The 72,089-nt window shown below is 39.2% G+C and overlaps 4 protein-coding genes across 4 annotated transcripts; all 4 read left to right on the top strand.

Moving 5' to 3' along the window:
- The first annotated feature begins 33,288 nt into the window (after window positions 1-33,288).
- LOC124165040 (larval cuticle protein A2B-like) lies at window positions 33,289-33,861 on the top strand. Its single transcript, XM_046542279.1, has one exon. It carries the CDS (start codon window positions 33,289-33,291, stop codon window positions 33,859-33,861), a length of 573 nt encoding a protein of 190 aa, XP_046398235.1.
- Window positions 33,862-42,814: 8,953 nt separating this feature from the next.
- LOC124165039 (cuticle protein 21-like) lies at window positions 42,815-47,849 on the top strand. Its single transcript, XM_046542278.1, has 2 exons — window positions 42,815-42,981; window positions 47,160-47,849. The coding sequence occupies exons 1-2, from the start codon at window positions 42,815-42,817 to the stop codon at window positions 47,776-47,778; spliced, it is 786 nt and encodes a 261-aa protein (XP_046398234.1). The 3' UTR covers window positions 47,779-47,849.
- Window positions 47,850-56,439: 8,590 nt separating this feature from the next.
- LOC124165038 (larval cuticle protein A2B-like) lies at window positions 56,440-56,955 on the top strand. Its single transcript, XM_046542276.1, has one exon. The coding sequence runs from the start codon at window positions 56,440-56,442 to the stop codon at window positions 56,953-56,955; it is 516 nt and encodes a 171-aa protein (XP_046398232.1).
- A 7,541-nt stretch (window positions 56,956-64,496) lies between these two features.
- Window positions 64,497-66,262, top strand: LOC124165037 (larval cuticle protein A3A-like). The gene is made up of 2 exons (XM_046542275.1): window positions 64,497-64,508; window positions 65,744-66,262. Exons 1-2 carry the CDS (start codon window positions 64,497-64,499, stop codon window positions 66,260-66,262), a joined length of 531 nt encoding a protein of 176 aa, XP_046398231.1.
- Window positions 66,263-72,089: the final 5,827 nt, after the last annotated feature.

Here is a 72,089-nt window from a genome sequence, read left to right as displayed (position 1 = left end):
TTAACGTAAAGTAAAACCACGATACAGAAAAATTAAAGTTACTCCACAGTACTGACTTGTTTCGAATTTTTTAGCATACTGCACTGTTTGTGCATGGCTCCCCACTCAGTAAGCAACACTTCCCCAATTTTCTGAGTGCACTACTCAAAATTACCGAGTTGTACCCTTGGTAGCTGCTTTTATTATTGCAGGATGTGCCGGATTATGGAGGGAGTACTGCATTTCGTAAATGTTACGACTGAGCGTAACCACATTCACTCTAAGTCAGGTGCGTTGAGTTGAAGCGAGATTATGAAATGGAACTCGTGACTCAACTTGAGTCTGAGATATGAACGACCGAAGAAATGGTAGGACTCCTGTTTCAGTCAGGTTCTCTTAAAATTAAAGTTTCGTCTTCGAGGAAATGCTTTGGAATAATTGCCCCGTCATTCCTCATTAAAAGATGGTAGCATAAGCATAGGAAGAGAATATCATAGATTAATGAGTGAATATAATAGATTCCGCAACACAGGTTGAACGTAGAGGCCGAAAGAGTGGCCTACATTCAGATCTACGAGGAATTGAGAGAGTTTTTCAGTGTTGGAACTGAAAGAATAAAGTTAATATGAGTATAAAACAGGGGTTCGTAAAAAAATGACGTGATTGTTCGTTGGCTACTAGGTCCAAGTGGACGAGAGAAATTAAAAAGCCATATGTAATATATTGACTAAGAATTCCTCATTACGTACATCAAGCATCATTATCCATCTGGTACTACTGCATGCGATACTGGAAAGCCATCAAGCCCACGAGTTTACTTGATTCTTGAGCAATGCTTAAAAGTAGAATCAAGTGAACCGACTTCCTTAACACTGCAAAAGGGCCGACATAATAATTTATGAATGGATTATTACGAGCAGATATTTTACACCAATGGTTTGACAAGATTCTATGTATAAGATGATCTTTAGTGGTAAAATTCTTAGTTAAAACTGAGGTTGAGTTATATCAGTTCAACAATCACATTTTTTCATCACTGCGGCGGAAAACTCACACGAAAAACGTGTCGTAAGAACTTTAACGTTCTTCTATCTCATAAGTAAATAGATCAGTGGAAAACATAATATTTCTTGAAAATAACGGCAGTAAGAAACTTATCAACAAAATTGATGCGAATTTTCTAAAAAAAATCTGTCCTTGAATATTATTTCGATTTCTCCTGGAAAGCAGAAACCTTGATTTTGAAATTATGAGATCCAGTTACCAACCTTGCCGGAGGGCATTAAATATTCATCTCTTAAAAAAAACAGTAACGGATGATGATGTCGGAGATGCTGAGCGATTATCTCGATAAATAACTTTCGTCATCATTTCTGCCAGAGGCCGATCAGATAGACAGGTGTCTAGTCGGGCCACATGTCTTTGATTTATGGGCTGAAATCCATGGAAAGATTTTTATTAGCCACCAATTGTGAGGCTGTTTAAAATTCAAATTTTGAAATAAATATAAGATTTATTCCAACGATGGAGATAAAATCAAGTAAATGTAGCATGGCTTGAGTTATACACCTTCTCAGAAGCAATCTGAACCAAATCTTTTAATTCAATTCAGTGATGATGGCGGCAAAAGATACGACAAGATTCACGGATCATATGGATAGCGAAATCTGACTGCAACGAACAACGTCAATTATATCACTAGAGCGAATGTACTGGAATTGGAGGAGTTAATCGCGCGGATGCGTTCTGACGATGTAACTCATCTCCGCGTTTCGGTATAGTATTTAATATAAAGTAAAAATTACTCTATGGAAAAATGAATGTGATAATTAGTTATTTGCCAAAAATTTTAAGGTAAGGGGTAAAATAATCTGAAATGCCATGCGAAAAATTTATGCTTGAGCAAAATATCAAGATAATAATTAAGCGTAGAACTTCGTCTCAGTAATTTCTAAGTTACTGTGGTTAATTTCTAAAACTGAAGTAAACAACTAATCCTCACATTGATTTCTTCCTAAAAGTTAATAAAATCAAACTAATGATTCATATATTACTACGTCAAAATGAATAATACCAAATTCCACTCATAAAACCTGCAGAAAAAATGCAAAAATATACACAAATTACGTCCTATCTTATTTTAGGTATTTAATACCGAAGTATATAACACAAAAAAGTGGGTATTGGTAATATAGAAGAGAGATCACCCGTTTTTAAGTGTTACCAAGGTCCGAGTAGCTCTTGTTTCAAGGGAAAAAAGGAATTTTCGGTGCAAAATTAGCATATCCCTCTAAGTATTAACAGCAAAATCTTCATAGCTAGACAGTGGGAATCTTCATCAAAGCTTACGTTCGGAAATTATTTTCTTGCGACCCTCCCTTATTGCCATGAACGGTACGGAAAGTGAACAAATGGAGTAGTTACTTTAAAAGAATCAAAACCCCTTCAGCACATTGATGTCATTTTTCTATTTCTCCATAAATAGAAGGAAGAAATAGCAAGCAGCCAAAGTTTAAGTGCTTTTCCCCATAAATCAGGGAAGATAAAATTTTACACTTACAGTACAAATAAAATAGTGTCTTTTTCATCATATGAATAAAACATCAGGCATCTATCTTTAATATTAATCTCGTGGTTGAGAGTACAAAATAAATGCAGGGACGCCCACCACAGCTTCTTCAAAGGCTGGAACAATACGAAAAGCCAAAACGCAGCATTTATATCGCCACAGCTTTACATATACTTATTTATTGGAGTTTAATTAATAAAAACGATGTTCATAGATTATAGTACATCACTTCTAACTATAGATTTTATTGTTTCTTATAATTATTTTATTATAATTTAATTGTAGATTTAATTATTATTATAGTGTTTTTATAAAACTATTTATTTCCCTGCATATTCTTAAAGTTGTCAATATAATTTTTTTTTGCTTAGAGAAACCCGCGCGATTCTTAATAAACTGCAACAAGCGAACAGAGAGCATTTCACACCCATTACTACTGCGTAATGGCCTCTGATTACTTAGAATAGAATAAAATATATATTTATTCATGCTCTGGATATACCCTATGAACAAAACATAATTTACAATAATTGGCTCATCAAGAAGCTCGTAGTACATGAAAAAATCAAATAATAACAATAAAGCAGTATGGTACACAAACAATAAAGAAATGACACATAAAAAGGATTAAAATTCACAAAAAGGATAAAATAACAACACACGTAATATATAGGCTGTATTTTATGTAGTAGTACGTACTTAAGTAATTAGATCAGACATCTTTCAAAGCGGCGTGGAGAGTCTGATCATAGGAACTTCTCTATGTAAAGAAATCCACTATACGATTTAGTATAGGAATCGGTGTTTGATAGAGGACAAATAAAAGACGTCTGTAAATGTTAAATGGAGCTCACCAGTCATATGCCTCTAACTCACTTCTCAACGGCTAGTGCTCCAAAGACACGGCCATGGAGGCGGCTTGCGGGAGAGGACGTAAAAAAAGCGACCAAATAGCCTGCACGAAAACGCGGATCATCGAATCAAGAAAATATAGTGCGGAGTCTTTTTTTAGCAATAATCGGAAACAACTAATGGAAAATATATTAAAATTTTCATGAATGTGAACCTGCTTCATTGCTCGAATCAAAATCCTAAAATAGGTTATACATACTTTATCTTATAATGAGAAAGTCTCTTGAATAAAGTTTTCTCAGGTTTTGAGCCGGGTGTTAGTGAAAGGGAAACCACCGGATATCTTCCCTTCCTCCATCCAACGCTTCGTCATGGATTAAATATTATCAGAAGAATGCATTGCCAAGTCACTATTAAAATCAAAAGAGGGAATATTTATAGAAATTGAATACACAATCATGATTTAACAAGCAAAAGTGAAGAATTGATATAAGACACGGTCTTCGGCGTTACTTTGTGGAACTGCTTCATCATAAAATAAAATATAAATACTTTGTTCTATTCCACACTTTATTTTAAATACTACGACACGGGTTTCTGCATCTCATGCCATCATCAGGCGCAATCTATCGGCATCTCGTGCTATCATTACTTATGATAGCATGATATGCAGAAACCCGGGTCGTACTATTTAAAATAAAGTGTGGAGATGAACAAAGTATTTTAATTTTATTTTATGGTGCCAATTCTTAAAAAGAAACCCACTGTAGGAAAACTCACACAGAAGAAGGGGGGCACAAAAACCCTTAGAAAACCCACTGAGGTTGAGGTAATATACATACAAATACAAGAAAGTTTCATCCAGTGCTTGGGAAGAGAAAAATAACGAGACGCAATGAGTTTGAGGGTCGGAATTTAGAAGGGAACGCCTTGGGGTTTTAATTGATACCGGTTTCGGGATGGCGGGATGCGGAGCGGAGTTTCGGTCACGGGTTACGGTTTAAGGGTTAAAAGGGTCGCTGGGACAAGGAGCCCAAACTCTTAACAACACGTCCCCAACTCACTGTGAGCGATGGCGAATGGGCCAAAATCCGCTCTCGACTGCCGAGAACTTTCCAGTCTCCATTTCCAAAGTCTCCCTTCCTCCCAGCTTCCCGATGACTAATCAAATACCACTCGCAACTGCAAACACGAGGAATGAGACAAATGAGCATCTCGAGTTGAGAAAGAGAGAGGCGAATTCCACGATTGCTGCCCATTCCTAATGGCTGCGCAAGTTCCTCGAACCTCTCCCGAAATGGGTACCACTCGTAAAACGGGTGTGAAGATTAATAGTGAGGAAACAAGTCATCGGATGCATGCATATGATTCTCTGGCATGGATCGACCGATTAAGTAATGAGGAAGACCTAATATGAGTGAGAGAAAATATATGTCATCTAAAGAAGGTGAATGCGGGACAATTTAATTGGCCACATAATGAGGCATGATGGTCTGATGAAAAAAATCGTAAAAGGACAAGTGGAAGGGTAGGAGAGTAAGGAACGGCCCCAAATGAGTTACATAGGACAAAGGGTTATAAAGGATGTGAAAGATAAGAAATACGTCGCAATGAAAAGGTTAGCAGATAGGAGAGAGGAATGGAGAGCTGCGTCAAACCAATCTTAGGATTGTGACTTATTATTCTCTTCGATGAAGAGTAATTTGATTATTATTTCCAAATTTGAGGGCAATGCAATAATCCTGGCCGCTCTTATTCAAATGTTTGAAAATTATTTGATTGAGAATTTGATTAGACATCCTCAAAAATTTTTTTAGTTCAATCGAAAGGGTTACTCAACGTTTTATCGATATCAACTATATGTGAGATCTGAAGAGAAGTTAACAGCGCAACAGGTGCATAATGCTGCTGGATACTGAGCGATTACATGTCAATCCCATACTACATGCAATGCAATGAAAAAATCGGGAATGGAATTGCTGAAACCTCAAGGAAATTAATCAATCCCTTGTAGTCATGTGCTTGTCACTATTCATAATCCTCTCCATTTGCAACACGAAATGCAATGAAGAATTTCAATTGAATCTGAAAAAGTGAAAGGCCTTATAATAAATTAACCGTTAAATAAGCTTGATTTCTACGAAATGGATCACTAAATTTGGCCGCTGAGTCTTGTAAAGTTACGTTTTGAAAAATCAGGACAATGGGTAATACTTATTCTTCATCGATGGCGCATCATAATTAAATGGATATATATTAAGGGTAAAATCAAACTCACCGGCTAAGCAGTTCACTCCGGATTAGGCTCTCGCGCAGAGGACGAGGGTCGCGTGTGGTTCAGTATCCATCGCAAGAGGAAGGTAAAATGAGTTAGATTTTCGGCCTAAGGAAGCACCTGCCGGCAGAACATGCGAGTTTGATCATAAGACGCTTATGAATTAAGAGTAAGTATCAATGACAATTAAATCCGCGCACGGATGAAACATATTCTCCTTAAGATCAATCAGTGAAACCAGTAGGAATCTTCTCAACTGGAACTCACTCTTAATTTTTTTCTATGGATGACTTAACTGTGATCAAAATAGCCAAAGGGGCCATTTAACGGTTATTATTAGGCCTGCTTGCCCTGTCTTGGGCGGTAATGCAATTACAGTGAAAGGGAGTCGCCTGCGAATGGCGCACTAAGGTAAGCGCACTGTCTACCTGCTAGTGAATTTAGTCGGTGCAAGGACTGGATGAAGGACACATTGGCACCTACGAGTTAATCTGTGAAAGAATTCACTAATTTGGTGGATCGAAACGGAAAACGAAGGAACTCATCAAATTAGAACAGCATCTAAATATACATAGCAATATATAAGTAAAGACATGACAAGGTGCATTCTCGATATCATTTTCGCACATCGGGTTCATGAATTACAAATTAAATTGAATTAAAATGAATGAAATGGAATTTATAAATTTACTTGTGCACGTTAATGTATCGTGAGATGAGGCCTTATTCCTCCAGTAGAAGTAAGGAATAAATTTTCCAATTTTTTCACCAATGCAGTGACTTTGAAGGTACAACGAGTAATAATTTTATTATGAAGGAATTCTACCGATTAAGATTGCTTTCCATGGATTATTTAAAGAGTATTCAGGCAGTATCCCCTGTCTTAATGAACTTCCAACTGAAATTCACTATAGGGCCTCATGCCTTTCATCCAATCTAAAAATCCTATCCTATTCCTCCCTCTCCCTCGTTTACCCAACATTTTACCCTCTGAAACTGTTTTCACCACCCCATTCCCGCTCAGAACTCCCTCCATCCACACCTTCTGCAATGAGCTACAAAAGCATCAAATTTGAAAGCCTTTAATGGGAAGAGACCCCTATAAATTAATCAGGATAAACATCTTCCTAGATAGCAGACTAGTTTCCATTACATTACTGAATGAGAAGGAGCTGGCTGGAAGATAACACCGTGATCTCTCAGGGTTATCCGACACGTACTATGGCCAACATGTCCCTTGAGAGATATTCTCCACTCAGCAACAATAGCTTCTTGTTTCACCAATCCCGATCGCTTACTAGATGGCACTTGTTCAAACGAATGACGACATAAATGTCGCATGATGACCGCTATTTCGAGCAGATTCGCACACTGGCCACCTATAAAGTTTCCCTCTTTCACCGATCGATAAACATTTAAGTCTAAAATGAATTCCATCGGCCAAGATATGTTCACTGCCTGGAGCATTTTAAGAATCAGCCCGGCCTGTACTCTCTAACTTCCATTTTCTATTCCCAGAAAGGCCTTCTTTTCCCTTTCATTGCATCTATCAAACCCCATTATCTTCCTCCTCGTTTCCTTAAATTCTTCCTTCCCTCTAACACGTTGGCATTGCCTTAACATCACATAGTTGCTCAATCAAACCCATTGTCTCTGCCACACCTCCTTCGTTGCAATTATACTTTTCTACGTTTACGTCTTTATTGCGATTTTTTACATTTAGTGTTTACTGACATTTTTAGTTAGTTGTTTCACATTTAATCTCAAAACATTTTATTCTTAAAAATTTTCGTTACAGTTTCTTAAAACCTTGAAACTTATATTTTTTGTATTGGTTACTGATCTTGAATTTTTTTACTGTTGTCAAAACATGCTAATTTTATGATTTTTCGTTATAATTTCTTTATAATCTAAAAAAGTTATTTTTGTATCACTGATATTAACTATTTTGTTAAAATGATATTTGATGAAATAAAATCTGATACTTTCCCGGCGAATACATTCAAAAAAGGCTATTCGGGCTTCCAGCCGGGTGGCCTCCCTCCATTCTGCCGACGTTTCGGAACACGAGTCGGGTTCCATCCTCAGGGCTAATGGTGAGTGGATGAAGTTTGAATGGAGGGAGACCACCCGGCTGGAAGCCCGAATAGCTTTTTTTGGATGATATTTGATGGTTTCTGAGCAGTATATGACATGTAATTTCTTTGTTTTGCTCTCACAGGCCACCCTATAGCATTTATATAAAATAAATTCACTGTTTCGTATCCTCACCCACCTCTTCGCCGTCCCTCCTCCTCTTTCTCCACTTCGCCTTCTCCATTCAATTCCAGGCCCACATCTCAAACAACTCCAGAAATCTCCAGTCGGAGTCCATGCATCCGCATCGTATAGGGTTACACTCCAGATCAGACTCTTTGCAATCCCTCTTCGAGTACGGTCTTCTCATTACCTCTTTCCCATCAATGAAACTCTTCATTGTTGAGGCAATTCAATCCATTTTCCTCCAATGTGCAGCTTAAATAGCGGAATGTTCTTCACGTTACCACCAATATTTTAAACCACACCCCTTCTTTATGATCCGCAACAAAACCAAATAGTTTCTTCCTCTTGTGATCAGTCACCCCATCTCTCAAACCGTTTACCTAATGTTTTGATTATTGAATAAAAACACGAAAATTTTGGCGCTGAACTTGAACATTTCCCAACGCATTTAATTCTAATTTCCTTCAGCCACTTTTTTGGATTCAGAGTTGTCATAAGAGCTGATCGAGCGTATTATACATTTCTCCTTATAAACAGAAAAAATTTCCACAGTAAAATTCGAGGATGGGATGGCATGGATGTAAAAGGTGATTAATCTTAAGCATTTGCAGCGTCGGAATGATTTATTGCATTCAAAATTTACTAAGCATGACTAAATGCTGACTATTATTAATTAACTCTAGAAATCTCGAGCCTTGTAGCGACAGCCTATAATCTTCCATTCCCTCGAGTCCACCGATCCGCCCTCCTTCTTATCAACGACCTCTTCACAACCAAAAACATTTCCGTGATAAAACAAATACGAAAGCATTCGTACAAAAGTTTAACAAAACCTCAACGAACATAGCAATTTAAAAATAATCAGGCATTACACCATTATGACTCCTCCTCTATATACAACCTGAATCACATGATAATTTTTTCTGCCCATTCCGAGCCACAGCTCCAGGCATAGCTTCAATGGCGGCGGAATATGGTTCGTAGGCAACCTTCATTTCCTCTCAGGGTGCGACATTATCTCGGCGAAGAGCGTCCCCGCCTTCTCCGAATCTTAAACCTGATTCATACGACCATTTTCTTTTAAGCGACCCTTTTTAAGCGATTCAATCGCTCCAATGATGACTGTGAAATGACCGCTTCAAGGTATCATTTGCCTCGATGGCTCCAGGGATGGAAATCACATCCCTTTTTCCATAAAAACGTCCCTTTTTCCATCTCTTAAACGATCGCTGGTGCCGTCTTTCATCCGAGCATATCATACGTCCACCGACAGCGATTGTAGCGCCGCGCTTGTCATTTTATTGAACGAAAGAGTAGTGAATAGGGAATGTGAGGGAATGAGCGCTGGAAAAAAGGGACGGTGGAAATAGGGTGGTTTCCTATTATTTTTTCACTGTCTAAATCGAAAGATTATTACTCCTGGAGTACCCATTTCACGCTTTTAGATTTTTAAATGACGATATCTATTTTTAGTAATTAAATGAAAAGTGAAATTTTCAAGCGCGCGAAAACGCGACGGCTAAGTATGAATGCTGGGAAAACCCCGTGTGACGTAAAACTGGTTCCTGCTGCTGCAAGTGAGGTGACCTTGGGGCGAGGCTTTGAGCGCTGATACGATGCAGGCTGCTAGCGCGTAGCTGAGTACCCTGCTAGCAGGTAGCGCTTGGCTTAAATAAGGATTATTAATACCATATCAAACGAAGGAAACTCACCGACCTTAGACTGTTTTAATAGGTAATTATTAAGAGATGTCTCCCTGAGCTCTGGGCCTCATGAATGCATTGGTAATCTCAGACGATGTAAAACTCCTATCTACTCGTATAGAAACTAGGTCTCTACGACGCGTCGCGACGTCACGTGGAATGGCATCGCATGGGCGTCATACTGGCCTTTTTCAAATGGCCGTTGCCATTCGTCTAAACTGGGATTTCTAAAATCATCAAATAATTTTTATATTGTGAATACAAAATGGTGGGTAACGAATCGCAATCAATGCCTTTCGTTTTCTTTGATGAAGGAGACTACCCTATTGCGGTGTGATTCAGAAAATGATGATGGGTCGAGCGGTCACTTTATTGGTCCCTGAAAACCTATCGCTCGATCAATCACTCTGAAGGAGGAAAAATTGGATCGTGCGATTCAGGCAGAAGAAAAATCCTGTCACAACCATTAGGGAGGAGCAAACACAGGGCACGAATCACGAGTATAAATAATGGAAATATTTCCGAGGCTACAAAACGGGATTCTCGAGTGAAGTTCACCCTTTCGCCAAGGCGACGACGATTCCGAGCCCCCAATTTCCGACCGTCACATTCCCGAATCGATTCTCGAGTTGGACAGGGCATGAATAAATTATAATGTCCCAAATTAAGTGGTCGGGGAGGGAATATTGGAGGAAATTGGACAGGAACGTTGAGAAGTGAATTAATGGAAGAATAAACGATCCCGAGGCAGAGTAATGGATACGGAACCCCCAAGGCGAAAATGGAAACCAAGTGAGGTTTAGAAAAATCTTCATTTGATGCAAAAAAATCTGCCGATTGCGATGAATATTTAACGTGACGCATAAACTCCAGAGGGAATTCAGATGGTGGTCACCGTTTATATTTTGGTATAAGGAAACTTTAACAGAAGCCTTTTTTGTTCCATATCCGTGCAATCATTTCGATTGACCAAGCGAAAAACATTTTTTGCGTCAGACAAAAACATTCGTTAAACTGTGTGTATAATATTAGTTTAAGGAAGACCATTGTCGACTACTGTGAACATTGCGATTACAAATTAGGGAGGACACATGTCGCAACAGTTTGGATTCCATAAAGTGGAGACGAATATGTATTTATTTCATTATCATATAACGAACGCTATTCCTACTTAAAACACCTCATGTAGCTCGAAATTATATTTTAAGTATGTACATTTTTATTGAAATAATGGTTGGTTAGGCGATAAGGAAATACATGACTTAATACCGTAATAACAAACAAATATTTTACCCTGGAAGTTATTTCAAAATTTAAAATTTAATTCCTTGCTTTCGAATAAGGAATGGTTATTGGACATTAGATAAGTAACGATTTATTGTAACATTTTAATCCATATAGGAGAAAGAAAAATAATTATTCAAAAATCGAGTTCTCCACGAACTACGAGTAGAAAACACGTGAACTACCTAAATGGACACCTAGTCAGTGTAAGGTTAGAAAGTATTTTCATGCGTAGGCATGAATTCAGTAGTTAAAGAATTGGACCATGCGTCAAAATCTACCTGATTCGGTACAATTTTTAATCATTTACTTTTGTTTCCAATACTTTTTACTGTTTGAATGTCTGAGGAAATATGAATATGAGTAAAAAATAGCGCAAGGTAATGGAGAAAATTTTAGAATATAAATTTATGATTTCCAAAATTAATATAAATAAATCTTCACTTAGCGTTGAATTATCACAAGCAAAACTAAACCATTACAAATACCTAATTAACTCAGGTTAAGTGAACGATGCATCTGGGTGATTATGGCTGAGAATGATCTCCGATACCGTGTAAAATGCCGGCTGCAAAGGACCAATTAAAGTAAGTTTTCTGGCCTCAACGGGACGATTGTAGACTGGTATAGTGTTCCATCAGAGCTGTTTCACCCCTTTCCTAGTTTTATATAAGTGTTTAAGAAAAACTTCAAAAGCATTTAAAACATCGATTTCAGTGGGCATGTTTTACTCAAGTGAATGGCCTGCTGTATATTTTTTTTACAATGATACCACATGGAAAATAGCCAATTTGAAACTCGTAGTCTTTTAATTAATAACAATGGTGAATAGCACCTCTGCTAAATATTTTTACCGCATTTTCTCCAATATAAGATCAATGTGCCCGTAACCAATACCTGCTTTTCCTATCAATGCCGAAATTTTAATCTTTAACTGGAACAAAATATCACTGCAGGTTGATGCCATCCCCTCATAAAGATTCGGAATGTATTTTTTTCCACGATCAATAAGAGATTATCACGGCAGCGTTAGAACTCACAAATAGATTAGATGGCTTTGTAGAGTAGCCTTCTGACTTAAGTATACTTAAATGCATGCTTCCGAATTTTTTTATTATTTCTAACAGCATGTGGTAGTATAATTTCTAAGTATGCGTAACATTTTTTTGGACGGTGTGGTGTGCATGTGGGAATCCAATTGCATGCTGGTGATTGATCACCCCCTGCCAAACTCACTTGGAATATGCTGTTAGCGTGTAGGACCCTTACGAGGTAGGACTAATAGCTGAAATCAATCGAGTACAGCGCAGGGCGGCTAGATTTGTGATGAGTTGTTACGACAAAAAGTGCAGCGTTTCCAGTATGTTACACGAGTTAGGATGGGAATCTTTACAGGAGCGTAGATCGAAGTATAGGCTTAACTTACTTAGGAAATTCGAAGAAGATATTTTCTCAGACGACGTGAATCATATCCTTCGTCTACCATCGTACTATAGTAGACGTGATCATGTGAATAAAATAAAATAAATAGACTGCAAAACAGAGAGATTAAAAATGTCATTCTTCCCTCGTACTATTAAGGATAGCAACGTTTTCCCAATTTATTTTTTGAAATTAATGGCGTCGTTCGCTAGGATCACTCATTGCATGTTTTTTCATAGCTCTAACCTAGCATGTATTTGCTCTAGGAATTACTAACCATTAGCATTTTTTATGAATAAGCATGTACATTTTTCTAGTGTGTGAAATATTTCTATGACCGTGCGGTGTGCATGTGGTGGTCCTCTGGCATGCTGCATGTTGGTGATTGGTCACCCCCTGCCAAACACCTTAGAGTTGGCTCGCAGGGTATTATGTAGATGCTGATGTAGAGAATCGCACGCTTCACTCGAGATTTGACCCCAGGACCCTTCAGTCGGAAAGTCAAGAGCTCGACCCGCCGGGTCAAAAAAATCCTTGTTTTAATGATTCACTCACTCAGTGGGATGATTTGAAGGTCGGTTTGAATTAGTGATGGTAGAGCTCACCCCAGAATAAGCCACAGATCTACAGCACTTATTCAGGGTAAGGTGCCCAGTTCCTACCCATAAGTGGAGTTTCAGGGAGGGAATCGGGGGGCCTGACCCCTCGAATCAAATGTAAATCTGTCCGAAAATCGTACGAAACCAGTACGTTTATGTATAATGACAAAACATCAAAAGTTTAAAAAAAAGTTGAAAAAATCTTTATGTTGTTTCTTCTTAGATAATACATAAAATGCTGTTTTCTGAGGCAAATTTAAATTAATATTCTTGGCGAGGGTACTCCACTTTTCACTGGGGGGTTATTCCATACCCCCTAAACCCCCGGCAGCATTGCTGCTGCAAACTTTTAACTCCACCATGTTCCTACTCCTGTTATGATTCGAAATTAAAGGATTTTTGTTTGAAATGTCTGGAATATTCACCCTGGATTTGAACACGGGACTCTTCGATCAGAAGGCAAGCGCTCCACCCACTAAGGTCGCTAATCACAAAGTTGCCCAATACGCGAACCAAATATTCCGATGCTACGTGGAAATCTGCACGCGCCCCAGATGAATGGGAGCAAAAGCGAGTTCCTCAGAGCACTCTCTTTTATATGTGTATTGCCCGTGGCGGAGCAATAAAAGCCGACTTCTCAGGATCAATCACGTAAAAAGCGGATTTTGCGTGAAGCAGACGTGATTTCAGTTACAGAAATCCCACGTAATTCGACCTATATTTCACGACTATTCGCTTGACGTGATTCTTCCATAAAGTCTAATAGCTATCCCAAACGAGATTTTCTCTGTCAATTACTTCGGCTGACCTTCCAAACGTTGACCGATGGTAGCATTGGCGAAATATTTTTATCATAATAACCCACGAATATCTTTTTCCATCTGCTCTCCAATTACACTGTGATGACTGTATTTATCTTTTTTCCTTTACATGAACTTCTTTCTTCCCAACGGCTTATCTAATTATGAAAACTCTTCGCTCTGCTCACTGCTTGTTCGACGAAAAATCCCAATGCTTTTATGAAAAAATTCATCACGATTAAATAATATATTTGGCCATTATACATCGCAGTTTTGGGAAGCATACCTATTTTGTAATTGAAATAAAGTCTTGCTCTGTAACAAATATTGTTGCGATTTTTTTACTTAAGAAGCTAATAGGTAGTAGAAAAACGATTATAACATGTACTCTAACGAAATAGAAGTCTCTACGAGTAAATATTGCCAAGAGCACTAACACCTATTTTATATGGGATAGGTTTATAAAGCACTTACCATTAAATATAGATGTGAAATCGACCATTTAGCTCAAGGCATGCTAGGGCAAATGAAGGACGCATTATCATTTCTTAATCTACTGTCTACTATTTTCAATCTATTATCTATCTATAAAGAATGATGAGGATCAAATGGAGCGACCGAAGAAAGTAATACGGAGGTAGAAGGAAAAGTAGGAGAAAAGAAAAGCCTCATGTAAACCATGACAAGAAGACGAAACAACCTTTTAGGCTGTATACTGACACGTGATGGCCTTAATAAGATAATCGTCGAGGGACAAGTAGATGGCAAGAACGGGAAAGGAAAACCTCGAGTTAAGTACATGGAGCCGGTAAAAAAGGACGCGAAAGAGAAGAAATATGCTGGTGTGAAAAGATAGGAGAATTGAATGAAGAGCTGCGTCAAACCAATCGAGGAATCGTTGACCTGAGATGATGTTGATAACTATCTACCCAGGTGAACAAAAATACTACATAACACTAAATTAGTGCAAAAACCAAGCGATTTATTTCTAATTATAAAAAAATCCATATCATCAAATAGTTGACTTGGAGAAATAAATCTATATTCCCAACTGTCTGTTACTCATTTACTGTTTTCAACCTTGACTTTCGATATTTTTAAGGGAAAATGCGTGCACATGGCGTTAAGGGAAATATTCGTGATCGCATATCTGCAGTTTGAGGTACAAAGAGAGAGAATTGAAATTTATACGCCAGGGGCCATAAGCCTCCGTGAATGCCATTACCCGCTTCAAATACCGCAATAACCGCTGCACTAAAAAAACGCAGCACGAGGCTTTCAGAGCCGGCGTTCACATTGTTTCGGCGAATTCAGATACTATCGTCTCCGCGGTCTTCGCATCAGCTCGGCAGCGCGTGTAATCCACTACTACAGCAAGACCAATAGTAAATGCCCCCTTCTTCACGTTCAAACCTCCCCTAGCAGACTGAAACAGTTGAACATAATGCAGCGCAAAATACGCTTCCTCAGTCAAACAAAATACACTCTCTCATTGAGTAAGTAACCAATGAATATATCACATTAAATAAAAGCTTATTTAGGCAATCTTTAGGGTATATAAATAATGAAACAATATAACAATGCGCAACTTAACGCGTTCAATTTTGAATTGATATATTTCAGAGCGACACGGAGTACATTATATTTGAACTCCAATGCACTTCACAGTTCGACAGAAACGATAAATTAAGCGAGATATTTTTCCAAATGGATGGGTACGGGAACTCGTTTTCCCCTGGGACTTCAATGAATTAGAGCATGTCCTTTTTATTTTTCAACGGCTGGTGTCCTAAAACTCCCGACTAAACGCATATTGCGGCGGCATTCGGGGTATTATTGAGATGTAGATTACATTGATGTTTCGCAAGAATTGCTTCCTGAGTAATTATAGAACTGAAGAAAATAATGAAATGTCTGTCTTTAGATGAAGTTAATAACCTTAAGGGTTGTAGAAATAGTAGCAGAAATTTATATTGCATAATAAAAATTTATGTTAGCACAATGAAGATGGGTTACAGAAAAAATTGATAGCACGTTGGCTCTCTACTGGGAGGAAAACAGAAAATAGTTTTTCAAAAACTATTGCATGAGTAAGACTTCTAATGACCTTAGATTTAAAAATGAGGGCCACAAATTCCCAATTAATTAAAAAGGAGGGCACAAAATTCACGATAAATTAAGTTATAGAACGATAACGCTCGACAATAATTTGAAAAAAAAATTGTGTAGAAAGATTTATACATGAGAATTATAAATGCGATGGTGGTTGGCGTAACATGGTGAAACTCCTTCATGATGCACAAAGGTTAAGAAAACACTTAGCTGTTTCACAAAATAAAATATATTGCGACCGGTTTCGATACAGCGTATCATCATCTGGCTGATGATACGCTGTATCGAAACCGGTCGCAATATATTTTATTTTGTGAAACAGCTAAGTGTTTTCTTAACCTTTGTGCTGCATGAGAATTATAGTTTAAAAGGGCATTTATTGTTTCCAAATCATCATCGATGAATGGCCACTCACGTGAGAAAATGTCAGCAGCATTCAAAGCAACACAACTTGCGGTGGAGATGAAGCAAAACCTGTATTCAGGGCAGAGACCTTCGAAAGAGATTTAATTTATCATCAAAATGACCCGCATTCCTATGAGTTAGGATGTAATAATCCCTTCAAAACAGTGGAATCTTATAATGGATAGGCTAGTGGGAAAATTTTCTCGTTTACAGGCAACATTTAAACGGTTCCCTCTCTGAATCAATTTTGCTGCAGTTTTCATCTCCAAGCGTGTCTGGCTCTAAAGTTGTGCTATCATACACATTGTTTTGGTTTTTCCGGATGCGTCATTCTCGATTGACGGTGGAATCAAATCTACATTCCAGCACAATTTTGTGAACAATGCATGACGTCTACATTCACGGTGAGTTGCTGCGATAAAAAGTGCAACGTTTCCAACATGTTCGGCGAGTTTGAATAGGTTCTTTATCCGATTGTAGATCAAAGTAAAGGCTTAATTCACTTACTAAATTCGGAGAAGATTTTTCTTTGATGACGTGAAAAATATCCTTCGCTTAACCTCGTATTATGTTAGAAGTGATCACTAGAAGAAAATAGAGCAAATGGACTGCAAAACAGAGAGATTCAAATTTCTTTCTTTCATTGAGGTATTGAGGATAGCGACAGTATCTCGATTAATATAAGGAATGGCGTCACATGGTAGGTCGACTCATTGCATGGATTTATTTTAATTAGTAAAAACCAATTAGAGAAGCTTATTTAATATCCAGTAAAACTAGCTTGTTCGTACGGAAGGTTGAGTTAAATAGTAAATACATTTTTTTAGGAAAAATGCTGCAATAAGAGCTGCTTAAAAGAAAAGTTGCACCCAACCATACTTTAGTTGACGCTACCAGTCTTGTGTATGCTTACTTTAGATGTAATTACACCCAAACGCATAAACTCAACAAATACCAGGTAAGTGACATACGAATGTACTCAATCGTAATTTGAACCCAATGAAGGCTGATAACAGGAATTCTGACAGCTCTAGAAATAAGATCAACACTTTCTCAAACATACGTTCGTTGCCCTCCAAAAATAATGAAAGAATAGCACCCCCTGATCAAACAAAGCTTTGCTTTATAATAATGAGCCCGATGCGCAATAAAATGTCCCCAATAGAGACAATTGACGGATTTTAACACGAAATATAGATTAGGGGCTGGTGCACAGTGGTTATGGTGGGGAGAGGTATAACCCCCGAAAATATCATCGCAGCGTAAGGAACCAAAGGAGGGGGAGAAGGAAGAGTTTGAATAAAGGGGAAGTAGGACAGAGTTTCATCTTCTTTCTATTCATACGATTACGTGCAGTGAAATCAGAGCAGAGTGGGCAGGGATAGAGGTGTTGTGAGGACAAGGGACGGTATATATTCACCAAAAAGAGACAGAGAGAGCTAGCATCTCACACCTTTACCTCGTTTTCCAATTCGTAATAAAAGCTATTTCTATTTTGCTTTTCCCACGCAGTCCCGTGGGATTCCGTTGCCTTCAGTCATGATATGCCATTTCCTATTTCTACTTTCGGTTCTAATGCTAGAGGGGTGGACGCCTAACGGAAACCCTTTCCTTCCAGCTTGGGCCGATGTAGAATAAAAGGGAAGTGCACAGAAGGACAAAGGGGAGTTCGTCATGGGAGATTCATTTGTTAGTTATTGCTGGGGAAGTTCGTCATCATTGGAGTTCATAGTTAGTTCATATTGCTGGTTAGTTTCGCCATCCTGAGAATAAACCCACGGTAAGCCGTAACCCATAAGAAGCCCCACTTAAGACAGTCGACTCTCTCTTTGCCTCAAGAATATTTGCATTTGCACTCCCGGCCTTAATCCATACTTGGGTGTATAAACTGTCTGTGTGCAATAAAACTTGTTTTAAAACTTTATTGAGGTGTTCTTAATCTTTGGTCAGCTGACAACCTGGCAAGATCTCTAAAATGTGCATCGTCATGGAGTGATCCGTCGTCGCGTGCGCGAAACACAGGTGCAAAGAATTTTGCAAACGGAGCAGTGCCCAATCATTCTGAAAGTGACCCGCGAACTTTGATTTCTGAGGGAGTGGCCCATCACCCTTGCGGGGTGGGGGAAAATTGATCCCTCCACTCCTCCTGTTTTTAAGTCTCCGATTCAAGCATTTTCAGCGTGGATTGGATCACTCTCATTCCATCGATATTCCACTAAAAAACGAAATTTCATTTTTTTACCTCTAATCTTAAAATAAGCTGTGTAATATTTCGGGCGTGTCGCCTGAACGGTGGCGAATTTCCCACAAGTCTTGAGGCTCCCAACCGGTCGTGCCTTTTTTGAAGCTTTTTGCGAGCTTTGTCCTTTCTCCCTCGCGTTGCCACCCTTGGTGGACCGCGAGGGTCTAACGTCAAGCACCATGAGCCTCGGTACAAATGCCACGGGAATTAAGGAGAATGGATAGCGTAGTGGTCTGCAAAGTGACCCAGTGGAAATACACAAGCCCGTGGTTTAATTCCCTGTCCTGGGGTATTTTTACTGTAGGAATTTATGTGAATTAAACTATATAAGATATTAAAATGAGGAAATGTGTAAGCACTTTATGACGAAAAAAACAATCTCAATGAGTGAACAATGAGTGTAATTGAGGAGGAGAAAAAACTGTAATATGATTTTCACTGGGTGCTTAAGGATAAGCGGTTAAGTTTGGTGCTTCGTCCCTCTGACTTTGTGCGTGGAAAGCATATATCCTCTCTCGACGGTACCTAGGTCAACAGCAAGATAATACCAGATGGCATGCCCTCCACCCCGTAGTATGACCTTTGGCTCTTATAAATATGCCTAGATTCAACCTGGCTGAGACGCCGCACGCTTGTGACAATAATAGGTTAGTTGCCTAAATCAAAGAAAACGAAAGGCATTGATTGCGATTCGTTACCCACCATTAGTATATTCATAATATACAAATTATTTGGTTATAGAAATCCTAGTTTAGACAAGTGGCAATGATCAATTTTAACCGCATTTGAAAAAGGACATATTGGCGCACATGCGATTCCACTACACGTGACATCACAGGGACCTAGTTTCTATACGAGTGGATAGGAGTTTTACATCGACTAAGGTTACCAATGCATGCATGAGGCACATAGCTCAGGGAAACATCTCTTAATAATCACCTATTAAAATTACCTATGGTCGGAAAGTTTCCATCGTTTGATAGGGTGATAACAATCCTTATTTAAGCCAACCGCTACCTTCTAGCAGGGTACTCTACGCTACCACCATGCTCGGCAGCAAGCAGCCTGCATCGTAGTGGCGTTCATAGTCTCGCACCCAGGTGGCCTCTGCAGCAGCCAAACATCATACGGGCTTTTCCCAGAATTCATGCTTATCCGTCGAATTTTCGCGCGATTGAAAATTTTCACTTTTCATTTAATCGCGAAAAATAAATATCGTCATTTAAAAATGTGAAAGCGTGAAATACGTACTTCAGGAGTAATAATTTCGATCAATCTAGGCATTAAAAAATAATAGGAAACCACCCTATTGATAATAATGCAAGACCACCCTAACCACCCGAAGGCTGCATTTTGTGGAGTTGCGAGGCAAACGGAACAGCGTGCGGCAACATAACTCCCTAATTTCAAAACTTAATAATACCCATTGTATAAATAAGAAATGTTTTATTTGTTTCCTGTAATGTTTGCGCGTATTTGAAGGTCTGTTATACACAGTTTTGTAGATCAAATCAGATGGGTGACGTCCCTCAAACTCCACACCCTGAGTAAACCAATTTCTGGTATTTCTCATGACTCTTGCCAGCAAAGCATGGTAACCGTGGCATTCTCATCCTGGATATCGGTATTCAAAGCTTGCAGGATCCTTGTAGGGTTCTTGGATTGTTCACATTAATGCGGATTTAAAAAAAGCAAAGAAAAATATCACAGTGGTCAAATCAAGAGAGCGTCCCAACCACTCCAAATTGCCCCGGGTGACGTTGAGGCGCTCTGAGGAAATAGGCTCTGACGCCAAACACAAGCTATTCACTGTTTCAACGCATGACTGCTACTAAAATTGGTAGGAACAACATTTTAGGGCCACGCCTCTCGAACGAGAGCACTAGTGCTTCAGTGTGACATCAAGCGCCCGAATGGCGCGCGTTTTTAGAAAGTAAGTTATTCTGCATGCCGCACACTGCATGATAACGAAAAGGTAATTGCATTTGGTGCACTATCCCTACTAAGTTAGCATCAACTTCGCTTTTTAACCTACAGTAGGTATTTAAAATCAATTTAATTCCATCACCTCTCAAGTATACAGCGATTGGTTTGATGTAGCTTTCTTCTAATTTTCAACTCTCACAAAATAATTAGCTCGCCATTATTTGGTCTGATGAATTTTGGAAGTGATCGCTTGCTTAAGGATGCTCATGCATTCATACTTGACTTCCGTACTACGACATGTCCTTCGTAGAGAGGGAATAGATGAGGACTAGAAACGTCTGAAATAAAAGCGTCAGACACAAAAACACACCAAGTTGACAAAACTAGGAAATTTTATCAAAAGTAATCCGTCCATGACCACGAGATTTTTCTACTACTTAATATTTATATATGTTTCACATTCATTTTCAAAAGTTGTCCGGCATTCATTTTTTTTACTTTACATGATTGAAAAAAAGAGCTGTTCAACGAGTCTGTTTTATTTCGAAAACTTTTTGTACTCCAATTCATAATTCATAGACCAGTTAAAAAATTTCATCCGCGATGCAATTTGACTCACTAAAAATTATGTAGAATCGATCAAAAAATACATCGGGGAAACGAAATATTTCTCTAAATTGAGCCAAACATTCCTCTATAACATCTGCTATCACCGATCAATTTCCAGAATATCATTTCATTTGTTTATCCATAAAAGAATTTGAAAAGATAATTAGCTGCTGTAATACGACCAAAATTGCGACCAGTTTTATTCACTGTCACTGATTTTTTCCCCCATCGACGAGCGTGAAGAATTGGCTTTTATGGGAAGAACTGGTTCCAAGAAAAGAGAAGGGTATCATTAAAAATTGGAGCTATAAAAGAAGCCCCGTAATTGACATGAGTGACCTAATTCCGATGGATAGCATCCATTAATCTAAGTGAAATGCCACACTCGCGACCAAATTCTGACCAGGCCAGCCTCGGGCGAAGATGCCGTGGAAAGCGATAGTGATTTGTGCCATCATTCACCCAATTCCACATCATCCGACGCGAATTTCGAAAGAAATTTCAAAATTCCTGCTCCAGAAGACAGGATGGTCACCAGATCACTTTTTTTTCCGAATCAAGACATGCTCTTGATTCCCTGAAGGCATATAAATCATGTTTTTCAAGGGCGTTGTGCGGAATACTTAGAATATACTTCGGCGTAACTAATTCGATCGATTAATTATCTACCGCTCATGCGCTCTATTTACATATATTTAGCGAAATGAATGCAAACAGAAATTTCCACTTGTATGATCTTATATTGACATCGATGGTACTCAAATATCAGTTTAAGACCGCATGGCCATCGATGAAAACATGGAATACCTCAAATCGATGCAAATATTATACCACCCAAAAAATACATTACAGCTTTACTCTCCATGTAAATATCTCCTATAGTAATTTTCTTTTCACTTTGCGACTGTGTACAAACCCGGCCTGATAGGGTGGTTCCCTTTTATTTTTTATTGCCTAATTCGAAAGATTATTACTCCTGGAGTACGCATTTCACGCTTTTAGATTTTTAAATGACGATATCTATTTTTCGCGATTAAATGAAAACTGAAAATTTTCAATTGCGCGAAAATGCGACGGCTAAATATGAATGCTGGGAAAAGCCCGTGTGACGTCATTCTGGTTCCCGCTACCGCCGTGTGAGGTGACCTTGGGGCTTGGGTATGTGCGCCGCTGCAATGCAGGCTGTTATCAGGTAGCAGAGTATCCTGATAGCAGATAGCGCTTGCCTTAAATAAGGATTATTAATACCTTATCAAGCGAAGGAAACTTTCCGACCTTAGGCAATTTTAATAGGTGATTATTAAGACATGTTTCACTGGAGTCTGTGCCTCATGCATGCATTGGTAATCTCAGACGATGTAAAACTCCTATCTACTCGTATAGAAACTAGGTCCCTGATACGCCTCGTGGAGTGGCATCGCATGGGCGCCAATCTGGCCTTTTTCAAATGCAGTTAAAATTGACCATTGCCATTCGACTAAACTGGGAATTCTAAAACCAAATAATTTGTATTTAATGAGTACACCAATGGTGGGTAACTAATCGTAATCAATGCCTTTCGTTACCTTTGATGAAGGAAACTACCCTATTGGATAGAGCATTAGGGTAAAGGCTTCCAAGGACTCCCAAAGTAGAAGTAGCACTCGGAGACGAGGAATCAAGAATATACTTGCATTGTGTTGGGGTCGTTCTCTCCGGCCCGAAATTCCAGTTTATTTTAAAATTTCGGTCAAAAATGGTAGGTAAGCGAAATGGAGGAAATAATCATAATCCCATTCAGTCGTTGCCCCACAGCTATAAAATGAAAATGATAGTGGGAACGACTTACAAAAGATGCAATCGAGATCCGCCTCGAAAGGAAGAATTTCAATAGCGATGAAGGATTTCACTTGAGTATAACATGGAACCCTGCCCTAAAAATGGCGAGGAAAAGCAAACATTCATCCACCAATAGGAACCGACCTCACCTGCGAAACACGCCGTGTGAACTGGCCACTCTAGAACCGGCATCAACGGGATTGATGAAGATGACTAGCTCATTCATCGAAACGTCGTTTCGCTAAGGATGGAGTAAGAGGATCTAACCCGGATGGAAACCCGAGAACAGTTTACGTCAGATATTCGCCGAAAGAAAGTTACATAATTGATGAAATGAAAATTTGCCATTGCCCACTTTTTCATAAGTTGGTGACGTCATCGGAGTTTAGACTCATTGACTCGTGGAGAGAGAACCGATCATCGACTGAAAGTATCGCTCACTAGAGTGCTAATAACAACGAAGCACGTGAAGCGGTGGCGCGATTCCGATGAGGAGCAGCGAGCCGCTCGTCAGGACTCAGCGACGTCATCAACTCACCTATGCAAGGGTTTGAGCCATCGATATTTCGCCACAATTAGTTCGAGAAGTAGGCTAAGGATTGAGAAACCGAATATTATGCGCTTCTTAATCTTTTTAACACTACCACAGTCGTCAATGAAATAAAATTTGAGAACCCTAAATCGCTTTGCAATCGATTCAACATTACTCTCCATCTTGTTGTCTTATCATTTGGATGCATTTGTCGACGCATCGCATATCATTTCCGCTAAGTGTAGCAAGGGCAGATGGCGCACAACAGGTAGCGCTTGATAGTAAGGGTCCCAGATTCAAAGCCAGGGGGGTTACAAATGGTGACATTTCGTCGTCAACTTCCAAATTTTGGTAATACGACGTCATAAAATGCCGCCAAAACTCCGCCACCGACAGTTCAATGCCCCCCATCCGAAAAAGCTGGTTTGAGGCTGGCGACGCGTCGCTCGTGGCGGATTCCCCTCCCCTCCTCCAACGAAGGGTTTCTGTATCGCTTGACTTTGGCGCTTTGTTGAAATTTTCTGTGTTGGCTAAATAAGTAGTCGTGGCGTCATCTTCAATGTGACATGTTTGCATTCTTAAAATGTACTTCATCAGTATTATTATTTGTCCGTTTCCTCCAAATTTGTACTCATCCAAGAATCCATATTTACAATTTTTCCGACATCGTAGTTGGTAGTAGCAGGGTAGTAGCATGGAGTGTATTCAGAGTTGAGAAGTTTATAGTTGTGAATGTCAGTGAATCTCCAAACGTTAGGGCAAGAGAAGAATGCCTCAGTATCTCCACAAAGACCACCGCTGTACAAGGAGTGCAAGGATTTCATCGTAGTGGAATGCAGGAAGAGATGTTTAACAAAGGATCTAATAAGTGCAATAATAAGCTAAAAGTTCCCTCATTGAAAGTTTTTTATCCGAAACAGGCCTGATTAAAGTAGTCAGTAGGACATAGCGCAGGGCAGCTAAATTTGTAATGGGTTCCTACGATAACAGGAGAAGCGTGAGATGAGTTAGGCTGGGATGCGTTACTTGAGCGAAAAACGAAATGGAGTGTGAACGAAATATGGGTAAATATGCAGATTCAGGCGTTCGAAGATGACATAAAAGGTATACATCTCTGTCGTATTGTGGTTGAATAGATCAAGAGAGGAATATAAAAGGTAAAAGGACTGCATAACAGAGATATTTTAGACGTCGTTCTTTCCTCGGAGTACCAGGGATGGTAATAAATGTGTCATCGATGTAATTTATCGATACACTCGCTAGGTCAACCAAATGCATTCGATTTTTTTCCTAATCGACATCTAACTAGTTCTATGCAGCTGCATCGATGCTTATCCACTTACTCAATATTTTTTTATTTACTGCACAGTTGATGTCAGCTTGCATTGAGCAATGCATGATCGGTGAAAGTTCACATCGTCTGCTGGCATGTGGATGTGCTGTGGCCTATTTTTCTGATGAATACGAAGAGACGTAGCGCATTGCATGCCGAATGTTTGCGTATATATTTACCCTCTGTCAAACACCCTCGAGGTGATTAGTTCTCGATTTTCCAATTCGAAAAAAGATAAAATTACACCAGCTTTCATCGACTGCAAGTCCTGATGGTAACGTTTATAATACATTTAAGAAATTCAATTAAAGGCATTTCCACACTCTTTTAAACAACTCAATAAAGGGTATTTGTTGAAAAAGAGCGGTCCTTCAAAACGAATAACCCACTTAGAAGCCGAAACCATAAAACGAATTAACTGAACCTTGAGGCACTCCTAACAGAAATTATGCTGAGATTTACGTTTGAACGTAAAATAAACCAGTACCTACTATATTAACTGCGCAAAAAAATATCACAAACTGTTAACAAATGCGCCTTAACCTTGCCTTCCTGCCTGATGAAATAACATTAATAACGCTCGTTAAAAGAAACGAGGAGAGAAACACATCGAAAAAGGCACATGAGCAAAAGTAAACAGCTTTAATGGCGTCACAAAAGAAAACTCTCATTATGAAGAAAGACTTTAATCGAGGAAGAAAAACTTACCGTTGGCACATGAGGGGGAGACCCAACGAATGCTCTTCGCAATGTCGATAAATCAGATGAGAACGACCACTGCGGTAGAACCTGGTCGAAAATTAAGCAACGGCTTGAACCTCGATTCGGGCACAAATCTTTATTCAGTTGTTTATCACTCACTGGATTTCGCGCGGTAGTAAAAACGTGCGGGCCCGGTAAATGTTGAGATCCACCTGTTGCAAATTACAAACAAGATGTCACAACACGGGTGGTGAGAGGGACTTGCGAATTCCCTTGTGATCGTTCAAGGAAGCTCAGGAAAAATAATGAATACGTTTCAAACGAGATATAGCAGTATGTATATCGGGAAGATGACAAAACTGAGAAAAAAGTGACAAGGAGAAAGTGGAGCGTAACAGAAGGTACTCTATATCTGTCGGGTTGCTTAACGGATCGATTAGAAGACGTTTTTCTTAAGTTAGCCCGGGATATGAATGCAAATTAGCCCGAGAGATGAAATTGAGAGGAGGGTCATAAAACCAGACTGGTCTCGATAGAATTAAAGAGAGGACCAGTCCATCCACGCGGCATCACATGGAAGGTATCGACCCTCTGGCTGGAGTTTGGCTTTAGGCTGCGCAACCTCAATCACTGAAGCATTATATCATCTGATAGCGTTCCTTAAAAAAATTGATAGCCCTTTTGAAAAAATATATCGCCTACGAAACACTGAAAAGATTGCTTTCAGCGAGTCGACTGAATATGAAAGAAACCCAAAAATCTGAATCATTTCTTCAGAAAAAAAGATTATTTAAAGAAATGCTTAATGCTAAATGCTACGTATTTAAAATAAACAGTTATAATGAAATGCTAGACATCGGCAATTTAAGCAAAATTTATTTTCATTTAATAAATCAAAATTGATAGGTAACTATGATATGTATTAACCCTAAGTTAGAATAAAAAATCGTATTCATTGGAAAAAAAGATGCGTCAAAATGTTAGTCTTTTCATCTTCATTAATTTACAATTTAATTCTGTTTTATTATTCTAAAACAATTTAATAACCTTTCATGCTTTTGCATATTATAATAATGAAATTATATTGGTCCAAAGCTCTGAATAAAGTATAATAATATTCCGAAACGTTGGTCAAACATTTTCAATTAAATTCTCAAAGACCTACACTCGAAGATACTAATCGTTGCGGAAAACCCGACATAAAAAGAGCAGTGAACAAAGTTAAAAACCTATGGCTACTACTTCTCCTTCTATCCTAAAATTTAATTCGTGAAAATATTACTTCAGACACGTTTTTAACGTTGTTCCTGGAGAACAAACGAATGCCATAGCACGACATTTACTGATAAGCCCGATATTGCTGATTATTAAATCGTTTCAGGAATACTGCAGCACATATTTTTCCCTTTCGACTATCAACAAAGTCTTTCTGACTGTTGGTTGACAAAAATCGGTCGATAGTAACTACAAGGTCTGTCCTGTTATTACCACAAATTTGATATAAGTAAAAAAAGGCTTCCATAGTTGGTTTCACATGAGTCTGATTCAAGTTATAATTCTTCCTGACTCGCTTAGGGGAAGTTCAGACACAAAATTGCAATATTTCAACTCTAAATCAAGCAAATTATGAGTGCATAATATTATCTACTACCAAATTTATATCCCCCAAAACGCTGAACACAAACATGAATGGAAGAACGTTTCCTTTAAAAAATAACATAAAAATGTATACCAACACTCTCATTTATGACACTTACTTATCATGACAGCTTGACCTAGGAAGATTATTTAATTCCCTTACCCAATAATAGAACGTCCAATCAGATAGTTAGCTTCCCAAATGAATATTTCGATGAGGAGGAAGAAAATACTGCGCTTAAATGCTTCAAACATACATTTCGAGATACGTCATGTAAAACTTGATTTAACAGGGGAGATGACTCCAAGAATCCAATGCAGATCTGGTTGCAGGTATGCAAGATCAAGTAGGACTAGAATAAAATTCCAGGAGGGGAAAAAAATGAGAAAGCTTGGATATTTTACCAGTCTTACATGCGTCCAACCATTAGGCCATGGGGCATGGGCTCTAAACATGTAGTAGAGGACAAACCGATGGAAATATCAATCCTAAAGCAAATGCTATGCAGTTATGTTACTTTTTATTACTGTAACATGATATAATTTAAAAAGATAAAATAAGATAGATATAATAAAATAAAATAAATCGCGTTGCAGGCATATGTAATAAATTTATAATTTAGCCATGGAACTGAAATTGCATTTCGAACCTCTTTATAGCCTTTATAAGGGTTGGAAAAATATATAAAATGAAATCATTCGATTTAAACAGCCTTTCGAGAATTTCTGACCCATATTTTACGAATGAAAACTATAATCCCGAAATAGTTGCCAACTTACATCTCAAGATAAATACTGGAGTTATTGGAATCATTAACTTATCTCGAAAGCATGATTAACGAGATGGAAGAAGCACAACAGACATGCAAGCTTTGCAGAGAACAATAAAAGGCAACCTTAAAAGCAAAAATTCCATTAATCTCACCCAAGATCATACGACTGGAGACAAGGATTCAACATGGGAAAACATTCAAGAAGCCGGTGGTAATAAAAGAATCATGCGTCATTGGAAACGCTGATCATAAAAAGTTGGGTCCTTTGAGACGTGTTACTGGCAGCGGATGCTGAAGGTCAAATGAATGGCAAGGGCGAGAGAAACAAGGCGTTGTACCAACAAACAAGGAAGGACAGGGAATGGTGGAATACTACAGAAGAGCACTAACATGTGGATGCACCAGGCCTTAAGACAGTAATGACGACAAAAGTATGCTGGTGGGAAAAGTGAGGAAAGAGTCCTCCGAGGAAAACTGATCGAAGTACTTGAGGCGTATGAAAGGAGGGAATGAAGATATGCATCACGGAAGTGAATTAAATAGCTAGGGAAATGGAGAGATGCAGAGTATAGATCAAACTTAGGTTTATCAAGACCATATTCCGTACCAAAGGATACCTCGAAAATATATCAATGCAAACATCGTTTTGCAATCCAAATATTTGTATTCTGCAGTGCTCAAGTTCCCCTATCCCCCATGGAAGTTCTTCTCCCTCCCAGTAGTTCACACTACGCCTTTTCTACGCTGGTTACGGCTGACCGTGGCTCCAAGACGGGTTGTAAACGCAACTTATAGTCGGTGGTAGTTGATGTGTGTGGAAACGGAAGTTGGTTGAAAGCTGGTCAGAAAAAGAGGAAGGCGAAGTAGCAACACAGCACGAGAGAAGGAAGAAAAGAAAGCATTCAGAGAGGAGGAGGACTATATTCGCCGGAATTTTGTCAAAGCAGGAAAGTGCTCCAGATTCATACTGTAAATTTGTTGAATATTAATAAATTGATATAAGATTTGCAATATACTTTATCCTGTAGTCAATCAGCTCGCTTCGTATTGCCACGAACATATTGTATAATCACCATAATTTTTTTGTAGGAAATAACGTAGAATGTTCGAAACTACCTAAACAAAAAAAAACAGATTAACTCAATTATTTCAATCTTTTGCAAAGATTTTTTTGTCCCGGTCTTTTGAAAAAGATATCTTATGCTCATCCATCCTTGAACAAAATTTCCTCCCTGTCCAATATAAAATATCAGGATAACTGCTAGTATTAATATTCTAGAAATTGAATTTAAAAATCGGGTGGTATTAAATAGTCCGAAAAATTACCGCGTTTTCTCACATGTTCCATAATATGAATTTATGCCCGATAAATTCGTCAAACATTGAATTGAAATAAAATAAAGTTATGTTTATGGCATTGCATCAGATTGGATCATGTCCTTTGTCAAAATCAGAAAACAGTAAGTACTTAGACAGCAAGTGTATCTCAATACTAAATCATCGCAACAAGAGTGCCTCACTTGAGGCTTAAGGCTCAAGATCAGGACCTCGTTCTATAACCTATATCAATAATGTGTCAAAATATTAGAATCCAAGGTAGGTAGTGGAATATGTCATTGATACCAACCAAATTATTTATCAATAATTAATTTTACATATTTTCATTCTCAAACCATCGAATGCAGCTCATATTGGCCATTTTACGTCGTGGTATTCAACAAATTCAACTATTAAATGTACACGAACTACCATGCCTGGTCATGGGAAATCTACCCAGGCGGGAGTCGAATCCACGACCTCCTGTTCAGAAAGCGAGGACCACCTCGCGGCCACCGTGGCCGGCCAAGGATTCAAGGATTTACTTCGAATTCAAGAGAACAGTGGAAGAAATGCAAACCACGCCATGAATGAAATGATCTGTTGGTAACCACGACTGGATTGACTTTTACGTCGTATAGGCCGTTTTACACGGGACAGTTAATATCGCAATCTAACGTACGTACGAAGGCGCAATCAAAACTGCGTCGTGTAGAGCGGTAAATTGCTGGAACACATGCGAGAATGCGTGGATGCAGAGACAGCAAAATAGCCATTGCTCTAATTCCGAGATTGCATGCTCGTAATATCGACAACTTTTTCCGATAGATGCCGCAGTGGTAGCCATGAATATTATTCAGAATATTCTCGTGAACTGCGCTAAAATTCCCCTAATTTATACTTAAAAATAAGTATCAGATGCGAAAATGACAAGCTGTGTGGGAATAAATGTCTGACTACTTATAAGAAATATTTGATTTGCTAACTTTGAGTGATTTTCCGATAATTGTGTCTTGAATGGCTCTGGATACTCTAGTGGTAGATAAACGCAGGAAATATAATTAGAATATCGTTTTTCGCGCATTTATCTATACGTGTCATATTAAGTATTGAACTATAAGAAGGTTTGCGACGCATAAACTTTCTTATTCTGCCATATCGATTTGTTTAATGAGTAAATGATTCATTGAATCATCTCGAGTGTACGCTTTATGAACATACATACTGTATAAGTTAACGATAAGTTCCATTACATTTCCGATAGATATGAGATTCATCATATACAACATATGTGTTACAATATTCTAGAGCATTCGATGTATTTGATAGACGTGAAAAACTTGTAATTTTCGCTTATGATTTCCGTCTTATTACCATTAGTGCGCGTCGTTGAAAAGTACGAATTATAGGTATGGCAAAAGAATTCTTAACCATGCGCGGGATCTTCGCCTCCCTTTTAAGTTTTTTGCCTCATTAATTGTACGCATATTATCGTCTACTAAAGTGCCAGGATAATCGCCTTTGTGTCAGTGTATTTACACGAAACAGACCAGTATCTCAACAACTGAATTTCGTTTGTTTTTTGTTCTAACAAGTAACTCGCGCACTCAACGGACGACGAAATTTCGTGAATGAATGCTAGATTGCCTGTGCCGTATAAAGCGGTAACGCATTCCTCTGCGCAATAATTATTGCACTCAAGATTGAGAAATGAAGGTAGTGCTAACCTTCGCAATGACGTGCCCCGTGTTAAATGGCCTTAGGAATGGTGTAAGGAACAATTCTCGACAAAGGACTCCAATTTCTACATTCCTAAGCAGCTTATGCATACTATGCGTAAAAGTTTAAAATCATTGCAACCAACACAAGAACTTTGTCCTGCACATTCGCCATTCCCTCCCGATAGGTTATCAATTCATGTCTTATTTGGACCTACTTTACCATTCATCAGATGCCGCCTGTGCCTAACCATGGTTTGTGAAAATACACGCTGGTTCTGACGTCATCTTTACGCTAGTTGAGAATGAAGGTAGTGAAAAATAAGGCTCTTCATACCCGTGTCCATCTTGGTAAGCCCTTGGTGCTAGTTCCTCGGTCTTCCTCCATTCGGGACATTTCGATCGATTTTTCATTCCCCTATGTTTCCCACCCAAGTGCTGTATCTCGTCACGTAGTCTATACATCGCGTTCTTCTTTGTGATACAGTGATCCATAGTGTTCATCAGTCTCATATTATTCTGCATATCACCTCATATCACCGTACTTTTTTATTTTATCGTAGGCATTCACCCCCAGCACCGCTAGTATTCAAGCCCTCTATCAGATCGCATTTTCCGATCGCACAAGATGCGGAACCATATAATTCCACTGCGTGTACGTATATTTTCAGGTTCTGTGCTCTGCTCTCCAACCTCATGCTCTTCGGGCGAAGTAGCGACCTCCTCTCAGCCATGAACGCCCCCTAGTCTGTGGGTTATTCGACTCTTCATGTTTGCCATATGTCACATGCTAATATATTCATGAGGTATCTTATTATATAAAAAAATACAATTCAATGAAGGAAATCTTATCTTAACTTCTTCGAATATCCATCATTAGGCATTCACCCAAATTACGGTAGAGACCATAAAAAGAAACAGGCGCTAAAACAGCCCACGGACGTAAGTGATCATCACACCAATGGCAAACAAAGATGGGGGGGGCGCCCCCCCCCCCCTTAGGCGGTGCCACCCGTAATGCCATACATAGCAGAACCTCAATTGTAACTTTTTTATATCATAAGAGGGCATTGTCTTGAATATGTGTATAATCACTTTAATTAAAAATTTCTGAAGCCCCTAAGTTCTCCCCCCCCCCCCCCCTGTATCCGCTACTGCCTGCGTTACACGCGTCAACCAGCGACCTCTATGCGAGCACAAAACGAACAACTGCAGGCCTCTCTACCACAAAGGACGCTGACTGAGGAAAAATTAGCGATCTTCCGAATTTCCACGTTACGAAAGGATGGGAGTGGACGAATTTCGGTATGGCGATCCACTTTTTATGAGATGTGTGGATAAAAAAACCTACGTCGGGAGCAAACTAAGGAGGCGTCACCATGAGATGGGTGGGGGGGGGAATCTTAGCCCCCCGCCCTGGGGGTGTGGTCTTCTCTGGACAAGAGACGAGCGGGTATATAAGCTGAGGACCGCGTCCAACAAGGCACTTGATTCAGTTCAACCAGCGAAAATGGCAGCTAAGGTAAGTCACCTGAAACGGCCCATCGCTTTTAAAATGGTTCCTTTGATTTTCCATTACCTTTATCGAAAATCGGGATACATCGAATTAGATTACTTGGTTCTTCCTCAAACGCGTTTCGAAAAAAAATGCGATAATTGTGGATAATATACTCTTCCCAGGGAAGTCTATCAATTCGGAGTTCATGACTCTAGCAATAATTAGTGATCGACTATAAAGATATCTCGATTTTTCATCAATTAAGCAATTTCAGTCACCCCAGCAGAAATTTCATCCAATATTAGGCATCAAAACCGCCCACAAATTCGACTTTGAATTCCACAAATTTCTCTTGTCAGCTAAATTCGATAATTTAGTTCATCTAAGAACTCGAGCTAAATATTTTGACTCTTTGTTTTTTACTCAACTTTGTTTCGTAATAAAATCAATGAATGCCGAGTAATTGCACATTGCCTGAGTAACAATTTACTCGCACTATATAACTCTACCATTAGTTTAAAATAGGTTGAAAGGAAATACGAATGATTCAGTCATTAAAATTTGTGTTTATCGCTACTTTTAAGTAAAATACCAATGGTTACTCATGCAACATACGCAATGCGTGATAATTTTCCTCCCGGTGTGTATAATATCGACCTCAGCTTTGTCTAATAAAGCAATATTATTAATTATTTGTTATTAATAACCACAAGCTGATTAATTCCGCGAGTGAGTCACATAAAACGATACAATGTACGATAGGTTCGATTTTCATCGTCAGTGAAGTTTTAAAGAATCAAGAAGGTTTCAAGAAAACTATTCAATTCTCCCCGAGATAAGACAAAATAAAGAACAATTGCATCGGCATCTCAAATGTGTTCTTTTTTACCTAAAACGGCTCTAAATAAGCTAAAATATCAATGTTTTTTCTCCTCCCCCTCTTCACAATACAGCTCTTGGTCCTCCTTGCTCTGGTGGCCGTGTCCCAGGCGGGCGTCATCCCATCTGCCGGATACTACGGATCTCCGTTCGCCTTCCACGCTCCCACCTTCGCAGTGGCCAAACCACTTATCACCGTGGCCAAACCAGTGGCCATCGCTAAGCCAGTCGTCGTCGCTAAGCCAGCCGAGCCGGAGCCCTTTGACCCCAACCCTTCATACAGCTTCCACTACGAGGTCAAGGACGCCACCACCGGAGATGACAAGTCCCAGACAGAGTCCCTGGAGAACGGAGCCATCAATGGCATGTACTCCCTCGTCGACCCAGATGGCTTCAGGAGGACCGTCGAGTACACCGCTGACGACGTCAACGGATTCAACGCCATAGTCAACCGGGAACCCATCGCCGTGGCCGTAGCCAAGCCAGTGGTGGCCATAGCCAAGCCAGTATTGACTGTTGCCAAGCCCCTGGTCTACCACGCCCCCTGGGCCTCAGCCCCTGTGGCACACGCCCCCTGGGCCACCGCCGCTGTTTCCCACGCACCCTGGGCCTAAATCAACCCTTCCTTCCATTATAAACCCCACAGCGCCGTCCAGAAGGTTTTCCACTACTAAAAAAAAACCATCTCTGAACGACCGCAAAAATTTAAATCCTGTAATATACTCCTGTAAAGTTGTACAAAGTGAAATATATGTTCTCCTATATTTTTTGAAAGACTGATGTTTTTTTTAAAGCCCATTAGAGAAAGTTTACTTAACCGTTAAACTTGGCCACTTTGCGCTTGCGTTTAAATAAATAAATCATACGTAATTCCACTGCATTAACTATGTGTGTAAATACCATACGACAGCTTCAATAGCAAAATCACTGAAAAATCTCGTCAACCTATCTGGATTACAACTACAGTTGGATATAAGAATCATAAAGTAATAATAATAATCATATTAATTTCTATTTCGGTCGTCAAAAGTAACTCGCTCTTCGATTCGAAACTATTATGATTTCTGCTAATTCCTTGGTGAAAGACGTTTCGTTTTAAACGGTCTTCAAACTTCCACAAACTTCCATTGCCCCCAAACTCCAAACTTCTTACATACTACTATAGATACGACTATTATAAGCCGTCTTTTAGAACAGAAACAGCGTCATTTTGCTTCAATCTTGTGTAAAAATATTAATTGAACTTTTTCAGTGATCAGCGAGATGCCAAGAGAACTCATATATCACACATGCCTCTGGAAGAAAGCTGTACAAAAATAATCATCGCAATTCATCAATACGAAGATTTATTTTAATCTGTTCTCCCATCAGCTAACCTTCTCATATTCACGAATTTATTTTCTATTACATCCGTAATAACTTTTCCTTTATCCTATGCAACTCATCCCTTACTTCGTCTCTATTCCAGTCCAATTCCACTGCGGTAATTACCTTTGTCAGATAGGCATGACTCGTTGACAGCAAAATGCGGTTAAAATGCACAAAAATATTTCCATGTCAGACCATTTATCCGCTCATTGCGCACACTACAAATACCTCGGGTGAGAGACTCACGGGCTTCCAACCGGGTTAAAACGACGACGACTCCACGTCACTAATATTTTATTTCTTCAACCGGACCTGGAGGCATACTGCGATTAAAATATATTAAGTTCTCCGCATCTCTCTACTAGATATCTGCTCGATATTGCTAAAGCAATGCTAGCCGTTTTCAAAGAGCTAATATCTATAAATCCTGTCAAATTCTAAATGATATACGACTAGGTTTTCATGTAACTTTGATTTAGAGAATGATAGGAGAGGAGAGGAGTGGATTTGATGAACACAACTACTTTGTTGTGCAATATATCTATCAGCTCGCGTGGAAAAATAAACCGCTCTTTTCAGCTGATAAGCGATATGATATAAAGAATAATTTATATTCTTATGCCTGCTCAAAGATAATTGGTAGCGCAAGGTAGGAGTGATATTATAAAAATTCACATTTGAAGTAGACACCAACAAAATGGGAAATATGGGAGACGCAATATACCCAACTTTATTATCTATTTAAGCTTAGCCGTGCACTTCATGTCTCCAATAAGGAATGCCAAAGCGACATTTTAACTGATTTCCACGCAGCGCTTTCAGTTTAAATGTTTTGAAGACTTTGGTGTGTGGCTGCCGTGTACAAATGACCAATCCTCTCCTCCCCCTCATTCTCTTAATCAAAAGTTATATGAAATGAAATCTTACATTAGATCCAGAGTGACTCTTAAGCTTTCAGAGAATAATCTTATCAAGTTTCTTGAATCACGACGAAAGATTAATAGGAGACAAGTGAAAATAAGGCTGCATAAAGACTTGCGAAAAAATACCACTGATGGAAAACTGATTATTGGCGAAAAATAGCATATAATTATACTAATTACAGTCCAGCCAACGAACTAGATCATCTAGGAACAACCAGTGGGAACCGCTGGTTCATATGTTCCCTCGGTTGAAGAAGAGTGGAATGGATAGCCCCAAACGGAATCACACTTTTGAGATAATCTACAATTTTTTGCACAATATTCATGAAAACCCCAGTTCAAATGAAGCAATAGCGCGTATTAATGTTTTCAATTGAATCTGCATAAATTCATGAGAATTCGTTTCTGCACCGCATTGAAAACAATAGACGCACGACACACGATTATGGACCAACATCCGGAATGCCAAAATGATATATTTTGAATCATTTTGGCATTTCAAAAATTTAACTGTAAGCAGATGAAGTTGTTATGTATTAAAACTAGACGATTACCCTCGTCAATAAAAGTACGCGTTTTATGATGTGCGGCCCCCATTACTGGTCCATAATCTTGTTTAGGGACAGAATGCAATTGGAAGCTGAAGTACAACAAGCAAAATTCTCTTGGCAATAAGAAGCAAAAATATTACATCGAATTAAAATTACTCTTACAAGTCATATACAATTGTAAGTACATAATGAGAACATATAGTACGAGGCGAGTAAGGGCCATTTGGTCACAGTAGGAAATATATTCAAATGAAACACATTTATTTGGCTACAAACCTACTTCACTTCTCTGCATAATCGCCGTTCTCTTCTAAGCATTTTCCATAGCGCTGCAACGGCTTCTTCAACCCCTCTGTAGAGAAGCTCGAGAGTTGAACCAATTGGACTAAGCCACAGCCTCACACTGCTCTCAAAACCAATAAGAAAACTCAAGATTTTCTCAGGGAACTCTTTGACCACCAACCGTGCAGTCCTTACCTACGTCCTCTCCTTGCACTTGAAACAGTTGCTCCACAGTGGACAACATTTCGAAACCGAAGAGGAACTCAACGGCGTTGTCCATTGGTTGAACTTTCAGGCGGCAAACTTCTATGCAGAGAGGTTAAAGAAGCGGTACGAAAAATGCTTAGAAGTGAACGGCGACTACGTAGAGAAGTGAAGTAGGTTTGCAGCCAAATAAAAGTGCAAATAAAATGCGTTTCATAAGAGTATATTTTTTCATGTGACCAAACGGCCCTCAGTTATGAATTTGCCTCGTAGTAATTAGGAGGAATATACAAATCAGGCAAAAATTTCCTGGACCAATTTGAAAAAATATACCAAATAAATAAACTAAATTCATTGACATAGGTGTTTGTAAGTTAGGTTTGAAACATTTTGAACGAGCGTCTTGGCAGGTGGCAATCCACATTTATTTCGGTAGCAATTCGGAATTGATAAGGGCGGGCGAAGGAGAGGAGAGAGCCTCAGCGCAAGCGATCTTTCGTCCCACAAAGGTAAAGGTAACCACGCGACAATGAAAGAAAAAACTATTCTCCAATGGCCGTCGCCTTAGGGATCATGTCACAGGAACGAAAAAAGTGACTGTCCTGGCACATTATCAGTTATTATGCAGAGCAAATATTCATTGTAAATATAATAATTTTATTGCATTATCATTGACTAAATAATTTATTTCAGCCACTACATTTTATAACTCTAATTTAATACCAGAAATTTTATGAACAACAATTATTACAATATTATTTAATGGCTAATACTTTCATTTTTCACTTGACCTTGAAATATTATGGCACCAAGGATGAATGGAAGAAGGTTATCTTTTAAAATTAAGATAAAAATTTAAACCAATATTTCCCATTTTTGACGCCAACTTATCATGACGGCTTGACCCGAGACGATTATTTTATTTCCCTCTAAAATGGGCAAACGCCCAATCAGCAAGTTAGCTTCCCAAATAATTACTTTAATGCGGCAAAAGGTACCAATCGTGCTTAAATGCATCAAAAATATATATTAACCCTTAGGCTGCGGGAACGTTTTTAAACGTTCTGCATGGTGAGTGCGGGAAAAACGTTTTTCTACGTTTGACCAGATTTTCTTACCACTGGCAGACTTCCCTTAGGATTTTATTGCCATTCTTTCCGCGGTTGCTTGAACTCGACCCAACCTAGTGGCAGAGAGCACAAAGGCGTCTTTCGAGGACTGGGCACTAGGGCGGATCGGAAAAATCGATTTTTTTCAAATCCATCTGGCCCAATGAAAAAAAGTTGTGGGACCGATCAAAAATAAGGCCTGAAAAATTTGAGACCTCTAGGTGAACCCCTGACCCTCGCTCAAATGCAATTTAGGGGGGGAAGGTCGAAATTCGAAAAATATAGTATTTTATGGTCATTTCCTATAGATTTTGCCGAGTTACTGCCCTTCTAGGGCAAAACTTTCGTGCATTTTGACGTATCTGTCACCGTTTAGCCACAAAATGCCTAATTTGAGTCCGCGCCCGCGAAGAAAATATTCCAACGCCCACGCAGCGTCGCGGATACAAGAGCCGCAAGCCGATCCCCTCCCCTCCCCGCTCGCTTCTACCCCTCCCACGCCTCCAATACAGCAAAATTCATCCCGCGTATGCTGCTAGGAGGTCGTTTGTCTTTTATAATATAAATCGGAAGATGGTAGAAGGTAATGAAGGAAGCTTAGTGAGACGACTTGTCCCTTATTAGGCGCCTCGTCGGGGTTAAACAAATCGATGTTACCAACTTTTAGAGAAGTGATGAAATATTTTTAGATCCGAGAACGCAGGAAAGGAGCCTAAGGTCCATGAAAAGGCCTCTCGGGTGGCTATAAAGGTGTGCGAACTATGGTGACGCTTCCCTTCCATTATGTGTGTCACTAAATGGATTTAGTGGTACAACAGGAAGTACTAAAACTTACGGAAAATGCGAACAGGCCAAAAGTAGGGTTATTGCTTAAGTACAAACCTGAAGCACTTTTGAAAGAACATTTGAAATTATGCGATATTTTTGCGTGTAAGTGCAAGAAGGAGCATAATGTTCCCCCCAATGAAGAAGTATGTTGAGAGACCAGCGGACGAAACTAAAGATGATGGCTGCTGGCTTGAGTCCTAAAGAAACTCGACAACTTAGGAAAAAAAGAGAATCGTCGGAGAGCGTTGAGTCGACATCGTCAATTCTTGTATGGGAAAATAGTATCAAAAATTTTCTTCATCAATTCATCCGAAGAAAATTAAACTGAAGAGAAATTACCCGATTTTTATCTCTACGTTCCTCATCAAATAAAAATTCAGGACTAAACTCAAACTGGAACTTCTTCGTGGAAAATGCGTCTGCCAAATGTGATAGAGGTAAATGCAAGAAGCAAGAAACCAATGATCGTCCCCGCAACTTTAGTTGACGCAAAAATAATAACTTCGTAAGAAACATCCAAGGTAGTTTGCAAGAATTACTTACGTAGACAGAAAAAGATGCTTATTATTGTGAATACGAAAAGAGAGGTATCAAAGGGTGTCATCAAAGGGCTACATTTTTATGGAGTGAAAGACTATACTTTTGTCTGATGAAAAAAGGCAAGAGTACTTATCAATCCAAGTTTAGAGGGGAATGTGTGATGTTAGTTGAAGAACCAGGGTCCCACTTTTGGGTTTGCCTCCACCGTCGGAGGATTAGCAAAAGTTATAAAATCTGCGATCCTCGATTCCTTTCCGAGTGAAAATTAGATACACAAAAATAAAAAGGATTTGAATGCAATGGTGAATACCGCCCAAAAAGGAGGCATCATCCCTATGCTACAAGCATAATTCCAACATCCCTTGCTATGTGAGTAAACTCTTCTCGGGATTCCCACCGGGTTAATTTTTCCATTATGGCAAACGTTTCAAGCTCCGACTCGGGGCTCATTATCAGGGATAAATTTCGTTGAATCCCGAGAAGAGTTTACCCACATCATTCGCCGGGAAAGCATCAAACCATATTTCATCCCTTACAGAGGTCTATTTGCTAATTGCACTAAGTTGACTTAGATTTGCGGCATAAACATTGGGAGGGCAATCTAAGGACCGAATTTTGCGTTGTTGCAAGAATGCGTTTGGCGGCCGATCCGAGATTTTTTAAAGAGCTGGATTTTAATATCAACTTAAAAGGACTACTCGCTGATGACATATTGGAGAGAGACCACAGTACCTCCGGCTACATCTGACCTTAGTGCTGTGGATTTTCAAAAATCTATTGATGAACTTTCAAATTTGAAGTTAAATATTTCTTTTCATTATAGATACGGACGAGAGATTCGTGAAGAAATTCACCAAAACTTTGTTGACAACATCGAAAGACGAGGAATGACACTGGCATAAGAAATACAGATTGGAAAGCAGGTAATTGAAAAATTCTCTCGTGATTGTTCCTCCACAGACGATACTGAAACATTAAATATTTATACTAACGAAGTAAGACGCACTTGGTGTGAATTTTGGTGCATTTGGCGCGTGGGAGAAGCTTGCGGGGAGGGGACGCGAGCGGCTTTCGCCCAAAATCCATTTAATCACATCTGTCGGACAAAGCCGGAATTGGAGCGCATATCCGAAGTTGGCAAACCTTCATAGCCACTCGAGAGGCCTTTTTATGGACCTTAGGCTCCTTTCCTGCGTTCTCTGATCTAAAAATATTTCATCACTTCTCTAAAAGTTGGTAACATCGATTTGTTTAACCCCGACGAGGCGCCTAATAAGGGACAAGTCGTCTCACTAAGCTTCCTTCATTACCTTCTACCATCTTCCGATTTATATCATCAAAGATAAATGACCTCCTAGCAGCATACGCGGGATGAATTTTGCTGTATTGGAGGCGTGGGAGGGGTAGAAGCGAGCGGGGAGGGGAGGGGATCGGCTTGCGGCTCTTGTATCCGCGACGCTGCGTGGGCGTTGGAATATTTTCTTCGCGGGCGCGGACTCAAATTAGGCATTTTGTGGCTAAACGGTGACAGATACGTCAAAATGCACGAAAGTTTTGCCCTAGAAGGGCAGTAACTCGGCAAAATCTATAGGAAATGACCATAAAATACTATATTTTTCGAATTTCGACCTTCCCCCCCTAAATTGCATTTGAGCGAGGGTCAGGGGTTCACCTAGAGGTCTCAAATTTTTCAGGCCTTATTTTTGATCGGTCCCACAACTTTTTTTCATTGGGCCAGATGGATTTGAAAAAAATCGATTTTTCCGATCCGCCCTACTGGGCACCCTCACCACGGGGAGCGCTACCCAGATTATCCCTTCTTCGAGAGAGAGGTCTCTCTGCTCTCCGCGGCACATTCACGAAGAAAACAATTCCAATGAATCCTTACATTTCCTAGGAATTTTTTAATCTTGTCATTGTCCATTAGCCGGGGAAACTTATTTGAAAGCATTGGTTATTCTTTCTTATACTTTCGGTGGTGGGTATGTCGCACCTGCGTAATTACCAAGGACATTTCTTTCCTTTGAGTATTATAATCTCGTTCTGGATTTCCCACCGAATAGGTTTCCCTTCGAATATCCCGTCTTTTCCACATGCTCTATTGATCTTTGCTCAGTTTTTCCAGAGTTTCGGTGGTGTACGTTTGCTCCTAATCAAGTACCTACTCGAGTGACTACATTTTGTGAATCTCTTCATTTATTTTCACTATGGATAGTGAAAGTTTGCCATCTCGGCCAAAAAGGAGAAAGGTTTCTCTCGTGGATGAAGTTCTCAATATTTTATTCGACTCTGATTGTAAGAGTGAGGACGGAAATTTTTCCGATTTGTCTGTGTCTACCAGGGATACTGAGAAGGATGAGGATGATGCAAATGATTCTGGCGATGGTGGTCCATTCAATTTGGCTGAAGACATTGAATCCGCATCATCTTCTTGGTCCAGAACTGATGATTTTACTCGTCAGATTTTCCAGTTCGACAGCTCCTCATCTGGTGTAATATCGGACCACCTTCATGAGAATGCCTATTATATCCTTTATTATCCATTATCTTTACCTACCGCATCCAAACATACGTTCCAAATGCTCCCCAAAGTTCAAATCGGCTGAAGTATGGTTGAAATGTTGAGGAATATGGTTAAAAATCAATGGATTTTTTTACTGTTTGATATCAAATCGCTCATAAAAATATCATGCTGGCCAAATTTGAGGAAAGAAATTCATTTACATTCAATTTAGAAAAAGTAACGTTCAAATATTTTAATTCCAATTATGATTCTTAGAAAGGGCTCAATTGTATTCATGGTCTGTCGTCAGGGGGTAGGGTGGGTAGTCCCGGATTATGAGGGTCCACTACCTGCTAGACGCACGCCCGGGGTCGACGGAAAAATATCTTCCCCGTTCATGTCCCGCACACAGTGGCAGAAAAATTTTGACGCTCCCGCAGCTAAAGGGTTAAGAGGTACGTTACATTCACTTCGCTTAACTTGATTAAGTAGAAAAGAAGGCCGCGGAAATCAAATCAGTAGTTGACTGCAGGCATTCAAGATTAAGTAGGGCTGCAACTAAATTGCATAAGAGTAAAAAATTAGACAAATATTACAGCAGTCTTCCCATCAATGGCCTCCAATCCATGAGGCAAAGATATAGGGCTCTAAGTGTGCATTGGAGGACAAAGTAGTCGTGATATCAATCCTAACGTAAATGCTAATCAGTTATGTTGCCCATCCAATGAGAAGTGAAATTGCTTGATGACGCCTGGTACCCTCTGCTTCTTCGATTTTGGATTCCCAATCGGATAGAGACTTGGTCATGCTCATCATCCTGCACACATTTCTCTTTTTGCTGTAAGTTTGATAGGCATTCATGTTTTTGGTACAGGCAACTGTCTCTCCAATAATCTACATTACGTAGGCAGTATTCATAAGGAAATTAAATGCTACAATAAACCATAAAGGTAAATTCAGAACGCATCCAGCTATGGAACGGATTCACGCAAATATTTGTAAATTTTTATTTTTTTCCAATGCTGTCTTTTTTACATGAACGTATACTATATAAAGCCAATCGCCCCAACGGCAAAAGCTACGAATTTTGATTGAGGAATGAACATGTAATTTCAAACTTCTCCATAGCCTGTTTACGGAGTGGGAAACATGTCAAATGACACCACGCGATTTCCACAATATTTCGGAAATTTATGATCAATTTCTAAATAACAAAAGCTATTACCCTAAAGTACTGGCCGACTTCATTCTTCAAGGAGATGGACTGGAGTGAGTGGAATAATTTACCTATCTTCACCAAGGAGGCGAGATACACGACAGACATTCGCATGGCCCAATTAAAGACAGCCTTCAGAGATGATATTCCATTTCTTACAAGACCATACGACTGGAGCCAAGGATTCAGCATGGGAAAGTATTCAAAAGGGTATTCGCATTTTAAGAATCATGCATCATTGGAAAGCTGATCAAAAAAAGACTTGAACCTTTCGAGAGCTGGTCGTGGCGGTGCATCTTTACTTTAGTTATATCATAAGGGTTGCTGTCTTTACACTAACGATTGAAACGGAAATATTTCTTCAGACACCACTGCTTCCGACATTGTTATAAGGAAAAATAATTGCATAAAATCCGGATGTTATGAATTTAGGATTTTTGCAGACGTAAACGGTTTTCGACTAGAACTGATCGGCGTGCACCAACTGAAGATGAAAAGGACGGCAGGGGAGAAATAAACCAGTAGGTGTGCCAAAAAATTAATTAAAGAACGACAATCGTGGAATACCACACCCCAGAATAGAACATGAATACGCCATATCAAAAGTAAGTATATTGGAGTGAAAATTGAAGAAAAAAAACTCCGAGGAAGACCGATAGAAGACCTTGAGTCGGATAAAAATGGACACGAGGAATGCGAGGGATATGAAGGAAGAGAATACAATTGCTGGAGATATGTATACATAATGTATGCCAATATTAGGCCTATGAAGAACATCGTTAGTATGAAATCGTGTCAGGCTTTATTTTGTGGAAGTTCGCTATATCCACGATGATGAACACAAATGTTAATTTCCACCATGGGCGTACCCAGCGAGGGGCAGGAGGGGGCAGCTGCCCCCCCCCCCCCCAGAAGCAAAATCGCAAATGTCTTCAAAGAAAATAATATTTTTTCAAGAAAATAATTTTAAAAACTAATAAAGAGCTGTTACAGTTTCCTAAAAATGTTGATTTCATTCACCTTTTCCGTGCTTAAATCTTACCTACAACTTGAACAGCCATGGTTTGCCCCCCCCCCCCCCCAGTTTTCATCTTGATTACGCCCTTCATTTCCAAACTTTTTAATTCAGCACTCAACGTCCAACCATAGTTTATTATAATAATAATTTATTTACTCCTACATTTTGTTTTTACATGTGAATACAAAAATAACAAAAGAAGGAGCTTTAGGTGGTCTCCAAGGTAATACAGGACCAGAATTGAGCCACCATCAAATAAAAAAAGTGTATGCCAATAAAAGGAAATAATAATGCAGCAAGTGATACATGAGTGTTTTAAATAAATAACATGAAAATAACATTTCAATTATTTCTAGCGAGATAAGCCAGTCTTTAGCAAGTCTTCACATTACATTTGAGGATTTCTTTTTATATTCTAGCGGGCAGTAAATGAAATAACTTTGGCCCCATGTAAAGAAAACAGCGCTTATATGATGTTAACTTAGGTCTGTTTACTATTACAAATGACGCACTCCTTCACTTGTTTCAACGCATTATGTCGTTTTCAAGGTTGAAAACACCTTGACACGATGACACGATGCGTTGAAACCTTTGGTCGGTCGTTAAGAATGTTGAATTAAAAAATGTGGAAATTACCATTTGTGTCCTTCGCGATGAAACATCGTTAGTAAGTACTATGAATTTAAGGATACCCCGAAAATATCAATATTCATACGTATTACAGCAATCCTGAAGTAGCTGTAAGTATACTGAAGGCCTCCATTTCTCTCTCTTCCAAGTGAGTATTTTTTTACACCCCTACGACTCCTTTCCCCCTTCTTACCCTTCTTGATCTGACCTATTGGTGCTTGCCCCATCGTCTTCCTCTGGGGACTTCTCCATCAATTTTTCCTTTAATTATGTTTCTCGCATAACTGCTTTGTCTAATTACGCAATCCACAGTGTTCTTCTCTGGGATGTGATGATCCTTTTAAAATGTACTTCCTTCTCCTATTCCACTACACAACCCCTTATTTCTCCTATCTATCTCTCTGTGCATTCATCTTCGTCATCCTCCTCTAGCACCACATCTCCAAGACTTCTATTTCATTTCTGTACACTATTTCCAACCCCCTGAATCATAGAGTACCGCTGGCAACAAGCATGTTTTCACACACTGTATCCTAGTCTCCAGTGTCATTATGCTATTCAACATAATGGACATCTCTTTACCATGACTGCCGCTTTGTCTATTATTTATTTGACGCTTGATTATTGCCATATGTCACAAATTAATATAAAAATAAGGCATCATATTCAATAAAAACTGCAATTTCATGATTGGAATATTTTTCCAAACTTCTTTGAATAACCATCATTAGACATCAACCCAGAATTATATTAAAGAGATTAGGAAGAAAATAAGCGATGAAAAATCAACAAAATTTATCGTCACACACGACAGCCAGCAACCTCTATGTGGTCACTAACTGGCAACTGCAGGCCATCCTGCCACAGTGGGCGCCGATTCAGGAGAAATTAGCGATCTTCCGAATTTCCACGTTACGAAAGGATGGGAGTGGACGAATTTCGGTATGGCGATCCACTTTTTATGAGATGTGTGGATAAAAAAACCTACGTCGGGAGCAAACTAAGGAGGCGTCACCATGAGATGGGTGGGGGGGGGGGGGGAATCTTAACCCCCCCCTGGGGGTGTGGTCTTCTCTGGACAAGAGACGAGCGGGTATATAAGCTGAGGACCGCGTCCAACAAGGCACTTGATTCAGTTCAACCAGCGAAAATGGCAGCTAAGGTAAGTCAACACAAACGCTCCACCGGGTACTTCTATATTAGCTTCCTCTCTTATATCAGTGAGAACGGGCAGGAATCACATCCTAATCGAAAAGCGGGACACATCAAATTCCACTATTTTTTTCTCCCTCGACCACGTTTTGGAAAAAAAGATAATTGTGGAGAATATACTTTCCATGAACGCCGATATCTCCGGGAGAGAAAGCGGGACACATCAAATTCCACTATTTGGTTCTCCCTCGACCACGTTTTGGAAAAAAAGATATTTGTGGAGAATATACTTTCCATGAACGCCGATATCTCCGGACTTCATAACACTAACATTGGTTAGTGATAAAACGCAAGGATATCCCCTTTTTTAACCCACTAACGCGAATTCAGTCACTCCAGCAAAAATTGCAGCCAATATTAGGCGTCAGGAACGCTCCACAATTTTAATGCCTCAATTTCCCTAGTCGCATAAAATTCGCTCGGGATAATTTCGTTCATCGAAAAACTAGAAATCTATATATTTCCTTTCTTTGGCTCCATCTCAAGTTTGCCATGGCCTGAAATAATGTAAAACGGAAAAAATACTGTTTACATGAACAGCAATCTACCCGAAATCAATAACTCATGCGTTAGTTTGAAATGTATTAAAACGAAAAATGCCGTGTTAGAGTCAATTAAATTATTGATTATTGTTACGTTCAACACAAACAAAGGACTATAAATAAAATGATGAAACAACCGAATAGCGCAACTATAGAATATTTTCCTCTCGGGGTGTACCATGCCGGACTTAGCTTTGTCAATTAAAGTAAAATAATGTATGATCTTAGGTTTTCCCGGCGTATCAGTTACAGAAAGGTTTCTCGGGTTTTCCACCGGTTGATGTCGTCCATGTCAACCGACATTTCGATCCGCAACTTGATGATCATCCTCAGGAGATCTTCCGAAATCCATAACTCATGCGTTAGTTTGAAATGTATTAAAACGAAAAATGCCGTGTTACCGTTAGTGCCGTTAGTTAGTGCCGCAGTCCTCAGCTTATATACCCGCTCGGGTAGATTGCTGTTCATGTAAACTAAAATAATTATTACATTCAATAAAAATCCCCAAAATCTGGTTATTTTCGCAGGCCTTTATAGTAAACTTAAGTCAAATCAATGGTTTGTAAGTTCTTTTCATGGAATGGTAATATTATAGATTTAAAAATAAACTTTTTAATACTCCATGGAGATTTTTTTAATCCACCGGATTCGAACTTCTCAAGTGGAAGATAATATCAAGAGATAATAACTTAAACAAACTATTATTCGAAACCGGTATGGTTTTAAATAACTACTGAATGGAACATAAAACAGTATATTTTCCATCCAATCAAAATTTTTATCACTTGAAACACTAAAACGCACAATAGGTTCAGCATAAAGTCTCGTTAGGCAAGTTTAATGGCATCAATGTGGCTAGTAGAAAATACTACAACCCTCAAGAAATTTTATACTTGAAGACACAATACAGTACACAAGGTAAAATATTGTGTCAAAAATTACCTGTAAGATAAAAATAAAGGAATAGTGCGACGATAAACTCGTAGTAATGTTCTTTTTCTTAAAACGGCTCTAAATAAGCTAAAATATCAATGTTGTCTTCTCCTCCCCCTCTTCACAATACAGCTCTTGGTCCTCCTTGCTCTGGTGGCCGTGTCCCAGGCGGGCGTCATCCCATCTGCCGGATACTACGGATCTCCGTTCGCCTTCCACGCTCCCACCTTCGCAGTGGCCAAACCACTTATCACCGTGGCCAAACCAGTGGCCATCGCTAAGCCAGTCGTCGTCGCTAAGCCAGCCGAGCCGGAGCCCTTTGACCCCAACCCTTCATACAGCTTCCACTACGAGGTCAAGGACGCCACCACCGGAGACGACAAGTCCCAGACAGAATCCCTGGAGAACGGAGCCATCAAGGGCATGTACTCCCTCGTCGACCCAGATGGCTTCAGGAGGACCGTCGAGTACACCGCTGACGACGTCAACGGATTCAACGCCATAGTCAACCGGGAACCCATCGCCGTGGCCGTAGCCAAGCCAGTGGTGGCCGTTGCCAAGCCAGTGTTGACTGTTGCCAAGCCCCTGGTCTACCACGCACCCTGGGCCTCCGCCCCTGTGGCACACGCACCCTGGGCCACCGCCGCTGTTTCCCACGCACCCTGGGTCTAAGTCAGCACTTCCTTCCTTATATACCTCACAGCGCCGTCCGGAAGGTTCTCCAATATGAAAGAGAGCCATCTCTGAACGACCGCAAATTTAAAATCATGTAATATACACCTGTAAAGTTGTACAAAGTGAAATATATGTTCTCCAATATTTTTTGAAAGAATACTGTTTCATTATGAATTCCTAGAGAGAAAATCTACCATAGAATTGAACTTGGCCACTTTTAGTGCTCAATTAAGTTCTTTCAGCGTTCAATGCTGATTTTGGCTTGGTATTCACAACTCCTTTCTATTCGGAGCTGTATCCGCTTACACGATTTTCATCCAGCCGGGCCAAAATAAAAGTAAAGATACGTATTACAGCAGCGATACCAAACTATTAGCTATGTGTAACGTACTTTCCTACATTTAATCGATAAAATGAATCATGAGGTTTTAAACTGCAAAAATTAACGATAACTAATAACGTGGCAGAGGATACGTTTAAAAACTATTGGACGGCGTCTACCAGCAAAGACGCTTAATAATTTCATCACACTATGTGGGTTACAACTGCAGTTGGATACACGAGTCATTAAATAATAATTACAAGCATTTTAATATTTATATTCGGTGGTGCTAAGTAACTCGCTTCTCGATTCAATACCATTTTCATTTCAGTGAAATCTTTAAGAAAAGGTGTTTCCAATAAATCGGCGTTTAAACTTCCGCAAACAAGCGTAACATTTACCCCAAACCACCATCTTCACTTTCCGCATCAATGGGACGATTTCAATCCGCAGCGATGAGAATTAATTCCCACGCAATGAACGAAACATCTTGAAGGAATTAGTCGAAAACCGAAACACATCTTGCAGATTACGAGTTGCAAACTCCCGAAAATGCCGTAAAATAAGTTCCGTTTGTTCGCGTGGGAGCATACTGCAACGAAACTATTATAAATCTACTAATATAAACTAACAATCATAACAGGAAAAGTTTTATTTTGTTTTAAGCTTGCATAAAAATGTAAATAACACTTTCAGTACCCGTTTCCGTAATCGAGAGGCAAAGAGTACTGTTTCACCGCATACGTCTCGGGAAGAAAGCCGAGCAAAAATCATAATTCAACAATACGAAGAATCGGTTCTCTCGTCAGCTAAATAGCTCGTATTCACGAATTTCTTTTCTTCATGATAGTACTTTGTACTACTTTTCATCTTTCAGCTGGCATAAAAGTATTGACAGTTTTTTCAGGTAATCAGCGATTTGATATATAGAGAGCAATTTAAATTTTTACGCCAGCTCAATGATGATAGGTATTCAATAAAAGATGAACAGTAACACGAATGCATTAATAAAAATTTATATTAAAAGTTGATGCGGACCAAATGCGAAATATGGGAGACACGAAATACTTCATTATTATTAATCTTCAAAATTATTACCTATATAAGCTTAAACCTGCACAACAAAATATGAGCATTGTAAAATTGTTAACTGAGTTTAACATAATGTTCATGTGTTCCAGTTCATTGTGCTCAGTTACCAACTTCAAATAATGGAATTCATCTGAGACTTAACTAGCTGTCGAAAATTATGTATTCTGAGGAGTGGTTATTTATAGTTCATTGGTTTCTGAAAGGTATTGTTTCCTATCCTTTAAATTGATATTTACTTAAAAGTACAAATAAATTGAAATTTATGGGCGGTTTCGAGTCTATTAGCTATGTTCCTCATGTTTTACTTCAGCTTAAATCTCCTCTGAGAAACACTCTTGCCGTTTTTTTTTCAAATAATTTTCGTTTGCTCTGTCGCCCTAGTTGGGCAATGACGCTATAATTATTATAATTAAGTATTCTTGCGATTAAGGTAAGTTTACACGGAGCATCACGAAGAATTCCGGGAGAATCCCCTCCCTTTGTGGACGCTCTTCAATTCACAATAAGGCCTACTCTCTCTTATCCTATATAAAAATCATTTTATCTTTCTTCCTCTCCCTCGTTTACCGTCTAACACTACTTTCAACACCACCCTTCCTCGTTAATTACTCGCTCCATCCATAACTTCAGTCTCCTCCGCACCTCATCAAGAAGCTGCCTCTACTCACCCAACATGTCTACCACTTCGTTCTTAACAAAGAAGCAGGAGCAATTTCCACAGTCTTATTTTTACTATACGACCGCGCTTTTTCTCATAGCATCATCACTTCTTTCTTCTTCCTTACCGTTCACTGCACCTTCTCCATTCTTCGCCATACCCATATCTTGCCTCCTCCCTATGTGTCCACGTTTCCGCACTGTAATGCCCTACACTCTAGATCAAACTCTTCGCTAACCTTTTCTATAAACTCCTAGATAACGTTCCTCTCCTTCCTGTTCCTGAACGTCTTCTTCGCTAACGCAATTCTCTTCCTGATATCCTTACTACCGTATCCGTTATCCTCTAACCTTCCGCCTAAATAGTTGAACTTCTCAACCTGCTCAAGTTTTCACCACCCAACTTTATATTAAGTCTCATATTCCCAGCTCCCAATGCCTTGTAGAACCGCATACCCTTTCTCTTCTCGTGATTAATCTTCACGCCATAATCCTCACAACGCTCGTGTAACGCATCCACAAGAGCCTGCAGCCTCCTCTCTTACTGGCCGATCAACGCCTGATCATCCGCGAATCTCTCTGATTTTAACATCATTCCTCCTACTTTTACTCCTGCTTCTAGCTCATCCCACGCTTCCCTTACCATCTCCTCAGCGTACACGTTAAAGAGCAGCGGCGATAGAGGCCAGCCTTGCCTCACCCCTCTGCAAATGCTTGCCCGCCCAGATTCTCCGTCCACGAAGCAGGCATTCACGTCCTGGTTAAAGTCTAGGCTTCTCTCCACTAGGGACCTCATTACCGCTATTTCATCTCGAGTTGACTTTCCTTTTCCGAATCCAAAGTGATATTCGTCCAAATATTCACTAGCCCTTGCCCCCATTCGTCTGTTTAATATTATCAGTACTAGTTTCGCCGCCCGCGATATTAGGCTAATAGTCCGAATCTCCGAATTCCACAGCTTTCTTCTTTTTCGGTGGCGGTATGAGAACCGTTTGAACGAAATCCTTTCGCCAATATCTCTCCTCATAGATCCTGCGCACTAGATCGAAAAACCGTCCTTCCTAGATTATTCAGAAGCCCATACAAGATACTGTACATGCCCACTGCTTTCCTGGCCTTCATGTCAGTAAGGGCTCTATCGATTTCCGAATCTAAGATCCCCGGCCTAAGATTATCTTCTTCTACTGCATTATGCAGGCATGAAAGGCCATACGAAGCAACAACATTACAGCGAAGTACCTACTACTACACTAAGAAACATAACGACAACATACAGCAATAATTAAGAGGAAGATAAAAATCACACAAATACTTGCCATATTATGATGCCATATTAATAAATTATATGATGCCATATTAATAAATTAAATTGATTGACATATTCGCATGAAAGTAGGGTTGAGAGATTTTGAGCGAGCTTCTTAATAGGTAAACATCCACATTAATTTCGGTATTCGGAGTTGATAAGACGCTGCCGAAGGAAAAAGCCTCCTAAGCCATCGGCGCACGCGGGCTTTCATCCCAAACACAGCGTCTGAATGATTTTAATTTTTTTCATTCCTGTAACGATTGATCACATTTCAAAACCTCTTACCGCTACAAAAGTAACACCTTGAGGGATCACCATTGCCCTACCTGTAAAAAAATTTCCATTCACTATCGTCATGAAAAAAATTAGGAACAATTATCGCGAATAACAACATGCGACAATGGAAGAGTCCTCTCCAATAACCGTAACGATTGTCATCATGCCACATGTAAGAAAAAATGACTGTGCTGGCAGTTTAGCTACTAGGCAGAGCAAACATATATATTGGAAATTGATAATTTTAGGATGTTATCATTAACTAAATAATTATTTCAGATACAGCTTTTTTATAACTCTGATTTAACAGAGGAAAATACATAAATAACAATTCTTATAATATTATTCAATGATTAATACTTTCATTTTTCACTTGGCCATGAAACCTTACGGCACCAAGCATGAATAGGAGAAGGTAATCTTTAAAAAGTAAGATTCATGACACTTACCTTTTATGACAAATTGATTTGAGACGATTATTTTACTCCACCATTCAATCGGCAAGTAAGCTTCCCAAATAATACTATCAACGCGGCTAAAGAAACCGATCAGGCTTAAATGCTTCGAATATATTTTACAATAAACGTCACGTTCAACTCGTTTTAATTGACAGGAAATAAGACTGTAGGAATCCAATCAAAATTTGGTTGCAGGCATACAAGATTAATAACTAGGGCAACAATAAAAATTCGAGAAGAGTAAAATATTACGTAATAATGGATATTTTACCAGTCTCTTAGTTTTCCATCCATTTCTCAATGAGATAGGAACTCTAAACACGCATTGGAGGTCAAGCCAATGGAAATATCAATTCTAAAGTAAATGCTATTTTGGTACCTATTTGACATTTTACCAATCCATTGGAAAATGAAATCGCTTGTTCATCCCTGGGTTCCCCTGGTTCTCCGATAACGGATTTCCAGCCGGATAAAAAGCTAGACTTGCTTTTTAAAACCAAACCATCTATTCTTTCTTTCAATTTCCGTTGCATTCATGTTTTTCACAAGAAACAGGCTCTTCAACTATGTAAATGACTTAAGTAGAATTACTAGAGGTAGATATTAAATACTATAATACTTTAGAAAGGTAAATTCAGTGTGCACGTTTGAACGAATTCGCAGAAATAATATCAATTGTTTATCGCAGAAGACGCAACTTTCACGCAACAAGTGATTTAAATAATAGCAGTCAGATTATTGAGAGAAAATCATATTTATGCTAACATGAACGAATGTTATATGTACTAAATAAATCGTGCTGCTGGCAAAAGTTCCGATTTCATAAATTGACCATGGAACGAACATTCCATTTCGAACCTCTTTAAAACTTGTAAATGGAACGGAATAAATAAAATATGGAATAGAATAAACGCGACTTCCACTATAGTTAAGGAATTTATGGTCCATTTTTAAAGAGTAAAAACTATAACCCCAAAACAGCGGTCAACGGCCATCATGAAGGAGAGTGCCAGGGGTTACAAAGATCATTGGACTGTCTCGGAGTCATCATAAACTGGGAAGCACAAAACACATGCAATCTTCCTATGGCCCAATTAAAGAAGCCTTAAAAACAAATATTCCTTTGCACTCTCCCAAGATCATACGACTGAAGGTAGGGATCCAGCATGGGAAGACATACAGGTGGGCAGTGGAAATATCAGAGACATGGACCATTGGAAAGATGATCAAGAAAAGACTCGAAGCCTTCAAAACGTGGTACTGGCAGTGGATGATGAAGATCAAATTAACGGTAAAGGGGAGAGTCGAGGAAGTGCAGCAAAGAAAAGGAAGAGAAAGAAAGAGATCTATTGAGCGCAGTGAAGGAGACGGTCGATAAGTCATATCATGGGACACAATAATTATTGGAGAAATATAATGCTAGGATAAGTTGAAATAGAAGCCTCGCGAGGAAGAATATGAGATAAATGACTGAGGCAGATAGAGAAAGAGGCAAGGAAAAAGAATGTCAGGGAAGCGACCAAAATAGCTAGGGAAAGTATTCCCTCGAAAATATAACACATGTATGTTGCATATATGAAACACTTTTATGACACAAACGTACGAAAAAAATGCAATTTTAAAAATGGAGCCTATCCAAGCTCATTTGATTCATGTACACTCATCAGTAGCTACGGCAAGTGAGAAAAAGGTGGCTTCAGAATGGATATGTACCCATTTTAGGCCTAAGAAGGCATTGGTAGTGCCATGAATAAAAGAATAGCCAGAAAATATATCAAAATTTAAAAAGTATTGCAAACCACAGTTTGTATTCTGCATCTCTCACTTTCTCCCTCACCAAAATCTAGTTCTTCTAGATCTTAACGACTCTTCACTCTCGTATTCTTTTTGATCTTCCCCATTTGGTAGTTGAACCTTCGTCTTATTCTGAGGACTTTTTCTTTATTTGACGCATGCTACACAGTAATATAACCATATGGCACCAAATGGAAGAAAAATTGCAATTTCATGACTGAAAGTCTTTCCAAACTCCTTCGAATACACATCATTAGACAGGATTCTCAGGAATTATAGTGAAGACCTTGAGAAGAAAGAAGCTTTTAAACCGTCCATAAATCACCACACACGACCTCGATGTGGCCACAAAACGAACAACTGCAGGCCTTCCTACCACAGAGGGTGCCCACTGAGGAAAAATCAGCGATCTTCCGAATATCCAGGTTACGAAAGTAAGGGTGGGGACGAATTAAAGCATGGCGATCCACTTTTTATGACACGAGTGGATAAAAAAAACCTATGGCGGGAGCAAGGTATGGACGCGTGCGTCCCAGTGAGATGAGTGGAAGGGAATATTAACCCCCCCTGTGGGGGGTGTGGTCTTCCCTCGACATGAGACGAGCGGGTATATAAGCTGAGGACCGCGTCCAACAAGGCACTTGATCCATTTCAAACACCGAAAATGGCAGCTAAGGTAAGTCACCTGAAACCGTCCATCGCTTTTAGAATAGTAATTTTTATAAGTGAAATTGTCCAGAAGGTCTAACAAAAAGCGGGATCCATCCAATTCCATGTTGTGAGTCTTCCTAGAATTTGTTTCAGAAGTAAACCGATAAATTTTGAGTAAATACTTCTGAGATAAATTTAACTTTGAACTCCACAGCTCTATGGTTAGCAATGGGGAAAAAGGATATTATATGTAAATTGGCTATCACTAGAATAAAAAGAAAGACATAGCCAGTGATTCAGTCAGCGAGCGAAAGACATTTCGGCCAGTGAAAATGGTCTCATAAACTCAGCTGATAAGCTCCATACACTTCACAAACTCGTTCAACCCAGAGGTATAGGGTGATAGGTGATGATAGAACTCAATCCACACTAGCAAACCACAAACGTGTGAATTTTTGCGCAAACGGGGACTTCTTTATTAGTGAAATTGTCTATGAACTATGTTCTCTACCGAAAAGAGGTATCTATCGATTATCATGCGCTAGAACTTCCTCGCGTTGATGAGGGTATTAATGAGGGTATTTATTGCGGAGAAAATACTCTTCACATGAACATCAATTTTTCTGGACTCCATACACTATATCATAATCTAACACTGGAGGAAAATACCCCTTTACGCTGGTTTACATCGGGATAAATGGTAATAGGCCGCGTGTTGTTTACAAATATTTTTAAAATTAAAATCAAGCGCTCAGCAAAAGACAATAAGGCCTCGTACAATTTTTTTCCTGTGCAAGCCCTGCGATGTAATTAAATCTTCAAGGCAGTCTATTTCGGCCCACAAGCATTTCAATAAATAATTCAAAGTATCTAATACATACACCTTACACATGTCCTTGTGTTAATTCCAATAGTCCGGGAAAGAAGAAAAGGAGTCACTCATAACAGCATCTAACGATTCCAGATACTCGCCCAGCTCCTTGTGAGAGGGAAATCGTCGTCAATCTATCCTTAAGCGACGGTTTTAGCCATTCATTTTCTCTTGCTGATTTTTATATCTAAGACTTAAATACCAAAATTTATATTTGGACAAGTCAACTTCAAAACCTGTAGCCAGTAACTTTTGCTGAAATAATATTTTTTATAAGAAACCTAAACAATCATATTTGAGTATCATTCACTGTTTAACAGGAATAGCTCGTTTGTAACTGCACTACTCACGATGCACTGCTGGTTATTAAACGATTTTTGACTGCGTGATAAAAAGCATATTAACTGACAATAACACCCGTTGAGGAGTAATTTTAAAAATTTACCCTGGGAGACCACAGTATTATAGACAATTGAAAAGGTTAGTAAATTTCGCGAGTGAAAAACATCTGCAGCCAACTCAAATATCGTTAGAAAAGCAAAATGAACAACGCCCTCAATGTAATGCACACTCATTATATTTTATAGGCACGACCTGGGAGTCACGAAACGTTAACATCTAAACAGATCGTGCATAAATACATCCGTTTTCTTGCCAAAATCGCGTGCAGACAGTAGGGAATCAAGAGAGGTGTGGGTTCGAGTGGACACATCACAAATGTAAAATAAGACGGACTCCTTTCACGCCGAATTATTTGCGAGGAGTCTCCTAGGGAATTTTTTAACTTGTTTAATTTGTTACATATCACCAAAGTTTTGAACGACTCTTCCGTTGTCATCAGTGTGAATGCATAAGCTTTACTGAACAAAAACATTTGAGATGTAGCAATAAACTGTCACAACATCATAATACTCCTGATAGGCTGTAGACATCTAGGTAGTTTGAATAAAAATGGGGAGTCCTAGCATCTTTTGTTCATTTTCTTTCACGCATTGCTAAGTTTTTATCCTGTACCTTGATTTTTCTTTTATATTTTATTCAAATATTTTTTCACGCCTGATCACAATATACTCCTTAGTAAAACTATCCCAGACATTGTATGAACGGCAGACAATAAATGTACTTTAAAAAGTTTTATTCTCTATTATTCCCATCATTTAAGGGCTTATCATGGTAAAGTATGAAATTATAAGTTAAATTAAACCTTGTTCATTTCCTCCTCTACACCATGCAGTTCCTCGCCCTCCTTGCTCTTGTGGCCGTGTCCCAGGCGGGCGTCATCCCATCTGCCGGATACTACGGATCTCCGTTCGCCTTCCACGCTCCCACCTTCGCAGTGGCCAAACCACTTATCACCGTGGCCAAACCAGTGGCCATCGCTAAGCCAGTCGTCGTCGCTAAGCCAGCCGAGCCGGAGCCCTTTGACCCCAACCCTTCATACAGCTTCCACTACGAGGTCAAGGACGCCACCACCGGAGACGACAAGTCCCAGACAGAATCCCTGGAGAACGGAGCCATCAAGGGCATGTACTCCCTCGTCGACCCAGATGGCTTCAGGAGGACCGTCGAGTACACCGCTGACGACGTCAACGGATTCAACGCCATAGTCAACCGGGAACCCATCGCCGTGGCCGTAGCCAAGCCAGTGGTGGCCGTTGCCAAGCCAGTGTTGACTGTTGCCAAGCCCCTGGTCTACCACGCCCCCTGGGCCACCGCCCCTGTGGCACACGCACCCTGGGCCTAAATCAACCCTTGGTTCCCTTATATACCTCACAGCGCCGTCCATAAGGTTCTCCACTACGAAAGAGAGCCATCTCTGAACGACCGCAAAAAATTTATATCATGTATTATACTCCTGTATAGTTGTACAAAGTGAAATATATATCGTCTCCTTCATTTTTTTGTAATATATAACTCTTTTTTATGAATTCCATGAGAGAAACCCAACTACAGCATTAAACTCAACCACTTTTTGTGCGCAATGTAGTTATTTCAAGAACATGTTTTTCCTGGCATTGAATTCACAACTCATATTTGATCAGTACTATGTTCTACACACTAACACGATTTTGATCTAAATCTAATTTCAGCCACATTGAATAGTATAGGTACTTATGTCGGCAGCGATACCAAATAATTAGTAGTATGTAAAAACCATGCTATATCGTTTAAAATGTAAGCGATCAAGTAAATCAAAAGGTAATAAATTATATAAATAAATGATAAGTAATTACACTGAACATGCTGATGGTGCAAATACCATATGACCGCTTAAACCAGATAAAACACTTAAAAATCATATATGTATTAAAAGTCAAACCATTTGGATTACAACTAATATTGGATAGTTCTTCAAAGAAGATGTAGATGATAGCATTGAATTCACAGCTGGTATCTGCTAAGAACTATGTCCAATACACTTAATCAATTTTTATGCAATGGAGCCACAATTAAAATAACATGTACTTATTTCAGCAACGATACCAAAGCATATCTCATATCAAAGCTATATACAATATTCTGTGCTTATAGTATTACATATAAGCGAATTATGAGCTAGTATATTGCGTAAGTAAATGATCATTAACTACACCGTAGACGCTTTTGTTGTAAATAGATGCTATAGGACAGCTTCCACTAGCAGAAACGCTGAAAAATCCCAACATACCAAAATAATTACTACAGCAGTTGGATAGAACAATCGTAGACTAACAATTGTAATAATTATTTTAATTTAAATTTTTACTTGTGTTAAATAACTCTTGTCCCCATTCAAAACCATTATAATTTCAGAAAACTTTTTGATGGACGATGTTACGTCTGAAAGGGTGTTAAAATTAAAAAAAAAATCCATTCATCCCTAACCATCCTCTTCACTTTCTGCGCCACTGTGATGAGAACGACTGCCCCCTCAACGAGAGAAACATCGTGACTAAATAAGTCGAAAGCCTGGATACATGTCACAGACTATGTGGCGCATTATTTCGAAAATGTCGTGAAATGAGTTCCATATGATCGCATGCGAGCACATCACGACGAAACTTTTATGCGAGAAACCATTATATTATTAAAATATTATTTTTAACCGTATGAAAATGGACTTTTTTTAATGCGGGGCATTACTCATTGAACGACCCAAGTATATAATGAGTAATACATATAAGCTATCATTCAGAGGAGCAACGGCCTTATTTACTTTACATAAAAATATATGTTACACTTCCGAATTGCTAAGCGAGAGACCACGAGTGCTGTTTTACCACATACACCTCGTGTGTACATTTGATGCATTTAACTCCGAATGCTTTCTTTCTCCATTGAATAGCACTTTTATCTTCGGTTGTCGTTGGGTCTTTTAATCGATAATTCTTCCTAATGTTTTTTATTACGATAGTGAGAGGAAATTTTTTAAAGCTAGAACTATGGTCAGTCTTGAATGTGGTACTTTTGAAGGGGTAGGATGTAATGAAATGCAGTCAATGTTTACAGAAAAACACATCAATCATTCAGACTCCCTTGTTTATTGGAACGAACGAGCAGCTAACTTTGTGGAATGAAAGTCCGCGTGCCATTTATCGAGTGTTATATATCAATTCCGAATACCGAAATAAATGTGTATTTTTACCTACCAAGAGCCCCTCTCAAAATATCTCAAGTCTTACCTACTCGCATTTACGTCAATAAATTAAATTTCTTTTTATGGTATCACAAAATATCTGGTAAATATTTGCTTGGTTTTTCTCTTCCTCCTGATTATGTATGCTCTCATAATGTACTTGCAAGTGTACTCGTACTTGGACTCATCAGTTTAATTTTACTTCGGTAATATTTTTGCTTCTCATTGTCTGCATGGAATTGGCCTGGTGTATAAGACACGGTATCAGGCGTTACTTTGCGGAATTGCTTCATAATGGAATAAAATAAATTTACTTTGTGCTATTCCACACTTTATTTTAAATAGGACGACCCAGGTTTCAGCATCAAATGCTATCATCGGGTGAGAGCATTACCTGTAATTAATATAACAAAGTAATATTATTTTATTCTATACCTGGTATACTTTTAGTTTTTGAGCAGGAATTGTTATGTGTGTTTGTATTTGCTTTGATGGGGATTTGCAGAGAATAAGTCATTGAGCTCCATTCATTCGACCCTTGGGGTTTGTGATATTAGACCCTTTCAGTGTCACCTCCTTCATATGTAGAAGAGCCGAAGATGCTGCTAAAGTCATATGGTGATGGAGTACGTTCTCGCTTGACATATCAGAGGTCGAGGGGTCGAATCCCACTTGAGTTAGCTATAACGCCCAGATTATGGACGTGTTTGATTTCCCAGCCTGTTAAATAGGAATAAGATATCGAATGTTCTAATTTAATGATCTAAATAAAATTGCTTTTGACGAGGGCAAGTGTAAAATATTAACCCTGTTACACTGCAGCGAAGTAGTGAGATCACTTGGCTGTACGATCTCGCCGTTTCCCGGCGAACGATGTCTTGTGGTTGAACTCGGACTGTCCACCGGATGAAGGCCCTCTTTGATGCCGACGTTTCGAATACCGAGTCGAGATTCATTTTCAGGGCGAGATACTCTCACAGATCCCTCAGGACCCGGAAACTTCAGAGATTTACTCTCTGGAATTAATATTACAGCTTCAATTTTATTTTTTGGCATCCATAATATTTTAAAGGAACCCATTGGATGCTAAAAATAACAGCCAATTGGTAAATACCTTAGATGCCGGTTGGATAAAGTGGAATTGAGATACCTGTCGCAGAGACCCCTTATGAAACAACTACGGTGGCTTATGTTTACATCAAAGATTTGGGTCGACGAAGTTTTCATTGAAAAAATATCATAGGAATTTGCATGAAAAAATGCAAACTTTTTATACCTACGTAGCGTTATGGTTCAACCAGTGCGATAAAGCGCATGAAATGTATTAAAGGAAACGGAATGGGTTTCGTAGAGATGATTTCAGTTTAAATAGCTATATGAGTCTTAATCACCCAGAAAGTTTCATTTTATTTGTAATTCTAAGTAAATATCATTCCATTAAAGATGGATAACAATACCTTCCACGGTAAATAGCCACTCGTCAGAATCAATAATTTTCCACATCAGGTTAAGCCTCAAATGACTGCCATTGTTAGAAGTTGGTAATTGCTTACTGCCAGTATGAACATTATGTTTAACTCTGTTTACAATGCTTAAATGCAATTTATTGTGCTGGTTGTACTTCAGCTCAGGAGCGTAGCAAGGAATTAAGGCTAGGGGGGTTTCAGGCCAAATAATGCTGGGGGGGCTTGGGAGTATATCATACCCGCCAGGGTGAGCGGGAGGTGCGGAGGCCTTCCGCCGGAAATTAACATAAATGGTTCAAAATGGTGATTTTTACGGTATTCTGAGGGATATTTAATTGATCTTTACACTATTCTATAAGCAATTCATTTAACTATTCATTTAAGTAAAATAGATTTAACTTAAAAATTTCTGTGAGCTCTGGGCGGGGGGGGGTTAATCCCCCAAAACCCCCCCCTCGCTGCGCCACTACTTCAGCTTGCAGTTGTATTCTGTCCCTAAACAACAATATGGACTAGTTATTGAGGCCACACATACGCGAGAATTTAGTAAGACGGTAATTCAAAACATGCGATGAAAAATATATTCAAAACCATAAAGATAAAACTGAACAAATACTTAAACGTAAGTTCTACAAAAAGATGTCTGACGACGATTTTTGGCTTCGAATCCGGGTGATGATGACAACGAGGAACGATAAAAACGGGCGATAGATGAATTTGAGAAATAATTTGCGAGATGTTCACTATTTCACTAAAAACATTAATATTAATGCAGACTCATATTCGGTATAAGATAAAAAATGTCCTCTTTTTAATTCCTTCAATTTACTTGCCGCTAAACATGAGAATCCCCGTGAACTTCGCCCATAATCGATTGTCGTGCATCCCTTGTTTTAAATTCGATGGAGAAAAAAAGTCTGTTTTAGTTCCACAGTTGCAATTAAAAACATAAGGACGTTTTATTGCTTCATTCGAACAGAGGTCTTCACGGAAAATGTAAACAAAAAACGGCACATAATCTCAAAGGTGAAAATCCCTTGGGAGCTACTCCTTACACTCTGCCACAACTGAAGGGACACTGGAACCAGCGATTCCATTTGTTCGTCGGTTTTTAATCCACAGATGATCTAATTCGTTTGCTGGAGTGTAATTATCATAACTATGTAGTATTTTTAGTCAATAATCTTTGTGCCATCAGGGTATTTTTTCTCGAGTCTTTATTCAGCTTTCTTTTCAATAGGGTGGTTTCCTATTATTTTTTAATTGCCTAAATCGAAAGATTATTAATCCTGGAGGACGCATTTCACGCTTTTAGATTTTTAAATGACGATATCTATTTTTCGCTGTTTAAGAAAAAGCGAAAATTTACAAGCGCGCGAAAACGCGACGGCTAAGTATGAATGCTGGGAAAACTCCGTGTGACGTCGTTCTGGTTCCCGCTGCCGCAAGTGAGGTGACCTTGGGGCGAGGATGTGTGCGCCGCTGCCATTCAGGATGCTAGCAGGTAGCAGAGTACCCTGTTAGCTGGTAGTGCTTGGAATAAATAAGGATTATTAATGCATTATCAAACGAAGGAAACTTTCCAACCTTAGGCAGATTTAATACGTAGGTGATTATTAAGAGATGTTTCCCTGAGCTCTGTGCATCATGCATGCATTGGTAATCTCAGACAATGTAAAACGCCTATCTACTCGTACCTATAGAAACCCTGTGACGTCACGTGGAGTGGCGTCGCATGGGCGCCAATCTGGCCTTTTTCAAATGAGGATAAAATTGACCATTGCCATTCGTCTAAACCGGTATTTCTAAAACCAAATAATTTGTGTATTATGAATACACTAATGGTGGGTAACGAATCGCAATCAATGCTTTTCGTTTAGTATGATGAAGGAAACTACCCTATTGCCTCTTGTAGGTATTTCGTCGTGATTCGGGAACTTATACGTGATTAGTTTAAGAGAGCTCAAAGGTCACGCTGGGTCAGATGGAAGCACGTGGCGGCAAATCACACGCATTTCGGTCATTTGGGAGTTCAGTGGCAACCAGAGGCCATGCATAGCCTTTAAAGCATATCAATGCAAAGCGCTAAGTGGAAATTTAGTTTAAATGTCGTTTTGGCATTCCTTATCGGAGATATGAAGTTCATGATTAAGCTTTGATATTTAATAAAATTGGGTATATTGCGTCTCTTATATTTCTCATTTGGTCCGCCTCTACTTAAAATGTCAATTTTTACAATATCACTCCTACCTTGCGCTTACATTTATCTTTGAGCAGGCATAAGAATATAAAATATTCTTTATATCATATCGCTTATCAGCTGAAATGAGCTGATTATACTTTTATGCCAGCTGTAAGACAAATAGAAAGACAAATTACTTCTGCCATTATCTGCTTCTGCGATGAAACGCGGGTAGGTATACAAATCAAAGTTGTATGTAAACCTAGTAATTCATCATTTTGAATGTGAAATGATTTCTACATATGTTTGCCTGCAAATACTACTGTAAGACTGATAAAATTTCTTGAGCAATATCGATTAGATTGATTAAAGAGCGACAAGGGGAATATTATCTTAAAATTGCAGAATGTTCCCAGGTCCGATTGAATAGGCAAATTATTAGTCATATTTTGCCGAACGGATAGGCAAGGAAATTCCTGTTCTTCTTAGAATGGAATTGCATTATCTACTCGGGAAGAAAACCAGCGGGCCTCCGAAGAAGTGTAGTCTTCTCCAAGTGACAGGGAGGAGGCTGTTTCCGGGCTCAACTCATTTACGCGATTGCCCCAGCGCTCGCGTTTAATCGCTCGCGTTCCTGCTCCAGACGTGGAATCGCCGTCATTTGAAACCGGTTGGGAGGCCGTTTGTCTCTCATCCGAGATTTTGTCGGAGTGTGCAAAGAGCTGATGAATTGTCTGGTCAGGAAATATTTTTCGTGGATTTTAACAGTTTTTAAATGAATGAATGAAAAATTTATTAATTGTACTGGGGCTATACCCTTAAGGAATAAAGAATATACACTTTTGGGCAGCATAAAGAGAAAAAGCGACAACTTGGAACTAAAATACCGAATAATTAAGTACAAATAAATATAACTATCATAATTACAAATACGAAGTATTTAGGAAATCTTTTAGCAAAGTTCATCTGCATACTTCTTTTAAAGTTTCTAACAAAAGAACTGCACTATGCAAAATTTTAGGTTTTCTCGGCGTATAACGGCAACCAGGGACATGAATAAATGAATTAGTACCGTAAAAAAGTACCATTAAGAGTAAATCCCTGAAGACGATGGCAGACTCAGCCATTGAAACTTTGGGAGAATTGACCCAATATCACACCCGGTGGGAATCCCGAGAAATTTTTCATCAAGAACTGCACTAGATTACTATTATTAAATATGAAAACACAATTACTACAAGAAATTACTACAATAGTCGAAAAAATAGCAACATTTAGTGGCCAGAAAGTAATGCAAAATATTTGACCTTATGACTATCAGCAGAAGAGCAATTATTTTATATTTTTAGACCGGATGTCTCAAAGATGACACCCGGTGACTTCCTTGTGCGATAACTAGGAAAATAAAGATATCCAGGATGACTTCTAGTGTACAGATCCTTAGTGGAAGGTATCACAGGAAAAACATATTCAGCGGAATTTTCTATGAATAACCCGTACTAGTGGAATCCGAATAAACATTTGGCACATTATGAGTCATGGTAATCCGATGAAGACAGTCAGCGCCATAGAAGTGGACGGGAAAAAAGCAAATGAACGAATGAGCTGCATAGGACAAGTAATTACATATGTGAATGAATAGAAATTCGTGAATGTAAGAAGGTTAGCCGATGGAAAAATATACACTCGACACAGAGCGACCTCTATGTGGCCACAAAACGAACAACTGCAGGCCGTCACACCATGCAGGGCGCCGATTCAGGAGAAATTAGCGATATTCCGAATTTCCACGTTACGAAAGTAAGGGTGGGGACGCATTTCGGCATGGCGGTCCACTTTTTACATGATGCGTGGATAAAAAACCTATGTCGGGAGCAAGCTAAGGAGGCGTCACAATGAGATGAGTGGGGGGGAATGTTAACCCCCCTGTGGGGTGTGGTCTTCCCTCGACAAGAGACGAGCGGGTATATAAGCTGAGGACCGCGTCCAACAAGACACTTGCTTCAGTTTTACCAGCAAAAATGGCAGCTAAGGTAAGTCAACACGAACGCCTTGTACTTCTGGAATAGTTCCGTTTAATTTGCGATATTATTAAAACATGGTAAGAATCATTACCTTTATCGAAAATCGGGATGCATGAAATTACAATATTTGGTTCTTCCTCGAGCACGTTCCGAAAAAAAACTGGTGAAGAAATACTCTTTCCATGAAAATTGATCCATTCGGACTTCTTTAATTAAAGATAGAATAAAGATATATCTTTTTTAAATCAATTAAAAATTCAGTCACCCCATCGAAAACCGGAGCTCATATTAGACATCAGAAACGCTCCACTATTTTAAGATTATTATCCCCTCTTTCCCGAGGCATCTAATATGGCTATGGATTACTTAGTTCACCGAAAAACTTGAGCTACATATTTCCTTTCTTTGGCAATTGATGAACTTCATTCCGGAGTGAAATTAATTAAACCTGAGAAAATATTCTTTGTATGAACAGCAAACTACACTCCAGTACTCCAATAATCTTGCATTAGTTTAAAATAGAATGACAAGAAATATGCCGTGTTAAAGTCGATTTTAGTACCGCTCATTTTCACCGTCAACAAGGGATTATAATTCCAATGGTATGCCACCCAAGATACCCAATTCTACATTAATTTCCTCCCAGGGTGTATCCTATGCCCTCAGGTTTGTCTATTGGAATAATAGAATTATTATATTCATTGATAATCCCTATAAGCTGGTTTATTCCGCGAACAAAACATAGTAAACGAAAGTCAAATATAGGGTTCAAGAGTGCACCTCCTGGAATGGTGATTTGACAGAATTAAACTTTGTTATATTCCACATAATATTTAAAGCCCCCACAAGTTTTGACCATTACAAGTCATTATCAAGAGGTAAAAAAACTGTTTTATTATCACCTCTAACGTTGGAAACTGTCATATTTTTAATCATTAAAGTGTGAAATTTTAGAAAGTTTATTTTTGATTCTATCATTAGGTAATTCACGTAAAACGCTGCTACAATATTATAGGTTCAACATAGTTTCCTCGTAAAAGACATTTTACGGCATCAATATGTCTAAAAGAAAAAATGCTTTAAATTTCAAGTGATTTTGCTACAATTACAGAATACAACATAAAAAAATCCCCAGGCTAAACAAAGGGCGATTGTAGCGTTAACTAGATTTTTTTACAAAAAAAGGGCTTTAAATCCAGTTTAAATATCTATGTTTTTTTCTCCTCCTCCTCTTCTCCAATCAGTTCCTCGTCCTCCTTGCTCTGGTGGCCGTGTCCCAGGCGGGCGTCATCCCATCTGCCGGATACTACGGATCTCCGTTCGCCTTCCACGCTCCCACCTTCGCAGTGGCCAAACCACTTATCACCGTGGCCAAACCAGTGGCCATCGCTAAGCCAGTCGTCGTCGCTAAGCCAGCCGAGCCGGAGCCCTTTGACCCCAACCCTTCATACAGCTTCCACTACGAGGTCAAGGACGCCACCACCGGAGATGACAAGTCCCAGACAGAGTCCCTGGAGAACGGAGCCATCAAGGGCATGTACTCCCTCGTCGACCCAGATGGCTTCAGGAGGACCGTCGAGTACACCGCTGACGACGTCAACGGATTCAACGCCGTAATCAACAGGGAACCCATCGCCGTGGCCGTAGCCAAGCCAGTGTTGACTGTTGCCAAGCCCCTGGTCTACCACGCCCCCTGGGCCTCAGCCCCTGTGGCACACGCCCCCTGGGCCACCGCCGCTGTTTCCCACGCACCCTGGGCCTAAATCAACCCTTCCTTCCATTATAAACCCCACAGCGCCGTCCATAAGGTTCTCCACTACGAAAGAGAGCCATCTCTGAACGACCGCAAAAAATTTATATCATGTATTATACTCCTGTATAGTTGTACAAAGTGAAATATACGTTCTCCTATATTTTTTGAAATATTGCTCTTTTATTTTGAAGCCATGAGAGGGAGCCTATTACACCATTAAACTGGGCCACATTTCGCGCGCTTTTCCTCACTAACACCGCGTCGTCCTCCGGAAGAAACCTTCTAACAATCACCATCATCCTAATTTAACTTGGTGTAACGATGTCCTCCGGCCTAACCTATGGTGGTACGAACAAAATTTCTCAAGTCAATTATTTCATTATGAATACAGCGGTGTCAATGGTCAAAATGTTTGAATGGAGCCAACCCATGACGGTAATCTGTGAGAGTTCCATCATACTTACTCTCTGATAAAACCATAAGGCACTTATTAGAAAATCATTTGTACTAAATTTAAAAAAATCGGGCGGATGCCACACCCTTTTTTTGATGTTTTAATGAGTGAATATTTTTATAAATCGCCGGGTAAGGTACACAATAAACTTTCTCGCTTTATTTAAAAATTCATCTTCAGCAAATAATTTTTAACTGGCACCGTGTTACATGGAACAAATCAAATAAAAAGTGGATGATATTGATTTTAATGGAAAGCAGTTTCTGACTATGTTATCGAGTTTCTAACGTGAAAGTAAATGTTCTTCTACAATATGAACACAACGCATCACTTCTCGGGCGTGATTGCTATCGTAGTCCGACGAGGAACATGCGTATTTCTTAGTTCCGATTATTGAGATCGGAAATCTTATTTCCACAAAATTTAATTTTCATCGGAAAGACATCCGTAAATTAAATCAATTTCGAAGGATTTCATTTCCCAACTAATTCCATCGCGATACCACCTTGAGCTCAAAACTTATTGAATGGAAAAAACAAAACCACTGCCAACGTAGTGAAAAAAAAGTTCCTCCATCATTAGGGCATAGCAACAAGACAGCATGAAGGTAAAAGAAATGATTATGCAAATAAATTGTAGCGAGCACGATTATAAATTATGATACAGATTCCTCTAAGTCATTCGTCTAAATTCTCTAAGAACCGAAAATTCACTAAAAAATGATGGCAATGCATCATCGCGTATTTTGTCGAATAGCAATCTACAAAATACCCTGCAAGCCACATTAGTGTGTTTGGCAGGGGGTGAATAAAACCCAATATGCAGCAATGCATTGCAGCATGCAAGAGAACCCTGAAAGGCACAACACACGGTCATAAAATGCTACGCATAATGACGAAATATAGGTGCGCATCCATGAACGGGCAAAACTTGCCAACTGTTAGCAATTCCTAGGGCCAATGCATGAGTTTAGAACAATGGAAAAAATAAAAACGAGCAATATGTCGTCCTAGCGAGTGACGCCTTTAATTTTATCAATGAAGACACCGTTGCTATTCCTGATAGTGCGAGGGAAGAATGACATTTTAAATCTCTCTGGTTTGGAATCTATTTCCTTTATTTTCAACCCATGATCACGTCTACCATAGTACGACGGTGAACGAAGTATGTGTGAGAAGTAGGCCGGCCCTTATTTTTCAGAATTGCGAAAAGTTATGTTTTCCTAGTCTCAAAATGAGTCAAATGAGGTCTATATTCACGTGTTAAAATTTGGTTACTTTAAAATAACGGCAACCCGTGCCCCAAGGGCCCTAAGTACTGAGGACGCTCAATTGAGTTTTTTGGGGCCAAAAAATTGCTATTTCTATGTAAAACGTAAAATTATTAATTACGAAAGTGTTAACCTGGACATAGCGAAGCAGTACAATAGAGGTTTTCAAACCACAGACCTTTATAATTCACAGACACAATTGTATCGCATTCTTATAATATTTTTTACTTAAAGAGTACCTTGGAACAAAGCATGCTGGAATGGTTCGCGGCCGTGTGGTGGCAGCAAATTATGGTTTAAGGGCTTGGTACCCAGTACCCAGTACATAGGACGGCGTTGAAGGGTTAAAATTGACATTGTAGGCTTTAACAACATTAATCATGACAGAAGATGAACAAAACTATTCAATTCTGTACCACTAACATGTAAATCTTGTCATCAGGAGCAAAGTCTTTGCCGAGGGAGGGGAGAGGGTGGAGGGGAAGTCTCTAGTAAGTGGTGCGGGCCGTACTTCAGCGGCGCCGCGGTGCGGGGTGGCGCCCTGGGGGATGGATTGCATTACGACGGACAATATCTCCTAAACGCTTAAAGATATGTCAAAATAAACAGAAAATCGGGCCAAAAGGGCTTTACTTTTACGTTTTACATAGAAATAGTAATTTTTTGGCCCCAAAAAACTCAATTGAGGGTCCTCAGTACTTAGGGCCCTTGGGGCACGGGTTGCCGTTATTTTAAAGTAACCAAATTTTAACACGTGAATATAGACCTCATTTGACTCATTTTGAGACTAGGAAAACATAACTTTTCGCAATTCTGAAAAATAAGGGCCGGTCTAGTGAGAAGTCACCTGAGAAAAAATTGGCCTTTTCCGAACTGACCAAGTAAATTTATCCGATACAACATATATAAATTTTTGTAAAAAAGCGGCAGAGAAATTGACTTTATATGCAATTAAAAAAACTTTTTAATTTATTCATATTTATTTATTCAGCAAGACTTAAAACTGAGATTAGTAAAGTGATATTAATATCAGAGTTGGAGGAGGATTGATAGGTTGGAGAATGATAGTTTGATAACCCATGTGACAGAACGGAGGGGTTGCATCGGCATCGCCAACTGTACTTCCTCTGCTTTAGGTACCTACTAAACCTATTAAACTAAATATTAGACAAAGTAATGCAGGAAATTTCATCCTACCATAAATTTTCACCACTACCGTTAATATGCGCATCCAGCCGAACTCGAAGAAAAATTTTGATTTCATGTAAAAATCAGAATCCGGTTGTTTTCCACGCCAAAATACATCGAAGGCCATGGTTTCAGCACAATCGATGGCTTCGATGACGTCTTTCTTCTCCGATTCTCCTCAGCACTTCTGATTTGCTTATTCGATCGATCCATTTTCTCTTCATCATTCTTCGGTTGCATCAAATTTCGAATCCTCTCACTTCTGCGTATCAGTCAGCGTCCAAGCCTCCCTTCCGTAGAGAAACATGCCCCATCTGATGGACCTCTTCCTCATTTATAAACTTGTATTCTCGCACTCTTTCACCCCTTCAAGCTTTTCTTATCCTATCTTAATTTTTGTCCTGGCCTGCTCTCGTTTTCTGCATAGTAATATCTTATTCCTTTTTTGTTGATTTTTCAGCCAATATCTAGCCATTACCCTTTCCAAATGCGTCAAAATCTTTTTCTAATCAGACTCTGTCTCGGCTATGACTGCTACATCGACAGTAAAACCTTATCAAGCATACGGAGAGTTAACAAAAGACTAATGGGCCAAAATATCACCTAACATTCCTTCTGATTAATTCCTTAAGGATATTCAGGATGTAAAACTATAAAAAGGGCTCGTTCACATAGGCATGTAAAAGGAAGTCATTTCAAGAATTCAGCAGACGAGAAATTGACAGATAAGTCACGACGAGATCTCAATCTCTCCCATTACACCATCCCCTCGTCTACTTAAAATATGAAAACAGGAATGTCTTCACCTACTTTTTCTGAGTTGGTGACGTCATTTAGGTACTGGTTCCGTAATTGCTCCCGGATCACCTTACCGTAGTATTCTACCTAATAAGGTAAGTTCACAAAGAGAATTTAAGAAGTAGCCTCTGCAAGGGTATCGCATGTTGACGACCTTGTTGCCATGAACGATGCACGCCCTTCGCAGGCGGGTCCCATTCGATCAGTTTCCAAAACTGATTTCGTTGTGCTCCATGTTTTAAGAGAGGGGATAGTTGGTAGAGCTTCACACTTCCATTCCAACAGTGATTTTTACGAGATACAGTCACTAATAGACTCGGAGGATGTGCGCTAGGCCTAAATTGCTTGAGCAACTGAGACCCGACACCTTTAGGAGCTACACGGATAAAACCATATTAGAACCCTACTATATTTCCACGTGTGATAGAAAATACAAATAGAGAGAGATATTTTGCCGAACGGATAGGTATGGTAATTAATGCTAGTCGCAATTTCTTTTGAGCATTTGCTTTTTATATGTAGACGGCTGTGTCCTAACACCCCCTGCCACACGCTTTTTAGGGAGCTTGCGGAGTATTATGCCTTGCTACTTTAAAATTGTCTTGCTACTTTAACGGCACATCAAAAGTTTCTTCATGTATACCACAATTTATTATTACTACACACATGTTTCTACTTATTAAACAATGCAGGAATATCCAGACAGTACGATTTTTGTCGGTATGCAAATATGAATATTATATGATAACTTCCTGATTTTCTTTTAATAATGGCGCCAGGATATGAATTCACTGTTTGTAAAAGTATGATTTACGCATGTATCAGAAATTTTCTCCTTCATTTGCGCATATTCTATTTTTCTTTACCTGCATTTTTTTAAAGAATGAAGTTATTTTCTGCATGGCCAAGAGAATATACCATGCACCTACCTATTTTGGAAATTGTATATGCACACATTGGAAATGCCAGTTGGCAGCAGTACGAAAAAAATCTCTAATATTTTACCATGATTAAAATGCAATTTTCAATGCGTGTAATCCTAAGGAGATATTTGGACATTTTTAATAGAGAATTTTATATTAATGGGTATTATTTTACGTGTCACTTACTTAGTGTATCTTAAGCCACAAAAAATGTAAGTGTAATGTGACAATAAAAGTGATTACAATTATAGTACACTTGAATTACCCCATAAAACAAACCCCCAAGGGTTGGGGGCTTTTGGGCGATCTTCTTGGCAGGCAGCTATTCCCATTTTTTTGTAATTCGGCATTGATAAGACGTTGCCGAAGGTGAAAGTCTCGTAAACCATCGGCGAACGCGTGCTTCATGCCCCGAAGGTAATCGGTTGCTCGCTCGAATAAACCAGTGTGTCTAATTTATTGATGGTTTTTTTCCCTCTCCTGCAAATATTGACCCCATTTCACTATCTGCCGTTTGCCCCTACCCGAGTAACACCTTGAGGAATAATATTTGTTCAACCTTCGTAATATACCCAAAAACATGCGCATAAACAATTAGGAACAAATATCGGCCAAAGACTGCGCGGAAAATTTGATTGGCCATTATTATTTTATAGCCGGGCTAAGTCAAATAAGTAATTATTAAATATTCGAGTATCATGCTTTCCATTCTGAGGGTTGGGGTGATTCCACACCAGGCATGCATCACTCATCCTAGCCTTAATCAGAAGCGAGCTCGTTCGCAGGACACAGGCCAAACACACAGTACAATAACACGCGGTCAGATCAGAAACTAAGAGAGTAGTGCTAAAGATACGAACATGCTACCACACACATAAAACTATTTGCTAGGGATAGAATACGAAAATTTAGCGTAGTAAAAGAGTCATGCATGAGTTATAACATGCCAATAAATGGATGCAGATAGCTATATTTGACAATTATGGTAAGATATTAACTATACATGCTAAGTCTATTTACCAAGTCAAAGTCAATCTATCCTAGAGCTGAACTACCTTGGGTATTTTAGTCCCTTATTGCACACGGAAAAAACATCTTAAATGCATTGTTTCTGCCTTTTATCTCCTTAAACATATCCATGCGATCGCTTTCACAATAGTGCTTAGGCTCCCTCAACATATCTTGAGCATCAGGAAAAAATTAT

The sequence above is a fragment of the Ischnura elegans genome, chromosome 9, assembly GCF_921293095.1.
Source record: "Ischnura elegans chromosome 9, ioIscEleg1.1, whole genome shotgun sequence".
NCBI lineage: Eukaryota > Metazoa > Arthropoda > Insecta > Odonata > Coenagrionidae > Ischnura > Ischnura elegans.
This window is presented reverse-complemented; position numbering and strand designations above follow the sequence as displayed.

What these genes read in the sequence shown, in the direction of transcription:
- LOC124165038 (XM_046542276.1), top strand. Translation starts at nt 56,440, where the DNA reads ATGCAGTTCCTCGCCCTCCTTGCTCTTGTGGCCGTGTCCCAGGCGGGC.
- LOC124165039 (XM_046542278.1), top strand. Translation starts at nt 42,815, where the DNA reads ATGGACTGGAGTGAGTGGAATAATTTACCTATCTTCACCAAGGAGGCG. An exon ending in ATGGGAAAGTATTCAAAAGG is followed by an intron (nt 42,982 to 47,159) that starts GTATTCGCATTT and finishes ATAAACTCGTAG; the next exon opens with TAATGTTCTTTTTCTTAAAA.
- LOC124165040 (XM_046542279.1), top strand. Translation starts at nt 33,289, where the DNA reads ATGTTTTTTCTCCTCCCCCTCTTCACAATACAGCTCTTGGTCCTCCTT.